At 36.4% G+C, this 72,089-nt stretch overlaps 3 protein-coding genes across 4 annotated transcripts; 2 read left to right on the forward strand and 1 right to left on the reverse strand.

Annotated features, from left to right (window-relative positions):
• The first annotated feature begins 4,709 nt into the window (after positions 1-4,709).
• LOC104882937 (MACPF domain-containing protein CAD1) lies at positions 4,710-15,299 on the forward strand. The gene is made up of 6 exons (XM_010667362.4): positions 4,710-5,356; positions 10,316-10,551; positions 11,394-11,589; positions 11,806-11,989; positions 13,241-13,395; positions 14,517-15,299. The coding sequence occupies exons 1-6, from the start codon at positions 5,087-5,089 to the stop codon at positions 15,153-15,155; spliced, it is 1,680 nt and encodes a 559-aa protein (XP_010665664.1). The 5' UTR covers positions 4,710-5,086; the 3' UTR covers positions 15,156-15,299.
• A 2,988-nt stretch (positions 15,300-18,287) lies between these two features.
• On the forward strand, positions 18,288-53,093 carry LOC104882936 (cysteine-rich receptor-like protein kinase 25). 2 transcript variants are annotated; one of them, XM_010667360.4, is made up of 7 exons: positions 18,288-19,281; positions 19,629-19,766; positions 40,009-40,130; positions 41,772-41,982; positions 49,207-49,438; positions 52,220-52,370; positions 52,468-53,093. In XM_010667360.4, the coding sequence occupies exons 1-7, from the start codon at positions 18,483-18,485 to the stop codon at positions 52,783-52,785; spliced, it is 1,971 nt and encodes a 656-aa protein (XP_010665662.1). In that variant the 5' UTR covers positions 18,288-18,482; the 3' UTR covers positions 52,786-53,093. The 2 variants fall into 2 exon arrangements, with proteins under 2 accessions (XP_010665662.1, XP_010665661.1); XM_010667359.4 differs by having other exon boundaries at positions 18,291-19,281; positions 49,201-49,438.
• On the reverse strand, positions 35,079-36,252 carry LOC130589763 (uncharacterized). Its single transcript, XM_057391311.1, has 2 exons — positions 35,530-36,252; positions 35,079-35,455 (listed from the first exon to the last, which is right to left on the reverse strand). The coding sequence occupies exons 1-2, from the start codon at positions 36,245-36,247 to the stop codon at positions 35,451-35,453; spliced, it is 723 nt and encodes a 240-aa protein (XP_057247294.1). The 5' UTR covers positions 36,248-36,252; the 3' UTR covers positions 35,079-35,450.
• Positions 53,094-72,089: the final 18,996 nt, after the last annotated feature.

Genomic DNA, 72,089 nt, shown 5'->3' on the forward strand with positions numbered 1-72,089 from the left:
GTTTATGTTAGATGTATATTATGTGACAGGAATAGTATAGTACTTTATGTGACTAAAATTATTATTATTATTACTATAGTACTATTATATGCGTATAATATATATGTATCTACTGGTATCGTTGTTATGAATTTGGACTTATAATGTACCTAATTATACCATCGTATTAAAATTATACTAATATTGATAATGTACTTAATGGGTATAACTAGTGTGTTAATGATGTAACGAATGGCATTATAAGTTGATATATATATATTGTGACTCTATGAGGCTCTAATGATGGATATATTGATTAATATGAATTATGTACGTTGATTATTATAATTTTATTAAGTGGCTAAGTTGTGAAAAATATTATTTGAACTAAAGACGTTCATGTTAATGTTAATGTGATATTTGATGTGCCATAACTATTAAAATATATTAATCACGTAAAGTGGAAATAATATTGAGGGAATTATCCTGTGGACTTGGATCCTCCATAGGTGATGAACAGTACCTTATTTTATTCTGTTACAACTCTTTATTGTCTTCCTCCTAATACTATTGGTGCGCATTGCGGATACCCATTAGATTAGTGAGGGGTGTGCACACTAGGAACGTTCTGCAAAACGATATTGAAATGGTTAATCATATTATATACTTGTATGTATTATGTTATACTTGTCTATATTACGTTATATTTGTCTGTATTATGCTATAAAAATTATTTTTAAAATATAACTATTATTATTGTTATTATTTTACGGGATGGAGTTGTAATTACTTAGCTTTCGCTAATTTTTGTGTTTTTGTTTTCTTTGTTCTGTTCCATATTTATATTGTGCAGGTTGGTGAAAGGGACTACGTTGCAGGAATGAGTGAATTTATAGTTTTTAAGTTCACCTAGTTTAATAACAGTACCGTCATTTGAGATTGTTTAGTTTTGGTTTGGTTTAAAGTAGACAACTTAGTTTGGTTTATTTTGATACTTTGGTTGTGAGTTAAATTTTTATTTCTAATAATTAGCCTTGCATTTATTTTGAACAATAGATGCGGCGGTAACACCCTAAAGGTTTGGTCAGATATTTTAATGAAAAGAGGATATTTTATAAAATTTGAAACCAAAGTTTTGGGGTGTTACAGTGGGTCACTCGCCAGATTCGCAAGGTCGCCGTCGACCGTTAGTTGTTCGTTCGTTCCTCAACACTCTCTCTCGTGCGTGGATCGGTCGCCAAATTCGCAAGGTCGCCTCGACCGTTCGTTACTCAACACTCTCTCGGTTATTGCCGGTGTGGGTCGCCGGTGTCAACGTTTTTTTAAGTTCTGAAATTTCGAGTTGGTTGATGCAGAAAAGGGTACCTCTAGTTATCAATGTAGCTTGAACTTGTAACTGAAAAATGGAAAGTGAAAAGTGAGAAATTGGCCTTGGTTCACAACATACATGCTCTTTCTAATTTGTTCTCAAAATTTAATCTTGTATTATCATGCAAAATATATTGTGTGACAAATCATAATACTTGTGTGTTTTAACATGATTCTACTCTAGATCTTTTCTGCAACATATCGGAGATACCATTTGTTATCATGCGCTCTTCTATTTTTTTTTCTTTTCTTAAAGTTTTATTCATCTTTCCTTGTGTATATTTTGAAACTTTAGTTGATGAAACGACTTAAAATATGTGTTTCTAGATATTTCTGATCAAGGAAAGAACTTCGCTCATTATTCTAGTTATTGAGAATAACAAACAATTTTTTTTGAGATTAATATGTTATTTCATCTTCAGTTCATATACGAATTTAGTGGATAGTGGATGAGCTAGTTGTTTGGTTTTAATCTTTCAAATTTGATTGCAAAATGCAAAAAAAAAAAAAAAAAAAAAAAATTGATTACCAGCACCTATTGCTGACATATTGCTGCGGTTTTGGCCCAAAACCGCAGCAATACGTTATACTTTTTTTAATAATAAATAAAAATGTTGCTGCGGTTTGGCTAGGAATTGCAGCAATAGCTTGACATATTGCTGCGGTTTTTGATCGCAGCAATAGGTTAATTACCTATTGCTGCCCCCTTAATTGCTGCGCAGCTAAAACAACCGCAATATGCCACTTAATGACTGCAACAATAAGCATTTATTCTACTAGTGTATCTAATAACAACTTTTTTCAATAATTAGATGATTTGAGTTTCGTAGTAAATTTAACTTAAACGAACAACTTAAATAATCTTATATTATGATTCAATGTCATATCAATTTATCAATATATTAATAATTATTTATGAACTTGGTAATAATTAATTATTCAAAGAGTTACTGAGTTATTATAAGTCTAAGAGAGTAACTAATTAATGTTCAGTTATCATATGGTTGTTAACAAGTGACTATCTAAGTACTTGTTAACCTATTTACTTATGGTTGTTACATATTAACAATTAACTTATTGACTTTACTTTTTAATAAGTTAGAGTTAGTTTTTATAAGCGAGAATGATTTGGGGGTAGTTTTTCAACCGTTGGATTTGATTTAACGGCTTAGATTATATCCGAGGATAGAATGAATGGTGGACAGTTGGATTCTATTGTTATTGCATCAACGATCAAGATTAAAGGTCTAAATTAAATTAACGGTTCAGATTGTAATGTATATGAACCCTAGTTATAATCACTTAGGCCTCATATGAACCGTCGTTGTAAACATATGATTCTCATTTGTATAATATTACTCCCTCCGTTTCCTAAAGATCTTCCCTCTTTCCGTTTAAGGGTGTTTCCAAAAGATCTTCCCTATTTTGCTTTATTCCTTATTTGGCAAAACAAATTTCCCTATTTACCCTCTCATGTCACTATCATATGATCCACCGTTACATTATTAATTCAATTTTACTCCCTTTCTCTCTCCTACTTTAACCCATTTTTATTTGTTTATTTATCTTAACCCCTTTCTCTCTCCTACTTTACTCACATCATGCCCCCACACAACTTGATTTTCCTTGGTATCTGTAGGAACAGTAAGTGGGAAGATCTTTAGGAAACGGAGGGAGTATAACATATCAAGAGTCGTCGTTCTAATTTATAATCAATACAATATTAAAGTGGTTTTACAACTATTTTCATACCAATCTACTACAAAATGATTAAACATATTGATAAAATAGTTTGTTTATACTATATCATATATAGTCACAACATAATACACATATATCTCGTTATGTTTATTATTGTTATTGCTATTATTAGCATTGTTGCTACTATGACTGTTAGTATTTGTATTATTATTGGTATTGTTAGTATTCATGTTCTTATTTATATTACTATTGTTATTGTTAACATGGTTACTATTATTATCATCATCATTATTATTATTATTATTATTATTATTATTATTATTATTATTATTATTATTATTATTATTATTACTATTATTATTGTTATTATTATTATTATCATCATCATTTTATGTTTATAATAATAATAATAATAATAATAATAATAATAATAATAATAATAATTATTATTATTATTATTATTATTATTACTATTCATTATCATCACAATTATTTACAAAATTATATATCAATCATAATGCTTATAATAATAAAATCAAATATATAAACCTTGTAATTGATCGTCTACTCGTTATTATTGTCGTTGGTTATATAATATTAGAACATACGAAGACTCGTTCTACTCCTTTACTCATTAGAGTGGTTTTTAACAGTTGATTAGTCGAAATAAGAATTGACTAAGATAATACACTAAACATCACGGTAAATAATATAAGGTTTTTTATTAATTTTTCGTTATCATCCATATATTTATCGCACACACATACACTATATATGCCGATCACAATACTTGTAATGATATAAGTCGTTTACAAAATCCGCAACAAAATCAAAATGACCCGGCCGGGAGTTAATCGAAGTTGAATGGACGTTCAATAGCGAATGGATCTGATGCTTCACAATAATCGAACTAAGGTCATTAGTGATTCAACCCGAATACACTTGACTCTACCCAAGCATACATGAAACTCAAATACAACCTGCACAAATCTGGTTGAAAAATGTGCATCGGTGATCACACCCGGGAATGAATCAACTTGTAAATGGAACGCTCAGACATGTCTGACACCCGACAATCTCATAATTCAAATGTGATCAATTTAGTTGAACAAAACCTGACCAATCACGATTAGGGGCATCGACTGTCAGAACTCGTACGGATCTGACCTGGTTCGCCGTGAATATACCCAAAATCTGTTTGAGAATCTGTTTTGACACCACTATGTTTAGTTCACCTGATATTTTCTGATCTGAACTTATTTTTTCTGATCTGATCTGAACTTATTTTTTCTGATCTGATCTGATCTGATCTGATTACAAGATCTTATCTTTTAGATTTTTCTCAATATATAACAAAAAAATATAGTCATGTGGGGTCTTGTTTGATTCATCTCAATGAGTACTTTATTAATATTCAATTATTATAATTTTTACTAATATGTAATGAAAGATATATAATAGTAATAATAATTTTTAAATATAAGAATGATCTGAACTGATATGATCTGAACTGATATGATCTGATCTGATCTGATCTTAAATAAGCAAAAATAAGGTGAACTAAATATAGCCTAAATCGAGACTAAATTTAAAAGCTTATCGGAAGAGTTCACATTGAAAAAGAAATGGCGGAATATATGAAAAGATTGAACATTGAAGATTTGAATTTTTTTTAAGAAGAAGAAGACCAGTCAACCCAGAATCTTCCACTTCACATTCACTAAAAACGCGTTTGAGTAGCCATCAAACCTAATATTATTACAGTCAAAAGCTCACACTTTTTGGACAATTAATTTCATCCTTCAAAAGTCTAACCTGCCCCACCCATAAAATAACCCAATCAAACAAACATCCCAAGAAAAAAAAAGGGCAAAAAAAAAAAACACCCAGAAGTAAAGCTGTGCTACTTGAAAAGTTGCAATTTGCAACCCATAAAAATTGGAACTTTGTAAATCAAACAGAACTTTTTGTTATTGTTGTTGTTGCAACTTGCAACTCGAGAATATCTGCTTAAATTTTGTGAATTTATTTCTCTGTAATGGCAGAATCATCAACAAAATCTGATGCTTTATTGACCACATTAAGCAATGCAATTCAAGCAGTTGGTAGGGGATTTGATGTTACATCTGATATAAGGTTGTTATACTGCAAAGGAGCACCTGGGTCTCGTTTAATTCATATAGATGAAGATCATATTAGAGATATTGTTATCTCGAATGATGTTGTTCTTCCTAATGTTTCTGTTGATATTGAATGTTCTCATGGGAACAAGTCTTGGGAAGCTACATCTGTTTGGAACTTTCATCAGGTGATATACTTGTATCTAATTTTTTTTTACTGCTTTTAATGATTTATAAATCAATGCATTGTTCTTTTTGTGTTTGATTTTTGCTTTTTTTTTTTTGCTGCAATTATTATCTGGGTATTTATGAAAATTTTGTTTTCTTGAGCTCTTCTTGGTAATTTGCTCAAAGGGGTTTTTTTTTTTTTGGGTTGGTGGTGGTTGGTTGGGGGAGGGGGTTATTATTTTTGCTTGTTAGTGGCTATATTGCTGGATTATTTTCTTGCTTAGGGTTTTTGTTAGTTTGTGTTCTTTGTTTTGACATAGGGAGATTAGATTTCTTGAATTTTGGTATTGTGCACTTGAATTAGTCATAGATGAGATATGATATGAGGTATAAAAGGTACTGGAAGTTTAGTTTTGAGGTGGTTGATTGATTGATTGTGGAAGGTTGTCCTTAATTTCTATAAATCACACTAGGTGAGGAAATCTAGCAATTAGGAAGTGTAGTATCATAGAATTGAATGTTCATATGTGTTTCTAGTAATTATGGTATGCTATAAGTTAACTTTCGAGGAGTAGTAGAGTTGGCAGACGAGGCATTTCATTTCACACATTATTTACGCCCTTGAAGGTTAAGCAATATCCAATGAGCGACTTAACCACATGGTGCTCATCACAAAAGTGTTCCCTTTTATTCTAGCTGCAGCTGTTGGATTTGGACCAATCACCATTGTGTTTCTGATTCTGTCGAAAGTAATTAGTTTCATATTTAGGTGTTGAAAGAGTTCTCTTTGTTCTTTCTATTCCTGCTGCACTTGGACAAACTTCTCCTAGATTGCAACAGATTCAGATTAGTAAGTGGATGTCATGAATTTTGATTTAAAGAATAGGAATCTATCTATAGCCTGGAGAATTCTAAATATGTTGCCACATCAGCAACTGAACTCTGAATTCAAGAAAATTAGGAAGTTTATTGCAGTATCCATAGCGCTTCTATATAGTATGGATACAAGAGTTAGAGTAAAGTATCTAGTCTCTGTTGAGAATCTTCTTATTAAACCCAAAAGATAATGTAGCCAGGCTGTTCATTTTCTAGAGAAACACATTCTTTGATTTTTCTCCAAGTCTTCCTTAGTAGACAACATCCTAATAAATTCAGGATGTTAAAGCTTAACTTCAATTCTCTAAAACTTAACACTAATTAATGCTGGAACTTTTCCTTAATTAAAGTTAGCATTTCTCCTATTTTGGGATGTAATGATCTTCCATGATGTGGCAAGTATCCAACCATACCAAGCATATTATTAGGCCAAAATTTGCCTTCATTGTTTGATTGAGCGGATAGCGTGCATGGCCTTGAGCGAGTGTATTGACTATAGAGCATACCAACACCGAGCATATAGGCTTACATTTGCTCGAGCGAACGTATTCCTAAGTCTAGTAGGATTTTGTTTAGAAATCAACATATATCTTGGCATGTATTTTATTTTATCTAGGACTATTGTTAGCTTGGGGATCTAGTTGTATATTCCTGTTACGATTAGGTTATTCCTATTTGACTATAAATACATGTTATGGGATGGATCAATTGTGTGGTGAGTAAGCCAAAATGTAAATGTTTGCGTGAAATATGGGTTAAGGCTAGTGCCAAGGGACTCATGTGTGCTCAAGTGGTATCCGAGTTCTAGGGTGATTAGTTTACATCAGAGATATCTCGGAAGCCTTGTAAGTCTCCATATCATACACATTTCTAAAAAAATCTAGTGCATTCTTTCTTGGTGATTTTTCCCCTATTTATCGCGTCTCAACATTAATTCTTCTTGTGTGTTCCTTATTTTTGTTTCTTATGTATGGTCCACGTCATTATTGCTGGCCAATATGTAATTTGACAGTGACCCTAACAACTTTCATGGCTGTTGAAAGCAAAGGTTTACAAGTAAGCGTTTCAGTACTTCTCTGCAGATGGTCTGCAGACCTGTAGAGTATGATGTTGTAGTGATTTCATCACTGCCAACCGAAAGGATGTGCACCCATTTACAAAGCTTATACCTCAGCTCAGCTATTTATGGGCATCTAAAGAATCTATGATCAGGAGTTTTCAGTCATTGCTCATATAAGTTAATATCTGAGAAAAAATCTTTATATCAACTGTGTACAGTACAGCCTATCTTAAGTTAGCTGCCTATTCTGAAGTCTATAGTGCCTTCCAGAGGGAGGGCTTTTCCCTTGTCAGGGCCCATTGCAACCAATAGCAAATAAATTGTTCAGTATAAAAGGCTCGTGCGTTAAGTTCTAAATATGTATGTATCCTTCCTTGTCAGATTCAGATGCTCAATATCCTCTATTCAAAATATTCCCTTTGCTGCCTATGTTACCTGGGAAGAATATGAAGAATCACATCAGCCAACACTCCTGAAATAGTAAGCATGGACTCATTGGCCCACAATTTCTCTTTGAAATGCAGAATGGCAAAACATGAACTCACCCTAAAGGGTCGCATATTAAATTCTCGAACTTCCCGAGATGTAGTGGGTTGCACATTATCCCTACTAAATAAAGGAGCTTGCCTTGAAGTTAAAGTTTCTGTTCGTCCCTTTAGTTTTATAAGAAAGTGAAATTCTATAGGGTGCCCTTGTTCTATAGATTGTTTTGTTAAGTGGGCCATGTTTATTAATTTCAAATGGTGCTTTTCAGCTCTCGCAAATCACAACCATCCACATGGTAACCTTCCATTGACGTTCTTTAGAAAGCGTCTCTTTTTTTGTTGACTAAACCCCTTGAAGGCTTGAACACCATCAGTCTTTCTCTACCTGGCATATGAGAAATATTAGTTGGCTCTTGGTGCTTTTCAGTATCCCATCAATTTATTGTTTTGACATTCATCCATTATTAATTGTACTTTTGCCTTTCTGTGGTTGGAGTGAGCTCTTTACCGTATAGGAGACAGAGGATAGAGAATTTCTTTATGTTTAATGTGCAAAAGTGAACTAACCTAAGGGACGAAGTTAATTAAAGAATAACACTTGAATCTGGTTATTACTAAAAGGGACCATGTACATCTTAGAGACAATTATCCATCATGTGGACAAGTTTTAAACACAAGGACACCTTATTAAATACCCCGCACCCAAGCCCTCTCCCACCCAACAAAAAACTTGCTACATGGCCATTTTTCAAATAAATACTTTGGTAAGAAAAAGACCCGACTCCAATATATTTGAAAAGCCATAAAAAACGGCTCCCTTTTGTTTTCATTTCTCCCATTTCTTGCTTCTGTCTCGAGGATCTAAAAGAGCTCGAAAGGATGTGAGAGGAGCGAAAAGCGTTTTTCGTTTTTGAAATGGTGGCAAGACCTATCTAGTTCTATATGTCCTTGGAATTCTTCCATTTCAATTTAGACCAAAAACAGAAGTAGAAACAGAGGGTTTCTTGGGTCATCAAATGATACATCGTGCGATACAGTCAAAACAAGGTATTTTATTGTGAAATAATAGATACTTCGGAGATGGGTAAATTCATCAACGGACTCTTTTTTATTTTTTCCATTTAATTGGTTTTTTCCCCTTTCTCGCGTAAAAGCAATGGGAATGAATCTACATATCACCTTCTTTGGCATCATTGTGCTTGAACCCTGCCTGCATGGGTTAATGGAGTAGAAAGACCAGTCTTTCAACATAATGTCACGATTTTTTCAATCAAGCTTCGATAGTGTTTGTTTTGTAGTGTCTTATCTGGCAAAGGTTCTCTATGTTTTTAGAGGAAGTTGAACATATGGAATATGATAGCACTCTTCAGCCTCTTTTAGTCACTACATACTGGAGACACTCCTTTTTCAAAAGTATTAGAGTCAGAGCCTTAGCCAATCCTGTTAGTAACTGAAATAATTTAGAAAGCTCATGATCAACTCGAAGCAACTAACATCAGCCCTTAATGATTGCATCATGAGCAAGAAAGATCTACTTTTTCATATCTTGGCTGCATATTGAAGTTCAAATCTCTTGTCATTATATCTATTCCTTTTAGTAAGGTACCTCATCCCAAGGAAAACAAAAGGAATCACCATGTCTCATTCCCTTTATTCTAGAAGAGGAAATATAGGATCATCGGTGAACAAATTTGTATTTTGCAATGTAACAAGTGAGCTGAACGGGAGCCCAAAACTATTAACAGTTGCTCCAAGAGTACCGAAGGGTATCATAAGCCATTTCAGCTCCACTCTAATTGTTGCCTCATAGATATGCTTGTCCTTCCACAAGACTTCACAGGTTCTTAGGCCATTAGAGCATTATGATCTTTAATACTCCGTTCTATAATGGCTGTTAGCACAGGACCGACGACCGTCATTATCCTGGGCAACACCCTTTCAATCCTGTTCGCTTGTATAGTTGCATTATTGTAATCATATAAAACACCCCACAAGAACTCTGTCAACGGAACATGATTAATTGGAGTTTGGGTGAGAATTGTAACTTTGACTTCTTCAAGCATAGTACCAGTACTCAGAAATGATTCACAGCTGCAAAAAAGTCTTCCTTGATTATATCTCAATATTGCTAAAAGAAATTATAAGTAAAGACAACCATTCTAGGTCTCTGTCCTTTTCAATTATCATGGATATAAACCTACTGCTGACTCGGTAACAATTGCAAGTTCAAGTAATTCCTGGATGAATAGTAGTGAAGACTGCACTTGATCATCTGTATTCTCATCTGCCAACTCCTCTTTATTACAAGAAGGATCAGTAAAACTGCAGTTAATCATTTGACAACTTATGATCCTTGTCTAGCTTGCTCTACTTTAAAGTTTGGAGTTTGGACTCTAGCATGGAAAATTTTGGTATCTGAATATCTTCTTTAGATCTGTGTTGCTCTGGGTTATTTCATACCCTTATATAGTCTTCATACACAACATAAAATACAAGAATGCTATTATCAGCTACCTGGGTCTGCAATTAATGTGTAACAAAAACTTGGTTTCATTCAGATGTCGGAACATTTCAATAAGAAGTCAGGGTTATCTGGAAGCATCCCCCTGGGAAGCTTTAATGCGATGTTCAATTTTAGTGGAAGTTGGCAAGCTGATGCAGCAGCTACTAAATCCCTTGCAATGCTGGGTTATTTCATACCCTTATATAGACTTCAATTAAAATCGCAACTAGCTTTAAAGAATGAAATTAAAGCTGCTGTTCCGTACTCCTGGGATCCTCCAGCTCTAGCAAGGTAAGTTTATAAGTTTTCGAATACTTTAATGTCATGTAATATTTTCCAGATCTCCATTTTATTCATCATGATTTTGTTATGGTATATCTTATTTTTCCGAAATAGTATAATGACAACTAACTAAGATTCACACTTTGACAGCCCGATGTTTGCATTGCTGGTGTACCTTTTTACTTTAATGCTTATATCTCAAGGAAAATCATGGAAAGTTAATTGAATAATCACACATTATTTAAAAAAAAGAAAAATTGAATAATCACACATTCCTGTGATGACCTGCTAAAGTGGTAAACTCTTTGATGAGGACCAATTTTGTTAAACAATAATGGGAAGTCAAAGTTGGGAGTATATCTAGTCGAATGAAAGGTGGGACAATTAATGGAAACACATGTGGGGTCATTGCTTTTGCTTGATATTTGGAACATTCTTTTCAAGATGGTGTTCAATGTAGCAAGGGGTGTGAATAAAGGAGTATCACTAGGAATAAGTGGCATAACTGGCATCCAACTGGGTGCTCGTAAGGGGTTGATATCTATTATAAAACCTGATGATTAATACTTATTAGTTGCACGGAGATGATTATATGTAAAAGACTTTCAAGAGATTTTGGTCTTTTAGCAACCTTTTCAGTAACAACATACGTTTCTTTCAGAAAACGCACACACGCACACATTTATGATATCTCTTATATAATTATGCTTGCATCAGTTTATCATCTTTCAGAATGTTTGGCTTCAAGAAACTGTGACAGGTTTCTATTCTGCTGAGATATTTTGTTCGTTATTAGAAATTTGGGGATGAGGTTTCTCAATGATAACTCATGTGGGTTTTCTTTTTTTCAGTTTTATTGAAAATTTCGGTACGCATGTTGTTAAATCAACAACCATTGGTGGGCGGGATGTAGTTTATGTTCGGCAGGACCAGTCATCACTTTTATCAGAATCAGACATTGAGAATTATATGAAAGACATTGGGGATCAGAGGTTTACAGACTTGAGAGGCCAACCTAATGCTTCCCCTCTGAAATACAAGGACAAGGCTAGTATTGCTGCTTTGCTCAATAAAGAGTAATTTCAGTAAGATATAATAGTGCCCCTCCCCCTCCCTTTTATACTCCTGGGATAATTCTCTCTCTCTTCTCTCTTTTGAGTAGAGGGGAGGAGGTTTCATTGGTTCCTTCGCCCCTCTGAGTAAGCTTATTCAAGTGAAGTCTGTAAACATATCAGGATGTGATAAGTTAATATGCTCTTGCAGGATGTTACTGTTATTTTTAGGAGGAGAGGAGGAGATGATCTTGAACAGAGTTCCATCAAGTGGGCGGAGAGTGTAAACTTAGCACCAGATGTAATCGAAATGACATTTGAACCTATTGTATCTCTTCTTGAAGGAATACCTGGTCTAAAGCATTTAGCCCATGCTATTGAGCTGTATTTGGAGTGTAAGGTTCTCCTCACAAGTCACACCTCCTTAGTTTTCCACATATTTTCTATTTCTTATATATATATATATATATTATCTTTTTAAGTCTTCAAAATTTATAGGATTACCAATTTACCACACTGCCCTTAAAGTATTCTTCATTATGTTTCATTGTCCTCATATGTGTAAACAGTCATCTACAGGGGAAAACAAATTTTGCATAAGAGAAAGTATCTAATGTATTGACAACGTCATATGTGATATTGATCCTCACTGTACCATCCAAGGCTTAGCTGCAACCTTAATACAGAGAAGTTGCTTATTGTACACGTCCTTAGAAGTCCGTCTCACTTGCAACCCATAACTAATTTCAGATAAATTGGGGCTTATGTGAACAAATCTTTACTCGCTTTATCTCATACATGTGTTCTTACTTTTTATTGTTGAATTGTCATAAATAATACGCTTAGACATTGATTACTATGCAATTTATCCACCATTTTTGCCTACAGTGCTCTTCATTTAATTGTATTTGCATAGCTTCAATTTATCTATATATTTTGATATGTTACACAAGGTTTTTTGTTAGATCAATTATTCCAACACATCAATTACTATCTTGCTTAATCTATAGTCAATGAGGAGCATATGTCTGGGATTCTGGAGTATAGGCAATGTTTCCGGTAACTAAGGTGGTTTAAAATGAAAAAGAAGACTGCATAGAAGACCTCTTTGTTCTTGAAGAAAAATTGACTTTTAAGAAACCCAAGTAATTACCATTTCCAAATCAAGGATGAAATTTAAATTCTCAATTGGAAGACAAGAATGCACCCACAAAATAAAGCTTGCTTTTTTTTGGATCATTATGTCCTTATACATGCCTGACACTTTGAAGATCCAACTTCAAAAGTTCATTGAAAGTTTAGAGGCATTTTATTCTATTTTTCCTTCTCATATTATCTCTCTTCAACTTTTGGACATCTAGGAGTCCATGTATTTATCTTGGGGCTCTAAGTCTTCTTGACAACAAATTGCTACATGTTGTCTAATGTTGGTGTTTAGTATGTGTTTTCTGGTAGCTCCAGAGTATCTAATTTTCGTATTCCTGTTGAAAATAGGAGATCAAAAGAAATATAGAATATCTAATTTGCATGATCATGTAATAGTTATTGCTCTTATTATCTGTTTTATAGTTAGTACTGGTTAAAAAGGAAGGGAAAAGTCTGGTCTGCATTCTACTTTATTGACATCTAGAAATGCTTTTTCCCAGACAAGCCACCTCTTGAAGATCTACAGTACTTTTTAGAATTTCAAATACCTCGAGTTTGGGCACCTGAACACAGCAATCTACAACGAAAAGAGCCGGTTTGTCAATCTCTTCAATTCAGCTTGATGGGTCCCAAGCTTTATGTCAGCCCTGAGCAGGTGACTATCATCGACATTCTACTAGAATTTGAGGCTTGCTTGAGATATGGGTTTAGTTGTATTCTGCTTGTAGTTATTGCTGATGAGAAGAGTATTAGATTTATAACTCATGAAAAGAAGAAATCACACTGAACCAGGAAATAGTATGATGACAGGCGTTTGCTATGTAGCCTGTTGGATAAATAGTGTTGAGTTGCCAATGTCTGCATCGTAAAATCAATGCACAATAAAATGACCTTCCTGAAACTGCCAAAGAAACAGAGCATGTATTTGTGTAGAATGTATGAAATTGAAAATATTGATTGCTTTGGTCTTTTGTCCTATGTTATTTGGACACTTCACCTAATGTACATATGCTGGGCACTTCCACATGGGTATGAAAGATTGACACGATTTTGCGCCAATCATAAATATTTTCCATAAATTAGCCAAGTCTCATACTTGGCATATATATCTGTGCATGACATAAGTACTTGTTTCCAAGTAAAATAGCTTTTTTCAAATGAGATGTGACCAGTGACATTCCATCTCTCCTTTTTTGACTCTGTTTTTGGTGCTCTCATTTCATCTGTCTTTCTTTGGGTGATTTCTGGTGAACTCATTCCATCTCTCTAGTCTCTATTCTTGATTCTTCCTAAAGTTTTGCTTGAAAAATGGCAACATAAGAGTACTGCTAGCTTTTTACCAGAACTTGGGCTTTAGGAGAGGTAGAATAAGACACAGTAAAAAATTAGGTCAGACAAAAACAATAAAGGAGAGAAACTGATGCCCTGTTCTTCATGGCGACCCAACAAGAAACTGGGCATTTTCATCTGTTGGCTGCTGTGTGGAAGAGGACTGGCAGAGTTTTATAACTATTTTAATTTTTATTTTGCCTTGAATGAATGTAGTAGAGAGTGTGATGACCAAAAATTGACGGGCATCTATTGTGAGTTTGGTCATGGGAAAAGTATGAGTTGGTTATGAGTGAGGTGGAAGAGAGGATAAAATAATTAATGACCAAGTATTTTGGGGCGACCATTGGGTTTGCTCTTGGGTGTTCCTTGTATTCCTTTTACATCTCTTTCTCTTATTATTTTATATATTCCACTGAGTGAACTATCTATGATGGAATTCAACAGGTGACAGTTGGGCGTAAACCAGTAACTGGTCTCAGGCTTAGCCTGGAAGGTGCCAAGCAAAATCGACTAGCCATCCATCTCCAGCACCTAGTTTCACTTCCGAAGATCCTCCAACCACACTGGGACTCCCATATGGCTATTGGTGCACAAAAATGGCAAGGTCCAGAGGAGCAAGATAGCCGTTGGTTTGAACCTATTAAATGGAAGCACTTCTCTCATGTAAGCACTGCTCCAATAGAATATAGAGAAACCTGCATAGTTGATCTTTCTGGTGTACATATTGTAACTGGAGCACAGCTCGGAGTTTGGGATTTTGGTGCGAAAAGTGTTTTATATCTCAAACTCCTGTTTTCCAAGGTACCGGGTTGCACCATTAGGCGATCTGTATGGGATCATAATCCTTCAAACTTTACTGCTTTGCATAGAGCAGATGGGACTTTGTCTACTGAACAAACTCTAGATGACAAGAGATTAGACAGCACTGGTGCTGCGGCAAAGCTTGCAAAACTAGTTGACTCAACAGAGATGTTAAAAGGGCCACAAGATTCTCCAGGTCACTGGTTAGTAACTGGTGCAAAGCTCGGCGTAGACAAGGGGAAGATTGTTTTGAGGGCAAAATATTCCCTTTTGAATTATTGAAACAGTTTATTTGTTGTGTTGATTGTTCATTACTTAGTCAAACTGGAGCTCCATCATTTTTTGTAGTCATGTAGTGAATGTGATTGATTGTATATTCATAATAAGTGATATTGCCTTCACAATTGTCAAGCTTTTTGTAGTTTATTTGGATTTTTAGAGTTTCCATGTAGATGGTAGTCATAATATTATCCTAGGGTTTGGTTTTTTTAGAATCTCTATTGGTTCTGGGTTTCTTAGGGGAAAAGGGGAATAGGGGATTGCTGTCGAATGCTTCTTGGTGCAAATAAGATGTACATGAATCCATATGCAAGCTTGTAACTTTTTGACTTCCCAGTCTAGGTAGATGAGCTGTTTTGTGGTTAAAATATTTCGATTTGAAGTTTCCAAAAGATGTTAAAGACTACGTTATTTTATCAAATTGGAGTTTCTATAAATAATTTGTGGTAGGTTCGAGTTGTGTATTTGTCTAGGTTTTTTTCAACTTTACTTGTCGCACTTCTTGTATAAATGTTGGTGATATAACTAATACCAATATAGTTTTCTCTGAATTGTAGCATATAGTCGCTTTTCTATCAAACCCCAAATACCCAGCGAAACCCTAGGCGACATCCTCAACCCCAAGGGGATTGATGATCGCTTGCACTGCCTTGGCACGGTGGCCGTCGAGCCCCTTCCCCCTTTCCCTATCTTGAGTAGCTTGAATACTATTACATCAGACTTTAATGAAATTGAGTCATTTAAAATCGATTATGGTTGGAATATTACCATATCGAGACAACGGACCTAAAGCGCTTATATTAGTATCATGGATGAAAAATACAATTGGGAAGAATAAAAAAAACACAATAATTACCTTCATGTAATTATCTTTGAAGGATCTTGTAATCGATGATAAAGAGTTTTATAGATAAAAATCAATTATAATTGGTGATTGTCAATTTTGTACGTTGACAAACAGTAGTTTCTAGTACTCTACACGGAATAAGGTGGAATTTAGTTCTCACTTTTTTGTTAACTCTCGCTTACTCTCTCTCTAAGTTTTTCCTCTGCCCTCTCTCTACAAAAAAACCGCCCTAAACCTAGAACTCGCCGGAGATCCGGCGCCGCGTAGGTTTCCGGCGGATCTCCGGCGAGTCTCCTCGTTTTTTATTTTGCCTTTTCCGTCGCTGTTCCCTCGTTTGTGTTTGAAGTAGTTTTAGGTTGAAGGCGGTGTTCGTGTTCTGGTGTATCCGCCTACGTCGAGCGTCGCCGAAGGTCGCGGTGTTCTTGTCGGCTGCGCCGCTGGCTTCTTGTCCTCCTTCCCTGGTTTGTTCCCCTGCTTCCCTGGTTTCCGGTTGCTTCTAGGTTTAAGAGTCCTAAAGCGTCAAGTCTTCCCCTGCCCCTTCCCCCTGGTTTAGTTTAAGTATCCCCTTCCCTTCCCCCAGTTTTCGATTGTCGAGAATTTTGTGATCCGAGTTTCCCCTTCCCGCTCCCCTGTCCTAGTGTTAAGGTGGTTAGTCTTAGTGTCCCCCTCCCCACCCCCCTTGTTTTAGGTTCGATGCCATCGTAATATCCCTTTCCCCACTCCCTGCTTGTGTTTGTTTTCAGTTTGGTTAGGTTATCAAGGAAGCTTTCATAAGGTACGTGATGTTTTTGAAGGTAGGACGGTGTAATTCCAAGCGTGGTGTTCTGCATCTTTTGGTTGTTTGGTTGGTTTGTTGTGTTTACGCTATTTGTTTTAGCTGTTGTTTAGGGTTATCCAGTTTCAACTATGCCTATGTAAAGGTTCGCGTGTTGGGTTCAACGAAAGGCGATTGTTAGTTTAACAATGTTCTGGTTCGATCTGTTGGTTTAGAGATTGCTAGGTTGGATCTTAGGATCCGTAGTTCGGGTGAGTTTCTTAGTTGGAATTCACCCCCAGTTCATGTAATGACTTTCGGAGTCATTACAGTTCAAAAATGCATCTTGTGGGAGGCCCTCCAATTTATTTTGGGGCAAGTTTCGACCTCCACGCATTTTGAGTTTCAGTCTCCTGAAACCCTATCAGGGTCTGAAGTCACCAAAGGACGTGACTTCGTTCTTACTTCACTCAGTAGAATCCCAGGAAGCTATTTTCGTTCAAGGGCCTTGGGATTTCTTGTCTAGAAGGCATCGACATCTACTAGATGAGTTGCAATCTATTTCTGCAGATCGTCTCGGTTTTATCTTTCATCAGGTTTCAACCCCTCATTACCCACATTCGTTCGTGGCAAGTTTACGTTGGACTGGATTTGTAATAGTTTGCTTTTGTTTAATAGAGTCTGTAAGAGCAAGTTGGACGGGATTTGTAATAGTTTGCTTTTGTTTAATAGAGTCTGTAAGAGCAAATGAAGCTCCTTTAGTTTTGTTTGCTTATGTTATGTGTGGTAGTAGCAGCATTAGGTTGTAATTCCTTTCTTCAATTAATGCAAGTTTTCTTGATGTTAAAAAAAAAAAATAAAAAAACAAGTGGAATCAAAATAAAAACAGAAGAGTAGATTTCAAATCTAGCTTTCTAATGTCTATTATTATTTTTGGATTTTCCATAAGCTCGTTTGTCCCCTTGCTTTCCTTAGCACATCCACAACAAGCTGGCATTATTAACTATATATATCTATATTGTTTATAAGCCAAAAACAAGTATTTTGATAAAAGTAGATATAGGAAAGATAATCTTATCTAATTACTCTAAGCCAAGACTATATTTTGACTCTAAAATGAATGTTTGAAGTATACTTGAAATCTCAAATGAACTAATCAAACGGACTAAAATCACTTAAATTTGAAATAACATGAACAAGATTAGCCTCAATAATATGTTCATAAATATGTTCTTATATAAGATGGTTCTCATGAGAACCCAACCATATATATAAATATACACGCTCACATTTACATATGTTTATAAATAAAAAATTGATCTAGACTAAATTTAAAATAGACGTTATAAAACCGAAAACAGAATATTGAATCAAGCTATTATTGCTGTAAACCCAAAATACAAAAGATTGTAGATACAAGTGAGTCCAAACTGTAAACAAGAAGAATAATAACATTCAAGCTAATTTTCCATGAGATACGTCGAATTTTCCATGAGATACGTTGAATTTTCCATGAATTTGACATCCCACCTACGTTTCATTTGGTCCCTAGACCATAGCCTGCAATCCTTGACATTATCATAAATTCTGTCCATGGAATTTAGTTCACCCACTTATATATTTCACAAATGAGTGGAAATGTCCAAAGTTGACCATTCACAAACTCAATAACTGAAATGACACAACTCCTTGAATACAAATTTCGGTACTAAAATATGTTCATCTCATCATGTTACCCATCTTGATTATTATGCAATTATTTTTGCTTGATACTTCTATTGCTACATCTCCAATATTAAACTACAACATATCCAGATGCTACAACTCATCATTGTCATCAACTTATCCTCTTGGTAGCTCATACGAAACCAATCTCAACCACCTATTCTCCACTTTAGACTCCCAAATTTCAACAGCCAAACATGGTTTCACTACACACAAGCAAGAATCACAAAATCATGACTCTGCTTTCGGCCTTGCCATGTGCCAAGGCGACCTTGATTCGGTCGATTGCCGCGATTGTGTACAGATGGCTAGCAGGCAGTTGCCACTTTTGTGTCCAAGGGCAATACAAGCTATTTTGTGGAAGGAACAGTGCATGCTTCGTTACTCAAATGAGTCCTTTTTTTCAGTCTTCCAAGAAAATCCACACGAAGAGGTGTACAACATAAACAACATTACGACGAACATAAGCAGTTGGTTTAAGTGTCTCAATGATACGTTAAATGAGGTAATATTGATGGCAGCTTCGAACAATTCCGGTTACATGTATGCTACTAAAGAGGCATGGTATTCACCCATGAACAGGAATTTGTTCACTTTGGTTCAATGCACTCCCGATTTGAGCAAGGAAAATTGCACCAAGTGCTTCAGTGTTGCCAAATCTAGGATTTATAATATGTCTTCGAGAGGAGGAGCTGTGTTAATGCCTAGTTGTACTCTTAGGTACGAGATTTATCCCTTTTATGATACTAGTACCTTGCAAGACTTGGCTCCTCCTCCAAATATAGCAATCTTTGCGTATAGAGGTATGTACTCAGCTACTCGCTCCATTCTTTAATAGACTTTTTATCTATTTTTAAAGTAAAATTATCTTAAATTATTATTAATATATAATAAAAATAAAAATATAATCGTTTTTACATCTTACTATATTCATCGTGCTTTTAAAATATTAAATTTGTATAATTTATATATTACAAACGATTAATTTTATTTATTGTAAAAATCGTATAAAAGCAAATAAAGATCTATTGTATGACAAAAGGAGTAGTTACTCACTTGGTAAATGTATCAATATTCTAATTCCCAAATACCTGATTCAATCTTGGAAAGAGAGAGCTTTAAATCGTGCCTCTTCTATTTGCCTGTGTAGGAAAGAAGCAGAAATCCGCAACGATATTGGTCGTTGCAATCATTGTGCCGTTAGCTATCTTGGGAATGTTAATTCTCTCAGGCATTTATCTCCTCAAAAAAAAGGCAAGGAAATACCCTTCACGAGACTTTCAAAATGGTAATCATCCAACTCTTAGCTGGAACTTTCTGCCTTTTAATATTGGACATACTTTTATTGATATTAACTTTTAAGGAAATGCCCATATTTTTAAGTAGACGCTTCTATTGACTTGCACATTACTTGCCAATGTACAAGAGTGATCAATAATATCTCTATATTATTTAATTATAGTTAAATTGATATGAATTTTGCAAAAAGAAGTTGAGATGAACTCAACAACATCTCGTATGCTAACATTGAGTTTTATACAACTCGAAATATATGGTCAAAATAGGGTATGTGACTAGTGCAAAAGTCAAAACTAAACATCTATTTAAAGATAAAGGGAGTGTAAAGTATGTACAAATTGATAGCAAATACATATAACGTGAAATACTGATATGAAATATGTATAAACTAATATGAAATATGGATAAACTATAGCAAATATGTGAAAACTGATAACAATTATGCTTAAATTGATAACAAATACATATAAATTGAAATCTGCAGAGAAATTAACAAGACGGTCTATCTTAGTCAATTATATATGTCAATTCATATTTATCAAAACATTCTTTTTCATCAAATACTTCAAATTGTAGTCATTACAATCTAAGAGTCAGTATATAATATTCCCTCCATTTTTTAATATTTATACACTTTTTCTGTTTTCAATCCATTTCACATTGTGCTTCTTTCTTTCTTTCTTTGGCAAATGATAAAAACAATACTTTAATTATCCTTTTCTCACATTCTCTTTGTTCCATTCTTGATATCTCTTTTAAAATATAATAAATTCAATTTTTCTCTTCATTAATTAATTAATAAAGTAAAGAAACCAAGTAAACCCAACTTTTTACACACTCTCTCCAATTTGCCTCAAGTGGATATCTACAAGAACCGAGTAGATCTTTAAAAGTGCATTATGTTCACTTGAATTTTTATTAACTTATTAGAATTAAATGTACCTGAATTTATTTGTACTTAACTTATCTGAATTTATTGAAGTCCATTTTATAGGGTAATTTATTTGAACTTTATTGAACTTGTTAAACTTAAAATGTTTTTTTAAGGTGAATAGGTTGCACACTACAAAATAGATGGATTATATATGATAATTAATTTCCATGAAGAAAAATGCATGTTTAATAACAATATATATTTAATTATAATAAAAGAAATTAACATTACAAAATTAAATATGAAGGGGATGTCCTATTCAACTTAGTAGTACAAACATTGGTGCATAAACAGTTTTCCACAATATATAACATGCTAAATAATCCGTAAATTATGTTTTCCGAAAGCATTTTTTCATTATTACAATAATAATAGAGTTTAAATCCTCTATCAAACAATTCAACGATTTAAGGGGATGACATGCCATCACATACTATATCAATATTAAATCTTACAGATTATCCTGCGTAGTCGGGTAAGCAGATGTGACCACGGGAAGGTTTTGACACAAGTGTGAGCTAGGATATCCATGCGTCATTAGAGGTGTAAGCATGAGAAATTAGGGGTCGGCTTTTCCCTATCGCTGGATAATGTGCTTATTTTCAATACAAAAATCATTCAATACAAAAATCGTTTTAAAAGAGTAATATAAATTAGTGTCGAACCATAAGGAGATTGTCGAATTATAATGACTAAAACATAATATGACTAAAAAAAAGTTGGATTGAAGTCATATTAAACTACATTCAATCAAATCAATTCAAATGTAATCAATTCAACATAATTTTAAACAAATCCAAGCATACATTCTGCTAACAAGTCCATTTCATCTCATTCTACCTCGACACTATCCTTTTACATCACACACCGTCCTAGTCCCTTCCTTTGTTTCCTTTTATTCTCGAACTACAACATACAATTTTTAAAAAATAACTCGACAATCTTATCAAACGGTTTAAACTAGACACTAAATGGGTTAAAGAATGTTATTACCGAGTAGATTAAACTGATCATTGAATAAATTATACTGATCTGTAAAAAGATTACACTAGTCATTATATTAAGAAATGTGCGTTCTTTTCTAAATACCCCATTCCCTTCCTAAAGATCATCTCTCTTCCCGTTTAAGTGCGTTTCCAAAAGATCTTCCATCTTTTACTTTATTCCTTATTTAACAAGTTTTTCTCCTTTTTACCCTCTGATCTCATGTTCCTATTATATGGTCCACCATTATGCTATTAATTCAATTTTACTCCCTTTCTCTCTCCTACTTTAACCCCTTTTTATTTGTTTATTTTCCTTAACCCATTTCTCTCTCTCCTACTTTACCCACTTCAGACCTCACACAAATTGATCCTCCTTGATATATGTAGTTACAGTAACAAGGAGGATCTTTCAGAACCGGAAAGAGTACCTAATTTTAAATTAGCAATAGACGTTCTATTACAAGACCAGGTGAGAAAATAAAATCCTAGGAATATGAATCATTATGCAAGCAATTCGGGATTTTAGGGATACATACTAACAACCTATTGAGTCAATCTACTATGCCTACTATGATTTCTTTCATACATCCCCCCCCCCCCCTCAAAGCTTACCAAGTCGATCATGCATGATCATATGCCATTTTTCCTATGTTGAGAGCCTATACTAAATCTCACTTCTTGATGTAGATTCAAAAAATGCAAGAATAATCAACAAATTGTAGTAAAAAGAACCTTCTAGCAATTCCATCTGTCCATTAATCCTCCGTCACACATGTAGATTTATTCAAATTCCTAGAAAATAAACTACTCACTAATGAAAAGAGAAAGTATAATGAATCCTATATAATATTCAAAGCATATAACCAGAAAAGAAATTAACAAGAGAATAGCAAGAGTGAGAGTAATACCAATTTAAGAATGTAAAATCTCCAAAGTAAGAGTAGGAGCCGTATGGAAAATCCTTCGCGTAAATCTGTTACTTGAAAAATATGTTTTTGCAAGCATGGATTATGCATTAGGGTGCACAATGCTCATTGTGTACCCAAAAAGAACATACTATTTATATAAAAGAAGATGAACTTTTGTTTAACAACTTTTCTGCTTAAAAAGAACACACGACTTAAAATTAAAGAACATGTAAATCTATGTTTGCAATTCTATTATGAACACTAGATCAACTACAAGAGGGGGGGGGGGGAGGGGTTGATTGTTGTTGAGGGAAAATTTTCGAATTAAGATTTCGAAATTAAAATAAATTAAAAACAAAAGAGAAAAAGCACATGAGATTTTTACAAGGAAAACTTCCTAGGCCCACTACGAAGAAAAATCTTGACCACGAGAAATTTTGACTCAATACTCTCGTTACTATAATAGGCCAAAAAACTCTCTTTTACAACCCATTAAGGGACCCTTCTCTGTTTCTCTAGGAACTTGTTCCCAGTCACTCAATTTTCCCTAAATTGATGACACTGACTTTGACTTCACTCGAAATCTTCTCTTTTCTCTCTTTCTTTCTCTCTCTTTTGATTACAAGGATATTCTCAGAATTTTCACTCACCCAAACACTAAGAGTATTACAATGATATGTGATTAACGGAGAAGAAGAAAATACATAAGAACTTTCTTAGTAAAGATAAACTCTGTACGTTTGAAAGTTGTTATTTTTCAAACAATTCTTCCTCTATATATAGCTGCTGCAACGGTCATAATTCTTGAACTGGAAATCCACGTTCTCTTCAGCTAAAATGTAGGAACTCTTGATCCATGATCTCGCGCCATATATCCCACGATCTTAGCAACATTTATTTACCCCACTATCGTGAGTGGAAATATCTCGCAGGTTGTTGCCGATTGTTATGCGCTACTTCCCACATTTGTAGCCTTGTTGTATGCTTGCTTAAATCTAGGAATCATGGTGTTGAACTTGCTGCATTATCACCACGTTTTGTGCAACAGTTTCTAACCACCTTCCACTAGCCGTTGTGCAAACAACCAGCGAGTTTGTTGAGAGAATCTCACACCACTTCCCTTATTTGTAGGCACGGATATTTCAACCTATAGTTTATAGCAAAGCAACAACAACAAGATCTAATAACCTTCAAAGCTTTTTATCCAAAATATTCTAAGTTATTAGAACTCTATTAAACATATCATATAATAAAAATTCAAAGTGTATAAAATTAACATCTTGACTTAGATTAAATAAATAAATAATCTTTCTCCACAAGAAATATATATATATATATATATATATATATATATACATAACATTATTTTTGATTTGTTATTTTTTTACAAAATAAAATCATATAACAACCTAATTATTTGACATCATCAAAACATGAAATACAATAATATTTATAATAGAACACAAGTTATAATGAAAAGAACATATAGCAAATGAACATATGTGCTTAAAATAAAATAACATACCTTTTAAATTTAAATTATAAAAAGGAATCTTTGCAAAAAAAATATTTTTTGAAGGTAAAAGAAGTTGCAAAATTTAACACAACAAATAACAACAAATTTTTTACAATCATAAAGTCTACAATGGTAAAACGACGTAGTTTAGAGGAGTGTGCACTATCCACTATGCACTTGGGTGCATGTTCCTATTTGCGATATTTTCGGGGATTAAGTAAAGTCCACTAAGAACCTCTTTCCTTTATGGGGCGAATTGAAGCTTCCTCGTGGGGAGGACTAGTTTCAATAATCACTATTAATTCTTAAAGCATCGAAAACTCGTACAAGGTCACTGGTCAGCTTACAGATCCCAACTTCACTTCTATTTCTTAAACTTGGTTTATCAAAGCCAAAAAATGCTCTTGTTCCGGTTATAGAACGGGTTGACGGTCTAGAGAAGAGTCTGCCAATAATTGGAGTTGGCGTCCGTAGGTAAATAGCTGCACAGAAAGGAAACATAAATTACCCTCGGGGGGATGCGAGGAAACCCCTCCGATGCTCCAGTCAGCACGTGCCTACGAGGAATATTTAGAGAGAGAAAATAGAGAGGGAGAGAGAAGCAATTTTTGGTGTGAGAGAATGTACATGCAAAATGGTACCGGTGGGTTATTTATATAAGTACTATTCCTCTGACACGACGTGTAATCCCTCGACACGTGTACGACTGTGAGGTATCTGACAGAAGGGAAAATTCCTCTATTTTGTCTTGTTAGACGGCCGCCAACAAGGTTGTCGGACCACATTAGTGAACGATCTTTTAGAGCTATAGATGATGTTTGTACGTTCGTGTCCTTCATGATGTTCGCGGACCTCTCAAGAGTGTCCGTTAACACAGTTGGGTCATACCCATACAACTAGTCCTCTAGCATCTTTTGGGGTCTTGACTGCTAAGGATGTTTGTCTGGGACGAGAATACTATTATTGTACTCAACTCTTTTCGTGAAGTTGATTCATTGGGTGCCACGTGTCACCTTGGGGAGTTGAATTTTTTTGAAAAGTTACTGATTACCTTTTTGAAAATTATGAGAATATACATGGCAACACCAACGGCCGTTGGGAGGGAACCACAATGGTCTACAGAATATTCGCCGTGTTGTTCACGGGGGCAGCAACACAGTCTGCACTCTAGGTAGGATTGTTCCTCGTGGTGGCTCTACTATTACGGTCGCTTGTTCCTCTGGTGTTCATGGTATCGCCATGGGGTCCCGAGCTCCTGTTTCGTGTTCCCCCATTGTGAGGAGAGGAGGAGAAATGAGAAGAGGGCGGGAGCAAGTTGCGGTTGATACACTGCTAACAAGAGGCCAACAATTGAAGATCCTGCGTGTCCCTCCCCTGATGGCTGTCAAGAGTAGGCTGCGGGTGTCGGCCCTGTTAATCAGCCATCAACTGGTAGTTGGCTTTCGGGCTCGTGTTCTTTCATTCGCCAAAAGCTGAGGGAGATGGTAACGACTCCAAGCTTTTTATCCAGTATTTCTCTTGGCATCTTCTTCCGCTTCCATGAATGAACCGAGAAGAAATAGGTCATGCCGAGTGAGGCTGTGACGGCGTCGTTCGGTCGCCGGCCTACCGTTCCTGGTAAGGTTTACCAGCCTGACTGGGATGTGAGAGAGGACGAGTCATTGTATGCTGACGTCCAAGAAAACAGTCGCATCTTTGCTTATGGGATTCTGAAAGGAAAGCAATTGCCACTAGATAGGCATGTAGGGTCTTTAATGTCTCTTGTTGCTCGGCTGGCTCACGACTAGCTTCTAGTACGCGTCCATCCTTATCCCCTTTTCTCTTTTTTTTTTTGTAGGCCAACAATGCTGCCCTAGAACTGATTGAGCAATATGTCGAGTACCAGAAGCTGGCGGACGACTATAAACAATCCTTGAGGTCTTATTGAAGAAGGTGGAGGAGGACCTGGCAGCGAAGACTGCAGCCCAGAAGCCCCTAGAAGATGAGTTGGTAACTCTGAGGACGCGAGCAACTCTGCTACAGGAGACTGAGGAAAATGTTAGAGTCATTCACCAAAGCTCTGGATGCTGCCAGGATAGATAAAGATATTGCTGCGGTGGAGGCTAGGGCCGAGGCTAAGGCTCGGGGTACCGCTAAAGCAATTGCTGAATTCAAGGGTTCTGATGAGTTCGTGTCGGCCCTTCACAAGAGATACGACGATGAGTGGGCTGCTGCCATGAGATGCGTGAGCAAGTTTGATCTCCAGTTTGACTAGAATGTCATTGAGGCTGTTCATGCTGACGCGGATCCCCGGTTTACCCATGGGAAAGCGGATCAGGACACCCCTCCCACTCGATGCTTTTGGCGGCTATCTATCAGCTCTTCCTACTCTTCTAATAGCTTATAGCTGATAGTCTTTTGGCTATTTTGCTTCACACTTAATTCAGCCCGTTTTGGCGTTTGTAAACAATTATTATCATCATATTTTCTTGAATTGCAAGTACTTTATTACTCTGATGCGCTTTGTTGGCTGCCTTCTAATTTTGTTGTTATAGTTGGCCGCCAAGCCAGTAGTTAATATTTAATAATAAAGATTTTTGCGATTCTGTAAGTCATGCTTTCGACCTACTTTTATCATTTCGTTTGCGGTAGATCTGTTGTATGACCATGGATATACTTAGCCTGTCATATGTCTTTGATATGTGCTAGGTATGTTATATGACCTTAATGCACTTAGTCTATTATATGGCTTTCATTTTGTGCTAGGCCTGTTATATGACCGTTAATACACTTAGCCTGTTATATGGCTTTTGTTTTCGTACTAGGCCTGTTATGTGGCCGTTAACGTACTTTGCATGTCATATGGCTTTGTTTTGCACTAGGTTTGTCATATGACCGTTAATGCACTAAGTTTGTTATATGACTTTTATTTTGTGCTAGGTCTGTCATATGATCGTTAATGCACTTAGCCTATTATATGGCTTTCATTTTGTGCTAGGCCTGTTATATGACTGTTAATGTACTTAGCCTATCATATGGATTTATTGATACATTTCCCTGCATCTATGGAAATAACAAAATAATTGATGGAACGTTGGCAAAAGTTTATATTTTTTATATAATAAAGGTGGCTCTTGGCCAATTACATCCGACAAATCAAACAAAATACTTCTTTAAGACGCTAGCATTCCAACAATATTTAGCTCCTTGTCGTCCATTCCCTTCAAAATGAAATAGCAGGGAGCAAGCTTCTTAGCTATGATGTAGGGACCCTCCCAATTAGCAGTCAACCTCCTTCTGTGTGCGCCTTACCCGTGGCCGCTGTTATGCGTAGGACAATGTCACTAACATCTAATGGCCTTTCCAAGACCTTTCTATTATAAGCCTTGCTGATTCTATTCTTGTAAGAAATCGCCTTCGATTCCGCCATAAGCCTTACTTCTGGTAGGAAGTCAAGGTTTTCTCTTAGTGCCTGATCATTTTTATCAAGGTCTTGGTGCTTGATCCGATAAGAGGGCAAACCCACCTCTAAAGATAACACTACTTCCGCACCGAAAGCTAGCTTAAACGGACTTTCTCCTGTTGCTTCTTTTTCAGTCGTCATGTTTCCCCAGAATAAGACCGGTACCATCTTGGCCCAACCTCCCTTAAAGTCATCCAGCTTTTTCTTCAAGGCATTCAAGACCTGTTTATTAGCGGCTTCCGCTTGCCCGTTGCTCTGAGGATGGCAGACTGCTTAGTAGGCAAATTTTACTCTGAAGTCCGTCAAGAAGGCTTGTATAGGACGATAGTCAAATTGGACGCCATGGTAAAAGACAATAGCCAATGGAATTCCAAATCTCGTCATGATGTTCTGCCAAATAATTTATTTGACCTGGTTTACCTTGATCTTTGCTGTCGAATCTAACTCTATCCATTTTGTAAATAATCAATCCCCACTATCAAAAACTTTCTACCCCCTATTGTTGTCGTGAATGGTCCCAAGATATCCATTCCCCATTAGGCGAACGGTATCGGACACAAGATGGGTTGCAAGTCATTAGCAGGCCTATTGATTATGCGAGCAAACCTTTGGCATTATCCCACTTCTTCACATAATTTTGAGCATTTGTCAACATGTTTGGCCAGTAAAAACCCGCTCTTAGTGACTTCTGTGCCAAAGCTTTTCCACCTATATGATTACCACAAAATGCCTTCAAGGATCTCTTCTATTATCTTGGCGGACTCCCCAGCTGTTGTACACTTTAGTAGTGGGAAACTGAGACATTTCTCGTACAATTCATCCTCATACATAATGTACCAACTTGCCTGTCATTTCAACTTCTTAGAGGACGCTTGGTCTCCAGGAAGCGTCCCTATTAGCTTGTATGTTACCAACTCACTGAACCATTCTCCTTGCTGATTGATACTGTCAACGACCACAATCTTTTATGTAATACACTTTTCCTTCAAGATATCTACTGTGACAAATCTTACAATACTGAATGAGTTAGAGTTGGCTAGCTTAGATAATGCACCCGCTCTTGTATTCTCAGCCCTGGAATTGCTTGTATCTCAAGCTGATCCAACTAGGCAATCATTTATTTGGCTCTCTCGACGTACTTCTGCATGTTGGCCCCTCTAGCTTCAAATTCTTCTTTGAGCTGATCATTTACCAACTGCGGATTTATTTTTAAAGACACATTTTTTGCTCCTGCCGCCAAGCACATTCTAAGACCGGCAATAGCTGCTTCATACTCGGCCTCATTATTTATTTTCGGAAGTGGATAGACCCTGAGAATGCATCCATAAAACTCAATAGTGCATGGCCGCTAGTGGTATCCACCAACTGATCTATTCTCGGAAGTGGATAGAAAACTTTTGGGCAATTTCTATTCAGATTTGTAAATTCCACGCACATTCTCCAGTCTCCACTAACCGTTAGCCTTTTTCACATGACTACATTGGCCAAACCACTCTGGGCAATCACATGATTCAATAAAACCAACCGCCAATAGTTTGTTTACTTCTTCTTTGATGGCCTTGTTTGTCTCAACAGAAAAATTTCGCATTTTCGTTTTACAGGACGGACTGCACTGTCGACGTTGAAACGATGTACCATCACGGTCGGCTCTATTCCCGACATCTCATCCGTCGAGAACGCGAAGACATCATCGTTTTCTCGAAGGAGAGTCACTAGGTTAACTCCGACCTTTGGGTCCATGTCCTGACAATGACTGTCCTTGTCGGATCTTCAGCTAGCACCTCCTGCTTTGCCTCTCCATCGGGTTTGGGTCTTGGCGTATTATCAAGCCTAGACTCCAAATCCTCCATAGATATTTCCATCATTTCTTCATCCACTTTCTCGGACTCTACTTCATTTGCCAGAGCTTTCCTCTAATCTCTCCTTTGTTTCCGCGTTGGTGGATTTAAATCTTTTATCGGGCTTCTTCTTGCGGGCTGCTTCAAGGCTGTAAGATAGCATGATTTGGCCATTTCTTGATTTCCTCTCAATTTTGTTGTCGTCCCTAGATTAGAGACGTATAACATTGTTAGATGGTAAATAGATACAACTCCTTGGACGTCATGAATGAATGGGCGTCCCACTATAGCATTATAAGCTCCCGATACATCTACTACAAAAAATTCTGCCATTACATCTCTAGCTTTCAAAATTTCCCCAACTTTGACCGATAACATTATGAGACCATCAGGAACCACCAACGCTCCCTTGAACCCTATCACCGGGTAGCAGACATGCTTCAGATGTTCCCGGCCAATCATCAATTTTTCAAAAGTAGAAAAATAAAGTATGTTTGCAGAACTTCCTCCATCCACAGGATCCTATGAATCAGACAATTTGATACCTTCAAAGTGATCACTAGAGGGTCATCATGAGGGGTAGATAACATGCTTGGCATCCTCCATAGTGAAAGAGATGGCTGGCAATACTGGCGGCTTTCTCCACTACATACTCTTTCAAGCTTGCCTTGGCTCTATTCATACTGCCCGTCTGCCACCATGAATAAGGTCACCATTGATGACATAAATTTCACCAATCTGCGACCGAACATTCTGGTTGGTTGGCTTTTCAAAATCTCCATCCCTTGTGTAGGCCTTGTATTGAGTGAAATAGCCTCTTCGTAACAGATCCTCGAAATTGTCTTTTAAATGTCTAGAATCCTCAATCAAGTGTCCGTGATCACCATGAAAATCACACCACTTACTCTTGCCGCGATTCTTATGGAACATCTGCTTTGGATGTTACCACTTGTCATTGTCCTTGTTCAATGTGTATATCTGCACTCTAGAGGTTGTGAGCTAATTGTACGCATCAAAATTTTCTTTACGTTCACCCCTCCCACGGTCATTCCCTTTATTAGTCACATTAGATTCTTGCTTTCTTTCTTCTCGACCAGTATCATTCTCGCGCCCCTTATCTTTCTTTTTCTTCTCTTCCTTCCTTCTTTCAGGCTCGTGATGTTGACTGCTCGCGACCTTATTAAATTCTTCACCCCTGATGAAATCATATGCTTTTTCCAGAATGGGTCCAAGAGATATGAAGGTCTTGCGGTCCATAAAGCTCCTGAACACGGACCCCTCTCTCAGCCTAGTCATTAGAGTTAAGACAACCACATCTTGATGGGGACGCGGAATAGAGACTGCTTCCACATTGAAACGGCCAATGAAATCTTGGAGGCTCTCTATTTCACATTGCTTGATAAAAAGCAATTCTCTAATAGTGCGCTCATGGCGCCTGTTGCTTACAAAATGATTACTAAATGTAGATGACAACCGAGAGAAGCTAGAGATAATATTCGGTTTCAGACTCTTGAACCAAGTCTGGGCGATCCCGATCAGGATGGATGGAAACACCTTGCACCAGATGGCGTCCACCTAAGCGTATAAGAACATGTGACCTTGATATGCTGCAACATGGTCAAAGGTGCCATCATACTTGCAGGTGCCAGATTGAATGGGACGCCACTAGAGTTCTCTTGATGAACATTGTTGTTGTTGGAGTTTTTTCATCATTCACTGGCATCCTGAAGTGGAACTCAGGTGCCCCTGCAATAAATGTTAGGTGTATGATCAATGAGAGAACCGGATATCCACTCCAAGGCACGGAAACTACGCTTTCCTATTAGTTTAATTTCGCCCCTCTAGGATCACCGGGTTAACACGAAATAACTAATGAGATACAATGGAGAGAAACAATCCACTTAGATGATCTTCTAAGTGAATCAACAAGAACTTGTGTTTTGTGTTTGTGAAGAACACTCAAGAGAAGATTGCAAGTTTTCTCTTAAGCTAAGCAAGAAGTATTTAGAGAGTATAGAATAGAAAATTCTGATTTTCTTCAACCCTTCACTCATAGGAATCCCAAGGTTTATATAGGAAGAATAAACCTTTCATTGACTAGAGTAGTAACCATAACCCCCATTTTAATCACCCATCAAAGGCCTTTAATCAGCTGATTTAAGGACCTTAAAGGTCATTAAAATGAGGCCATAACATCACAACGGACATAAAACCGTCAAGGCATCTTTTCGCATTCCAAGGCAGAAGACACGTCGCGACTCGCGAAAAGCTCGCGAGTCGCGAGGCGCTGGTCGCGACCCGCGACACCTGTCGCGACTCGCGACGGGCCACTGGTCGCGACTCGCGACGGTTGTCGCGACTCGCGGCCAGTCTTCTGTCTCCCTTGGTTTATCAATGCGTTTTGCCACTTGATGCACTCTAGCCTTTTGCATACTAGACCTCCTCCTCTTCTAGTACATACCCTTATGAGTTTCAAACCCATTACCCTATAAATGTTCCAACAATCCTCCTCCCATTTATAGGGTAATGTTGAAAAGTTTTTCAACTTGCTATAAATCGCAAACACACATGTTCATGCATCATGGAAATATCTAACGATTGAATTTCCATTTAGTAAAAGTAATCTTTACAATAATTTAGATCATAATGATAGACAAAGCTTTGAATCATATAACCATTACAAATTATTGAAGTTACTAATACACACAAACATAAACTAGGTTCTTAAAACCTCCGACACCTATGAAGCCTTGGTGTCCATATCCATTCATAAGCATTCCAAGTCAAGCCTAAGACTTGATGAAGCGGCCAAACTTCTAGCTTACATAGGTAAATCTTTCCGGACATGCTCCTACAATTGAGCACCTTATCAAAGATTTATTAAGAATAAAATTCAACCTCTTTATCATTGTAGCAACAAGCACTAACCTCGGGATGTATTAAACAAGTGCTCCCAACCTCTTAGAGAAGTACTATCCTCCTTGAATTTGAGATCTAACGTTGTATTAGACATCAAATAGAGTTTTCCTTCACCATAGGTTGATCAATAGGCTTAAGACCCATCCCTTTGTTCATTTTGTTCACTAGTTCCCTTGACAACGGTTTTGTAAACGTATCCGCCAAGTTCAAACTAGACCGAACAAAATTAATAGTTATACAACTATTCCTTATCATTTCCCGCACATAGCTATGTCTAACTCCAATGTGCCTTGACTTGCCATTGTAGACTTCACTATATGCTTTAGCTATGGTTGATGCACTATCACAATGGATAGCAAGAGGTGACATTGGTTTCACCCATAAGTCCACCTCACTCAACACATTCCTTAGCCATTCCGCTTCTTGGCAACAAGAAGCCAAAGCAATGAATTCCGATGCCATAGTGGAATCCGTTATACATGTTTGCTTCTTGGAAGCCCATGAAATGGCACCTCCTCCAAGAAGAAACACCCAACCACTAGTGGATGAATAATCTTCCTTATTCGAAATCCAACTAGCATCCGAGTAACCTTCTAAGATAGAAGGTTCTCTATTGTATGTTATGACATAATCCAAGGTCTTATTCAAGTACCTTAACACTCTTCTCAATGCTTGCCAATGCAACATACTAGGATTACTAGTATACCTACTGAGCTTGCCAATAGCAAAGGCTATATCCGGCCGAGTGCTAGTCATAGCATACATCAAGCTTCCAATTAAGCTTGCATACTCCAATTGTGAAATTGGAGTACCACTACTCGGAACCAAGTGAATACTAGGATCCATAGGAGTAGCAAAATGAGTCGAATTTGACTCATTATACCTCTTGACCACTTTCTCAATATAATGAGATTGTGATAAAGAAAACGACCCTTTCCCTCTTATTATTCTAATACCTAGAATAACATCCGCTTCACCCAAATCTTTCATGGAGAAGCTAGAGGAAAGGAAGACTTTGGTCTTTTCCACTTGTTCCAAATCAGTCCCAAAAATAAGCATATCATCAACATATAAGCAAATTATAACTCCTTTACCGTTATTATCAAATTTGCTATATACACACTTATCGGACTGATTTATTTTGAACCCACTAGACAACACAACTTCATCAAATTTTTGATGCCATTGCTTAGGTGCTTGTTTAAGACCATACAAAGATCTAACTAATTTGCAAACTTTAGTTTCTTGACCTTTAACCACAAACCCTTCAGGTTGATTCATGTACACTTCCTCCTCCAATTCACCATTAAGAAAAGCAGTTTTTACATCCATTTGGTGAATTACTAGACCATGAATCGCAGCTAATGCTATCAATAGTCTAATAGTAGCTATTCTAGCTACTGGAGCATAAGTATCAAAGTAATCGATACCATATCTTTGCCTAAAACCTTGGACCACTAACCGGGCCTTATGTTTTAGTATGGTTCCATCGATTTTCTTTTTCCTTACAAAAATCCATTTACAACCTAGGGGTTTGCAACCGGGAGGTAAATTAGCTAAAATCCAAGTGTGATTACCCATTATAGAATCCATTTCATCATTCACTGCCTCTTTCCAGAAAGCAGAATCATGAGACTTCATAGCCTCATCAAAGGACCTAGGATCCTCCTCCATATTGTAACAATATGAAATTTGAGTCGAAATTGACTCCCTTGACCCTTCAACTAAATATAGTTGAAAATCCGGTCCAAAAGATTTCTCTTTTCTAATTCGTTTACTTTTCCTAATTTCCGGTGTTGTAGTATCATGATCATTTGAAATGTCATCTACAACATTGGAACTAGTACTAGGTATCATGTCCTTTGGTCTTGGAATCGATGAGAATCTAGTCTCATCAAATATTGCATCCCTTGACTCTATCACGGAGTGAATAGAGACAAAGTCATTGGGCTCAATGACATAAAACCTATAGGCTTTGCTATGTACCGCATAGCCTAAAAAATGCAATCAATTCCTTTTTCACCTAAAGTTTTCCTTTTAGGTTCCGTCAATTTGACAATTGCCCTACAACCCCATACCTTAAGGTAATTGAGATTAGGCTTTTTATTACACCAAAGTTCATAAGGGGTAGTCTTATTCCTTTTATTAGGAACTCGATTTAAAATGTAACATGCAGTTAAAATTGCATCACCCCAAAAACCGTCATTAAGACCCGAATTAGAAAGCATGTGTTAACCATTTCTTTTAGGACCCTATTTTTCCTTTCCGCTATACCATTACTTTGAGGTGAGTATGGGGCGGTTGTTTCATGAATTACACCAATGGAACTAAAATAACTTGGATTATAATATTCACCACCCCTATCCGTTCGAAGTCTTTTAATCTTTTGATTAAGTTGGAGTTCCACTTCGATTTTAAAGGTCTTAAACTTTTCTAGTGCTTCATCTTTAGTAAATAATAAATATATGTAACAAAACCTTGAAAAATCATCAATAAAAGTTACAAATATTTTTATTTCCTAAAGAAGGTGAACTATGAAAGTCACACAAGTCACTATGCACCAATTCAAGCAATACCGTTTGTCTAGTCACACTAGGATAAGGATTTTTTGTAATTTTATTTAGCAGCAAGTGTGACACTTCTCTAACTTTAAATCGAAAGGAGGTATAACCCCATTTTAGACATGTCATATAATCTACGATAATTCACATGACATAAACGATTGTGCCATAGAGAAGAAACATCAAGCATGTAAATAGAACTAGTACCAATTTTATTATCAATACTAAATTTAAACATTCCATTACAAAAGAAACCTTGTCCAACAAAAATACCACCCTTGGAAAGTACAAATTTATCCGACTCAAAAACAACTTTAAAACCATACTTATTCAAGAGACCTCCTGACACAAGATTCTTCCTAACTTCCGGTACATACACAACATCCCGGAGAGTTAAAGTCTTTCCCGAGGTTAACAACAATTCTACTTGGCCTATGCCTCTAGCCTTTACCGTAGAATCATTCCCCATATACAAGATTGGACCATCATCCAAATCTTTCAAAGACTTGAAGAAATCCTTGTTATTGCACACATGTCTAGAGGCTCCCGAATCTATCCACCAAGAATCATCAACCTGCACACACATAATTTCAGAAATCATAGCAACAAAATGCATTTCTTCAATTACATTAACATGTGCATTGTTACCTTGGTTTTGAACAACACTAGGTTGTGTGTTCTTTGTCTTCTTCTTGTTGTTAGAAGGACAATCCCTCTTAAGATGAGGACCATTGCATATCCAACAAGAGAGGGTCTTCCTCTTCTTGTTTGCAACATTGGTTTTGTTATTGTTGTTGTTGTTGTTGGATTTCTTGGTCTTACTAGACCCACCAACCTCTACCAAATTAACGGTAGATTTAGGAATACTAGGAGTAGTATCCTTAACCCCATCTTGAGCCCGGATCCCCTCTTCAATACGAAGATGAGTTCCTAATTGCTCCATGGACATGTCTTCCTTTTTATGTTTTAAAAGATGTTTTGTATCTTTCCAAGAATTTGGTAATTTGTCAATGATTGAGGCAACCGCAATTGCCTCATCCATCACCATACCATGTGATCTTATTTGGTTCAAAATATGATGAACCTCATGGAATTGCTCCATAATAGGCCGATCATTAGTCATTTTAAAAGAATTAAAATTACTAACAAGGAATTTCTTACTTGAAGCATCTTCCGAAATGTACTTGGCCTCAAGAGCATCCCAAAGTTCCTTTGCACTCTCCACATTTTGGTAGAGATCAAACAACGGGTCGGTGAGAGAGTTGAGAATATGACCACGACAAATGTAGTCATCATTCTCCCACTTGATCCTCTTCCTAGTAGTCTCAAGAGGCTCTTCCTCTCCATCTTCCGGGAGTGGTGGCATAGGAGTTGATAAACATACACCACATTCAAGGCGGTCAACAAGAAGTGCATCTTCTTTTGCCACCTCCGATAGCCCACCCCCTCAAACTTATCCAACTTTTGGAAGTTCATAGTCATGTCCTTGAGTGATTGAGCCATATCCGAAAAGAAAGAAATTAAACTAATAGATTGTTAGTGTGTGATCAATGAGAGAACCGGATATCCACTCCAAGGCACGGAAACTACGCTTTCCTATTAGTTTAATTTCGCCCCTCTAGGATCACCGGGTTAACACGAAATAACTAATGAGATACAATGGAGAGAAACAATCCACTTAGATGATCTTCTAAGTGAATCAACAAGAACTTGTGTTTTGTGTTTGTGAAGAACACTCAAGAGAAGATTGCAAGTTTTCTCTTAAGCTAAGCAAGAAGTATTTAGAGAGTATGAATAGAAAATTCTATTTTCTTCAACCCTTCACTCATAGGAATCCCAAGGTTTATATGGAAGAATAAACCTTTCATTGACTAGAGTAAACCATAACCCCCATTTTAATCACCCATCAAAGGCCTTTAATCAGCTGATTTAAGGACCTTAAAGGTCATTAAAATGAGGCCATAACATCACAACGGACATAAAACCGTCAAGGCATCTTTTCGCATTCCAAGGCAGAAGACACGTCGCGACTCGCGAAAAGCTCGCGAGTCGCGAGGCGCTGGTCGCGACCCGCGACACCTGTCGCGACTCGCGACGGGCCACTGGTCGCGACTCGCGACGGTTGTCGCGACTCGCGGCCAGTCTTCTGTCTCCCTTGGTTTATCAATGCGTTTTGCCACTTGATGCACTCTAGCCTTTTGCATACTAGACCTCCTCCTCTTCTAGTACATACCCTTATGAGTTTCAAACCCATTACCCTATAAATGTTCCAACAATAAAGCGTTGGGACGACCCTTGACTGGTTTCGAATCCTTGTGGTCCGCGACTCGTGTTGGTTGCGTCACCCATGACTCTTATCACAAAAGATGGGAAGCCCCTCCTTCTAGCACTAATTTATTCCGGTTATAGAACGGGTTAGCGGTCCTGAGAAGAGTCCGCTAATAAATGGAGTTGGCGTCCGCTGGTGAATAACTGCACAGAAAGGAAACATAAACTACCCCTGGGGGATGTGAGGAAATCCCTCCAACGTTCAAATAAGCATGTGCCTACGAGGAATATTTTGAGAGAGAAAGTAGAGAGGGAGAGATAAGCTACTTTGGGTGTGAGAGAATGTACCTGCAAAATGGTACTGATGGGGTATTTATGGAGGTACTATTCCTCTGATAAGACGTGTAATCCCTCGACACATGTACGACTGTGAGGTATCTCATAGAAGGGAAGATTCCTCTATTTTGTCTTGTTAGACGGCCGCCGACAACGTTGTCGGACCACATTAGCGAACTAACTTTTAGATATGTAGATGATGTTTGTACATTCGTATCCTTCATGATGTTCGCGTACCTCTTAAGAGTGTTGAATAACACACTTGGATTATACCCATACAACTCTAATAATTTAACCTGCACAAGAAAACACATAAAATAAGTATTAAGTTCAAAGAGCACCAAAATCATGTAAAATAAACCAATAAGTTCCGTTCAAATCACCTCAATAAAGCTAAGGGACATGGTCCTGAAAGGCTATGTATTATAAAATGATATATCACAAGGCTGAAAAATAGATAATATCAGTCCACTGAAAACATATTCAAAATTCAGTTTTAATTAGTTTAATATGTAAGAGGTTAACATTAGGTACATTTGGTTTAATTAGTAACACTTCAAACGAGAAATTTTTTCAATTATCATTATTAATTAAATTGTTTAAAAACATGATTGTGTCACATAATGTAAAACATATTTTCTTAATACTTTTTGTCTATCCATTAATTAAGTAGCTAGACGATATTCTTTTATCATTAATAAGATTTGTATTGATAAAACATGCATAATTAGGGCCTGTTCTCCCCAACTTATTTTCAGTTCAGTTCAGTTCAACTCCAATCAGTTCAGTTCAATTCAGCTCAGTTCAGTTCAGTTCAGTTCAGCTCCATTCTTTTACAACCATTTTGTTAAATATTATTATTATGTTGGTATAATTTATTTTACTAATTATTATTATTATTATTATTATTATTATTATTATTATTATTATTAATATTATTATTATCATTTATTTTTATATCATTACTATTAAGTATTATTATTATTATTGTTGTTGTTTCTATATATTATTTTGTTTATTATAGCTTTACTCATTATTATTACTATTATTATTAGGATGAACATGGTTTAGGTTAACGCACAAATAAACCCACGTTTTTTAGCCCATAAACCAATCAAATTGCTTCAAGACGGTTTATGATGTAATTTTCGCGGTCCAACCCAATCATTATTTTTATTACTAAATATTATTATATTATTAAATCCAATTATTAAAATAGTAATATTAATTTACTTCTTAAATATTATTTTTATTATATATCATCATCAAGTATTAATATATTAATACAAATAATAGAAACTAATTATTATTAATTATCATTATTATCATTAATTATTATTATTAATTTATGATTATTAATATTATTTATTTATAACTATCTTTTAAAAATATCCAAAATACAATTATTATTATTATTATTATTCATTATTATTACTTATCGTCATAATTATTATTTAATATTCATATTATTATTGTTTAAATATTATTTATATATTTATTACATTCCATTTAATTCAATTTAATTTAATTCAATTCAATTCAATTCAATTCAATTCAATTCAATTCAATTCAATTCACTTCAATTCAATTCACTTCAATTCAATTCAGTTCAGTTCAGTTCAGTTCAGTTCAGTTCAGTTCAGTTCAGTTCAGTTCAGTTCAGTTCAGTTCAGTTCAGTTCAGTTCAGTTCAGTTCAGTTCAGTTCAGTTCAGTTCAGTTCAGTTCAGTTCAGCTCAGTTCAGTTCAGCTCAGCTCAGCTCAGTTCAGTTCAGTTCAGTTCAGTTCAGTTCAGCTGTTTTATGCCGAAGAGAACATGCCCTAAGCGAGACTAGAAATGCTCAAATAGATAAGTCAAAATCAATTAGATTGAACAGTTACAATTATAGTTTTGGGTGTTAAAAAAGGATTATATCTATTTATACAAATATATTACAAGGCGTGCGTGATAATGTATACACGCCACGTGACACCTCTGCTACTCCTGTAGAATTGTGCAATGTGTACATAGCTTATGTCAATTAACAAAAGTAAAATTAGCTTGCAACAAGATATGATGACATCTTGCTATTATACATGACACAATTACCATCTCAACCAACTTTTAATCATGCTTTAAGTGTCCATATTATTATATTTGTATAGTTTAAAGGTTGAGCTTTTACTTAATATATTTTAATGTGAATGGAAAAAAAATGCATATCAACTTCGAAAAACAATACCAATCTGGGGCAACACTCGCGCCTAAATACTAGTATCTACATTAAAAGGCGTTCCTAAATAAATAATATGCCACGTGGCGCTCTCTCTAAGAGAATTTTAGTTCATGTAATACACCTAAAATATATTTAGAATTGCATAGTATAGGTTTTGATTCCGTAACATTAACTTCATATAATAAAGTTTTTAACCACTAACTCAAGGTGTATTTAATGTTAATATTTTAAAATACAATATTAATAAATGAAATTTTTTCTTACCCAAAATCTAATCCGAATCGAATAACTAGTTTTATGTTAATACAGTGTTTCATGATTTGGCAACTGCGGAGTCCTTAATGTTCGAACTGGGGGTTCTTGAAGCAGCCACTAATAACTTTTCGGATGACCTAAAGCTCGGTCAAGGCGGATTTGGCAGTGTTTATAAGGTAACGCATTAAGTGATATCCATAAAGAAAGATAGTACTGCCTCATTACAAACTCCAATTGCTGGGGGTGAGAAAATAAAAAAAAAAATACTTCCTCCGTTCCGTTTTAAATGAAACGCTTGCTTTTTTACGCAATCCAACGCGCTTCTTCAGTCAGTAATATTTATAGTTGTGTACGCGTAAAAAATATAAAAAAGTTATAATTTGATAGTATGCCTCGAGACGAATCTAACAAGATCCCACTTGACTATGTTTTTCTTTATATAATAGCGATAAATTGGAGTCAAAATTGATCAATGAATAGTGTCATTTCATCCAATGTTTCATTTAAAACAGAACGGAGGAAGTATTAGATTTCGGACCTATGTTATTTACGGATTGAGATTTGATATATAATTATTATATTGAAAAAAAAATTACAAAATAATTACTTACAGCTATCGTCCTTCTCCTAGCACTCTAGCAGTGATACAACGCCACATTATACTTGTAGCTAACCAACATGATTGCTAAATACAACACCACATTATGGGTAAGTTGACTAGTTGAGTTATCAGCTAGGAAAAAGAATCCCAGCAATATGCGACGAAACCCTAACTTTCTTTAATTTACGACGATTTAATCATTGAGCCACAACAAAACGTGCTACGATTTATGACCAAAAAATACTAAACCAAAACCATATGCTCTCTTTTTTCTCCTTTTAATTTTTGTAAGAAAAAAGGTACATTTTTTGGGTGCAATTTGGGTAGTTAATATCCTTCTAGTTTTCTGTCAAGATTAGCCAAAATGTGTAAGTATTCAATTACAACTCAATTAAGACTCACGCACTCTTTTAGTTACATTTGAGTTTTTTTTTAAAGGATAAGTAGTGTTGTGTAATATATTAGTTACAATTTAGTTTCGATGAAGAAAACAATTTCCAATCCAAAATTAGCATTAGAACCGTATTGTATTTAGAGTTTTTTGCAGGGATATACTAGGGTAATAGGATATTTTGTGGGGATATACCTCACTAAATTTCTTTCGTGGTGATATACCAACCTAAACTTAAATTTTGTCAAAAGATACCAAAAACACTATTTTCGGCGAGAAAGTCTAATTTCCAGCCTTTGACTTGCTTAATCACTCTTTATATAGTGCGCAATATTCAATTGCTTCTATTACATTCATATTCCTCCAACTTCCTCACTGTCACTTTGTGGCTCACTTGCGAGTTCCTACGAAGTTAAAGGCCGAAAAACTGACTTTTTCGTCGGAGATAGTGTTTTTGGTACCTTTTAATAAAACTTAGATTTAGGCTGGTATATACCCACAAAAAAAAAAATAGTGAGATATATCCCCCACAAAATACTCTATTATCCTGGTATATCCTCGCAAAAATCTCTTATATTTAATATATAAATTTTGCTGGCAAAATAAACATAATTTTTGGTGGGTCAAATTACATATCTTTGTATTTTTTCATATCTCCTTGATATGATTAGCATCCCGTTCCCACCTATGCGAGACGCCAAACAATTTATTTTTGGCATAAAGGTGTTGTCTTCTACACAACATGTTTGTTATTGTTTCTATTTTTACACAATTCATTAGCTTTATATTGGGCTCGTAGTTAATTTTAATTTCTTTGTACATTAGGGAACTCTGCGAAATGGACAAGAAGTAGCAGTTAAAAGGTTATCAAAGATCTCTAGACAAGGAGTGGAGGAATTTAAGAATGAGGTTGTGTTGATAGCCAATCTCCAACACAGAAATCTGGTTAAATTGTTGGGTTTCTGCTTAGCCGGGGAGGAGATGTTACTGGTGTATGAATTCGTACCCAACAAAAGTCTCAACTACTTCTTATTCAGTATGTTCCTTCATATTTTGGTATCCTTTTATAAGTATGTTTTCTTGCTCTAAAATGTTCACATTGTGTCCTAAGGTTTTAAAGAATGTCGTCTCATATACTCTCAACTTCTTAAATTGCATTGTCTAATTATAAGATATGTAAAAAAAAAAAAGTGATTTTTGAGGTATGCATCGTAATTTATGCTTAACACTCAATTGAAAGTAACAAGAACGTTAAACCCCTTGTTATCCTTCACATGGGATCATTTGTATAACATTAGAAAAGACGAGAGAGAGACATTCTCATTTTAAAAAAAGAGAAAACTCCTTGAAAGATAGGCTCACTCGCCCTGTTCGCACGGCTTGACCTAACTCTAGGGATCGATTTCTTCCATCAATGATGGAGGGAGAATTAATCAAACGCTGCAAACGTCTTAAAGTTAATGATGTTGAGATTGATGTTTTCGATACTGCTGTTTTGGGAGGTGAAGAAGAGACAAATCAAGTCTCTTCTCTTCTCGTGGGACATTTAGTGACAGAAAAGAATTTTAACGTGGAGGTTTTTAAATGCACCATGACACAGGTGTGGGGATTGACGAACGCATTGTGATTCGCATGATTGGACCAAACCAATTTGTGTTTTCAAATTCTTTCATTGGAGAGATAAGGAAATAGTTATGGAGGGGAGACTGTGGTGCTTCGATAATCAATTGTTGGTCCTTAATGAGATCACGGGCAACGAACAACTGTTTGAGGTAACCCTAACACACTCCCCTTTCTAGATTATACTTAAAAATTTGTCATTTAATTATCAAACTACACCGATACGCAAAGCCCTAGTTTCGAACTTGGGAGATTTTATGGAGATTGAGGAGAACTGTGTAACTTGAGAATTATAGGCGAGTTCGAGGGAATATGGACATTACTAAACCTTTGTGCCGCTTCCGAAACGTTAAAGGAAGGGATGGTTGAGTTATAAAGGTTATCTGGCCTATGAACGACTACAATTCTTTTGTTTTTTGTGTGGAACTATTGGACACATCGAACGAGATTGTTGTAATGTGTAGATGAGGAGAATGATCAGGATAGTGTGATAGGGTGGAGCAAAACTTTACGTGCCACCCTACTCCCCTAGGAAGGGAATATAAAAGATGTGAGAGGAGGTGGCAGAGTTGAATGCTTGCACGAGGGTGCTTTTTGTGCTAAATACGAGTGATAATAGGGAGGGACGTAGTCCATCAATGTAGGGGGGTCTGGACAAAGTTTGGAAGGGGAAAGATGTGGTTATACTGGTGTTTAATGAAGTGGGAGGAGGAGGGATTGCTTGGTGAGAAGTAGAAAGGGTCCCTTGTTGTGGGAGGTGTCGAAAAATCGAGTGGAGGGGTGCTAGAGTTGGCTGGAGAACTGGAGTGTGATGGAGGGGAGGGATTAGTGGTATTAGGGACCCAAGGGATTGTTCTTATTCGTGCTAAAGGAAGCGAGGAGAGGAGAATGGTGGAGAACATTAATAGCAAGGGGACAAGTGGTATTGTTGGGGGTAGCACTGAGGAAAAGGGAGACATAATTATGGTTAGTGGGGGCGAGGCTACTGACCTACGTGATGGCTTGCATGGAGAAGGAAATGTACTAGAGAATAAGGAGGGGGTGTTATGGCTATCAATTTATTTGCGAGGAGGGACGGGGATGAGGGGGTTAAAAAGGGTGGTAAAAGATGGCATAAGCTGGCTAGAGAGAAAGTGGATGTCATGGAGGGTGTGGAAACTAATGAGAGGTTGGCATATGGTGGTAAGAGGGTGAGGGAGATGATGGATGGTGGAGAGGGAGTTAACTTGACTTCCAAGAAAACTTGTTTCACTGTTGATAATTCGGGTTGGCACGAGGTGCAGTCTGCCGTAGAGCAGACTCTCCTAGCCCAATGAGTATCATAAGCTATAACTATAAAGGGTTGGGCAACCCTTCTGCAGTTACTAGCCTCCGGGATCTTATCCGGAGAGAGGCACCGTCGATGACTTTCTTGTCAGAGACGAAGCTTAGCGGAGCCGAATTTGAGAGGATTTGAGAAAGATTAGGTGACTTTTACTGGTTGGCTATTGATTCTATCGGGAGGTTTGGAGGTATTGCTATGTTGTGGAGAAAGGGTTTAGATGTCATTTTACTCTCGATGTCGGATCATCATATAGATGTGGAGTTGAGTTAGGGATTGGGGGAGGAGAGATGGAGGTGCACAGGTTTTTATGGGTGGTTAGAGGTTCATACATCTATCTTGGAGTTTGTTGAGAGCTCTTACCTCACACTCAGATTTACCATGGCTTTATTTGGGTGATTTTAATGAGATATTGAGGTGGAGTGAGAAGAGAGGAGGAAATGACCGTGTTGAGTGGCAAATGAATAATTTAAGAGAGGTTGCGGATGTGTGTGGTTTAAAAGAAAATGATTTCAAGGGGTATGAATTCACATATGAGAATGGGAAAGAGGAGGGAGTAAATTTTTAGTGTCGATTGGATCGAGTTTTTGGGAATGGAGGTTGGTTTGATATGTTTTCGATAGGTCAACTACTTCATCTTGATTAAGAGTGATCTGATCATGCACCGAGTAAACTCACTCTTTGGCACCGGGATAGTGGAGTTGCTTTGGGTGCGAAACCTTTTCGTTTAAGGCAGTATTGGGCTAAAGAGGATTGCTAATGCATGGCTAGGAGGTGGTACTTTGGCCTCTAAGCTGGAGATGTGTGCTGCTGATCAAAAATAGTGGGGCAAGGAAAATTTGGGCTAGCTTTCAAGAAACTGAAAAAGAAAAGAGCTAAAGAAGCTAAATGTGAAAGGCCTTACACTACAGTAAATGGAGAGGATGAAGCGTATTTTGAGAGAGATTACCGATTCTTGGCTCTTAAGGAGAGTTATTGGAAGCAACAATCTAAAGTGCTTTAGCTTGCTGAGGGAGAAAAGAATTTTAAGTTTTTTCATCAAAGAGCTTCAAGAATAAAAAAGAAAAACATAATTCGAGCCATTAATGATGAGAACAATGTTGACGTTGTGTGTGATAATAATGTAGGGAGGGTGGCGGTGAAGTATTTTAGATCAATGTTTACGTCCTCTAACCATCGATGATAGAAGAAGCACTTGAACACTTTCGGGATCGAGTGACAGAGGAGATGAACGAGAGTTTGCAGGCGGAGTATAAGGAGGAGGAGATACACTTTGCCAGCCAGATGCACCCGATTAAAGGCCCGTGGCCCTGATGGTATGTGTCCTATGTTTTCTCAGTCATATTTGCATATTGTAGGGGCTTCTATATCATATATGGTTCTTAGAATTCTGAGGGGTGGTCCGATTCCTAGCCATCTCAACGGTACTTTTATTACTCTCATCCCAACAAAGAGTAATACGGAGTATATGATGGATTCTAGACCTATCTCTTTGTGCAATGTGGTTTATAAGTTGGTCTCGAAAGTGCTTGCCAACCGTCTCAAAAATTTTCTTGATAAAATTGTCTCTGTCAATCAAAGTGCCTTCGCTCCAGGGTATTTGATTACAGATAATATTTTGGTTGTGTTTGAGTTGTTCCATCATATGAAGCACCTTCGAAGTGCCGAAGAAGGGTTAGCTATGAAATTGGATATGTCAAAAGCATATGACAAGTTTGAGTGGGATTTATAGATGTTGTGCTGATCAAATTCGAGGTTGATATGGGTTGGAGGAGTAGGGTGATGGAGGTGTTCGATCAGTTACTGTGGCGGTGTTTGTGAATCGGTGGGATACTGAAGATTTTGCTCCGAATAAGGGGATTAGACAGGGAGATTCACTCTCTCCCTATCTCTTTATTTGTGTGCAGAAATCTTTCTCATTTGTTATGTAAGACTGGGGAAAATAATTCTTTGAGCGACATTAAGATTGCTCCACCGACCCCTTCTGTTAATCATCTTCTGTTTGCTGATGACTATATAATTTTCTCTAGAGCTTCATTGCAGGATTCATAGGCAACTAAGAAGGCTTTGCATATGTAACACCCCCAAATCACTCACTTTTAAATAAATAATTTAGTAAATAATACTAACACGCTTTCGGCAACCAACTATTATTAACTACTAAATAACTTGCAGCGGAAGACTTTAACCAAAAATAATATACTTATTTATTAATAAAAGTAAATATTGTCTCAATACTCAAAATAAATAAACCCCCTACTCTAGGTGAAGATCCCCTTCCTAGTATACTCTGATGCATATTCAAACATCACCTGCAATACTGCTTACCAAAAGGTAAACAAGGCAAAGCCAAATAGGAAAAAGGAAATACAGGTCAATATAAAACTAAGTATGAAATATAATAAATATGTAACACATTTGTTAGTTTGTAACAATTTTGATTTCAAAAACTCCATCAATAATACTTGCCATATCACAGGGAAGTCTTATTGAACAAATCCTAAAGGCACAACACTATCAGTCTTCCAACTCCATGGAAGCTGAGTTAGGAAATACTCCTAGCTACACTTGGAGGGGTATATGGGAGGCTCAGTGGTTGCTTAGGTGAGGCTTGCGTTGGAGGGTTGAAGATGGTGAAAGCATTAAGATATGGTCCTATCTTTGGATTTCGGGCACTCAAACTCGAAAAGTGTTGAAGTGGAAGTGGTTATGTTAATTGACCCCATTAGGAAGACTTGTAATAGAGACTTGCTTAATTCTTTGTTTTTACCTCTTGAGTTGAATAGGATTGTGAATGATTAGTTTTAGACTTCCGACGGATAGGTTGTGTTGGGACTTGGAGAAATATGGAATATACTTTGTTAGATCGACCTATAGAACTTTGATGGGTGATGTTTGGACATCTACGGAGGAGTCCACTTCCAATGCAACTCATATATGGAATAAGGTGTGGGGGGGCGGAAATTACCCCTCGTGTTAAATTGTTCGCCCGGAGGGCGTGTTTGGAGGCGCTAACAACGAGATCTGGGCTTAATCATCGAGTTCTTACTATGGGCGCTGCTTGTGGGTTATGTGGAGAGGCCGAAGAGTCGGGGTTACATGCGTTGGCTAAGTGTGGATTGGTAAGAGGGGTGTGGGAGGTTTGAGGGTTACCACACGAGGTTCCAAGGGGCTGCACTAGGGTCGTGGATTGGTGGTCTTACATGTTCAATGCTTTGGAGAATGAGCAGGTATCTATTTTTGACTTTGAGTTTGTCAATTTGGGGGCAAGGTGCAAGGCTTTGATGGACAATGATTTGGTTGAGCCGAACTCTGTAGTTGCTTATACTCTGAAAACTTGTAACGAATCCTTAGAGGCTATACAAACGAAGAAGAAGAAAGGTGGGGGGAGGTGAGAGGCATCCGACAATATGGAAGGTTCCGGATAGGGGTTGTATGAAATTCATTGTGCATGCGGGAAGGCCGGGGGAGGTCAATACGGTCATTGGCGTGGCTGCGTGATGAGAAAGAGGAGTTGGTGTATTGTGTGGTAGTGCAGATGACGACATGCTGGGATATTCGAGTAGTCGAGGGCAAGCCTTTCCTCACTAGCATGCTGGAAGCTAAGAAGTAGAGATGTGAACGTGTTGTCATGGAGAGTGAAAGTCTCTAGGTGATACAAGCCCTGCAAAAGGGTGTTGGTGGATCAAGTGATTTTCATTTGGTACATGATGATATTCTAGCTTTGGTATCTGATTTTGAGTCTGTTATTTTTTCTTTTGTTACGAGAGTAGTGAATAGTGTTGCTCATGCTTTAGCTCATATCTAACTTATGAAGATAGGTAAAAGGTGTTGGGAGTATGAGTTCTCGGAGTCTATTGTTTTTTTTGCTCCTAACAATTTAATAAATTAGTTCCCTTTTGGAGGTTGCCTTGAAAAAAAAAAGACAAGAGAAAATTAGCACAAATATATATAGCACTTGATTACCTCCTTCGCATTTATTAGTGATTCTATCTCTTTTTCTTGATTACCTTATGTTTGGTATTTTTTTATAGTGAATGAAGTGATATGAAATGAAGAAAAGAGATGTAAAAGGCACTAAAGTTTCTAGTGTTTGATTTGAATTTTTTACATGAGTGTTTGATTTTATGGATGTGATTTAAAGGACAGTCTTTTTTTCCCCTTCATTCCACCAACTTTTTGGAAGAAAGAAACTCGAAAAACTATAAGATTCACTTCCCTCTATCTAGTTTGAGTTTATCTAGAATCTCATATAATTTCTAAAACTAAAGATTAGGGAGCTTTATATATAATTCCTTTATGATCTCTTAATTAGTCACTCTTTTCCAGCTAATTCTTCCCTAAATCCTACCAATCAAGTAAACTGTTATGAGTACCTTAAACTTAATTTTAAATTGTATCCGAATAAAACATGGTATTAAAGGCATAATTAGGTCTTCCATATGGGAATTACGAAGAAAAATAACATGAAAAGTTATTGTTACTGCTTCGTTTTAAAATATAAGACATGTAAACCATTTTTACATATTAATAATTTAGTTAGCATTAGTTATATTTTATATCAATTATAATAATTAACATGAAATATTGTATCAATAATACAAATTAAACGGCCTATATCTTGCTCTGATAGTATAAAATAAAATTTAATATGACATCGATGTTATAGAATTTCTTATATTATGAAAAAAGTTTTTATAACCAAAATGGCTTATAATTTGAAACGATAAATAGAACGCTAATACAACATGGTATTAAAGTCAATTTTTGATTTTAGGGTATATAGTTATATACCCATAGCAATTGTGAATTTGTAGCAAATTTGAGAAACAAAAGAGTGAGAGTAAGTAATTTTTCAGATGAATTGTGAGATATGGATAAATAAAAGCATACTTTATTTTCTCCTCCAATCAATTTTAGAAGTGGAAAAAAATAACCATACGTAAACCTCGTTGATTTTAGGGAATGTTAATAAGAGGATATATTAATTATGAGTGATAATGGGGTAGGAGAGAAACAAATGACTATAGGATTTGGAAGGACCTCTACTAAAGGCATCTGATTGGGAGTTTGAGCAATGTATAATTGAATTGATTTTATGAAGTTGCTCTTTTGGCAAGTTGAGGATTATTAGTTTGCTAATTTAATTTCTTGCATTCATAACAGCTAAATTTTTTTAAAACTAAGGCATAACTTTTTTATTTATGGGCGCTGGACGGGCACCTTGCTTGCCCCGATTCAGGGTTTGCCCGGGCTACACTTGAGCTTATATATGCAACATTTTGTATATTTTCAACAAAAACTATAATGTAGATGCAGGAAAACAAGGAGAATTAAATTGGCCTATGCGCTACAATATTGTAAAAGGCATTGCAAGGGGACTACTCTATCTTCATGAAGACTCTCGCCCAAGAATCATCCATCGTGATCTCAAATCAGGCAATATTTTGTTAGATACAAATATGAACCCAAAAATTTCAGATTTTGGTTTGGCGAGGATCTTTAAAGTTGAACAAACAGAGGCTGACACTAGCAGAATTGTCGGAACGTAGTAAGTTTTGGTTTTTTTTGCTTTTTATATAGTTTATTATTGTTGTTTGACAGTTAAATATATAAATGCTTTGAAGTTTATAAATTGTTTTAAACACTTTTGATTTCATATTTTTCACACACCTTTAAACATGAATAAGTTTAACTAATTATTAATAAGAAATCTAAAACATGATATTTTAAATATATACAAACATCGGTATGATACCATTTCCCAAACATATACATTAACATGTTTGTTTTTTTAGTATTTGTTTTTAAGGTATCCTTTAAGAAAAAAGTTCAAAGTACTTGGGTAGAAAGTGCAAAAGACAAGAGCCATAAGCAAGGTAGGTTTTTAATTTAACATATCTTTGATACATTCATATTTATATTTTCAATGGCGACAAATAGATGTTAATATAAACATCAAGCGACATATAAGTCCTTTTTAACCCCATCTAGAGCAATATTCTATGGTTGCCATTTCATTCTTCTCCTTGTCAGCGTTTACGCTATATATCTCTCAATTAATTAGCGTGACAGCTGTACATTTCTAAGGGGGTGTGTGTTAAAGCTCTACGATTTAACATCCTTGTAGGTAATTAGTTAATCGGATATACCAATGTTTTAAAATTACCCTTTCAATTTTTTAGGGGATTGTAAGAATTAGAATAATAATTTTGACATAAAAAATATATCTTTTTGTAAAAACAAGTGTCGTTTTTGATGAATATAACGAGATCTTACCATTTCGGTACAAGAATTGCCATAGAGGGTTAAGTCTCATTTTTCATAACTAATACGAGTATTTGGTCTTGAGTGATGCCTAAATAATTTTAACGACAATTATATATTTTAACCTTTTGCAAATAATTCTTTATTGAAGCTACGGAAGGACAGACAAGGGCCAAAGGGGACGAGAAGTGGGGATTACTATTTTTGGGGGGAAACATAATAATCAATTATAAAGTGCCGTGTCATGATAACTTCTTTAATAAGGATAATATAGGTTACTAGAGTACTGCAACGATAAACCCAATAGTCGAATAAAAAAACTAATATGAACCCAGTGCACACTAATTAATGTGCACTCGATCCCAGTGGCGGATCCAAGATTTTCAAATCGAGGGGTCACAAAAAAAAAACAAAAGATATTCAATATTAAAAATTTTTACAACGCAAAGAAACATTGTCGAAGATCGAGTTGTTTTTCCATTGCCTTTGATTTTTTTATTCTAAGTGTATCACTCATCCTTTCCTATATTCATTATTTATTTCAAATTAACAAATTTCATACCAAAAATATGCATGAGTCACAGAACAATGCACTCATAAAAATGCAAAAATATGCATGAATCACAGAACAATCAGACATTGAACAGCTCCACATGCATCTCTAATCTAATTGAACAACTTATTCACATGAAAGAACAGTATATACTAAAACTTTTATACATAAACAAATAAGCTCAAAAAAAAAACACAAGCACATTTTATACCAAATTTTCATCTGAGGCTTCAGAAGCCGAATCGACGTCGATATCATAAAGTATTTCCCTGATCACCTTCCTATCTTCCAGGATCATTCCCAAAAAAGACCAAAACAGAAGAACAAACACCATTGAAAGACCCACATCTTTTATACGCATAATTGGTAGCTTCACCATCACAAACACAAAATCTCCTAATCAATAAACCCAAAACCTTAAAATTCCCAGCCACTAAAGCCAACAAAAGAAACATAAAACCCTCAAATTTGTGAAGTGTGATTTGTGCACGGAGTCGTGGAGGTCGGAGGAGTGGTGCAGGCGTGCGGTGTGGTCGCTTGGTTGGCGTGCAGCGTGCGTCCCGGTGGTTGACGGACACCATCATTCTGGCGACTTAACAGACTGAACTATCGAACTCGTGAACGTGAAGGAAGGAGCGTGAGATACTGAGGTCATGAGGTGTATTGGGAAAGGAAGGTGGGAGAAAGTGATAAGTTTTAAAAATTAAATGATTTTTAATATTTGATTTAATTGAAAATTTGATGGGAATTGGGAGTTGGGAAGTGGGCCAAAGTGACAGATAAGAATACAGGGGAATTGAAGTAGCTGAAGAGCTGACTATTGGGCGCTGGTTTTTTTTTCCCGAAAAATCCTACAATTTTTTTTTAATTCACGGGGTCAATTGACCCCAGGTGACCCAAGCTACCTCTGCCACTGCTCGATCCATATCACGTGAGTTTATGATAGTGTATGTTAAAATGATATAGTGTATGTTAAAATGATATAGTGTATGTTAAAGTGATATAGTGTATGTTAAAGTGATATAGTGTTTGTTAAAATGATATAGTGTATGTTACAATGATATAGTGTATGTTACAATGATATAGTGTATATTAAAGTGATATAGGGTGTGTTAAAGCGATATAGGGTGTGTTAAAGTGATATAGTGTGTGTTAAAATGATATAGTGTAGTTAAGTAATATAGTGTATATTAAAAGTGATATAGTGTATGTTAAAGTGATATAGGGTGTGTTAAAGTGATATAGTGTATGTTATAATGATATAGTGTATGTTAAAATGATATAGTGTATATTAAAGTGATATAACGGGTCACGTGCCTGGACCTGGTCCACACTATTTTTAGTGTGAACCGGGTCCACGCAAGTCGGATTGATTGTCGAATTAAATCAAATAATGCATAGTTGTGATTATCGAAAGTAGAGAACTTATAGCTGAGATTTTTATGATCAATTTCTAATTTAATCTTAAGGTTTTCTAAGTTTAATTTGTGTAATTTTTTGAGTGTGTTGTAGTGGTTACATGGCTCCTGAATATGCAATGCAAGGAAAATTTTCTGTAAAATCAGATGTATATAGTTTTGGTGTGTTACTTTTGGAGATTGTGAGCGGCAAGAAGATTAGTGCAAGATTCAACCCATCTGGAGGTGGAGACCTCTTGACCCATGTGAGTATATGTTAATTATATAGGCTTACATATCCATACTGAATTTATATCAAGCATGATAATATAAGTAATCATTAATCTTGGCATGAGTATTTAGGCGTGGAAAAGTTTGACAGAAGAAAAGCCTTTGGAGTTTATGGACTCAACATTAACAGATTCATATTCAAGCATTGAAGTCTTGAGATGCATTCAAATAGGCTTATGGTGTGCGCAAGAGAACACGAATGAGAGACCAACCATGTCAACAGTTGTTTTGATGCTCAACGACGACTCCACTACTAACACAACGCCAGCCCCTGAATGCCCTCGATCCTTCTATAATACTAGTATGCAATCATCTTTTGTGTCAAGGTTCGGTCAGCTTTCGACAACAACAACAACGAGCACTACAGACTCAATGTGTACTGATGCTTAGAAAATCAAGATACAATCAATGAAATGTATCTCTAGCTTGTTTTAACATTTTGTTATTTTCTTTTTGTGGAGTTGTGCATGGTAGCTTGTTAAGCTTGATTATTGATGATGAATATAAACAATCTAGTTTATAAGCTAGTTTATAAGCTAGTTATGTAGTAAGATAGGTTTGTCGTGGAAGTTATTAGTAATTTCATGAATTACTACCTCTGCTTGCAAATAATATATATGTAAGAATTATACTATTAAGTTGTAACACTAAAAGTTATATAAAGACTAAAGATAGCGGTTGCACTTTTTACTTTTGAACCTTTTCTCATTCAAAAGTATGGCTTACTCACGATTTTTTTTTTAATATTTTTTTATTTGTGTTTGGGTACATTGGATTGTGAACCCATCTAATCAGTGGAAGCCCACAACCAAAAAAAGGTCTGAAACACTTATCCAAAAAGGCAGACAATATTCCTAAAAAGTGGAATGTTTCTTATTAGGTTTTCTTGTATGGAAAATGCCCTTAATATAGAAGGCAACAGTCTCATCAATGAACAGGTATTCAATTCTTATCTATAAAAATTAGAGCATGTCTCTCTACATTTACGCACTTTTCATCTCTACCTCAATCACTTCACTGACTTGAGCATTGGAGAGCCTTTCCTAGGAACACCCTGCGCTAGTTTTCACCGTGATTTGCAGGATCTCTGGAGATCTGGTCACTATAAGCTTGGACATCTTCGGAATTTCAACATTGATCTCAAAATTACATACCGAGAGGAACATAAGACCCTCCCGAGGAAGGATAACAAGAGTTCCGTAGCTGGGACAAGCGTAAATAACCTTTGACGATTCAGAGACTCATGAAGAAGAAGAGCATCATGATGGCTTAGTGGTCTCATTAACCGTGAGGAACTGTTTGGTCAAGAGGATCCTGGTCAACAATGGAAGTAGCACAAACATCGACACCATCAAAACTTTGAAAGACATGGGCGTAAGTGAAGACAACATAACCATGAAGACAACTACCTTTGTTGGGTTCAGTGGCGAATCACGCGACAGGATAGGAATCATCTACCTACTAATATGTGCCAAAGGAGTGAATATCCAGGTAAATTTTAATGTAGTACATGAATTGTCTGCTCATAACATGATTTTAGGTACACCATGTATACATAAGATCAGAGCAGCACCACCGACATTACATCAAATGGTGAGGTTCCCAAAAAAGTGAGGAGTCCAACAGATCAAAGGCGACCATAAGTTGGCTAAGTAATGCTATATGGAGGCATTGGAACCGGCGCGAGGTTAAGCGCAACGTCTAGTCAAACGCAACGTCCGCATAGTAATTACAGCGTGGTCAGGTGAGGGGAGCAAGAAAAGAGTTATTCGAGGCACATGATGTCATCCTAAACCCATTACAACCAGACAAAGTGGTTAAGATCGGGAAATGCCTAAACCTTGAGGTACGTGTTGCAAGAATTCTTGAGAAAGCACATTAATTGTTTTGCTTGGAGTAATGAATACATGGTAGGCATCAGTCCTTAAGTCATTATGCATAGGTTAAGCATAGACCCAATGTACAAATCAAATAAAGCAGAAGTGTATGAAGTTAGCTCCAGAAAGGAACAAAATAATCAATGAGGAAGTCAATAATCTTCTGGAAACTAGAAAAATTGAGAAGTCAGATACTCATACTAGTTGTCGAATGTCGTAGTGGTTTCCAAGAAGAATGGGAAATTGAGAGTGTGTGTTGACTTTACTGATTCAAATAAAGCATGTCCAAAAGACTCGTTCCCATTGCCTCATATAGAACGCGCTAGTCTACGCTATGATTGGGCACCAAACACTGAACTTTTTAGGCGACATAAGTGGTTATCATCAAATTCAGATGCACCCAGATGATCAAGAGAAGATGACCTTCATAATTGAAAGAGGAGTCTACTATTACAAAGTCATGCTATTTGGGATTAAGAATGCAGGGGCAACGTATCAAAGGCTAGTCAATATGATGTTCAAAGACTTGATTGGGGACATCATGGAAGTGTACATTGATGATATGATTGTAAAATAGCCGAAGATTGAAGACCACGTAGCCCATTTGCAGAAGATATACGGTATCCTCATAGAGTATCAGATGAAGTTGAATCTGACGAAGTGTACAATTGGCATGTTAGCAGGGAAGTTTTAAGGTTATTTGGTAACAAAAAGAGGACTAGAGGCAATTCCTAAACTGATCAAAGCAATTCTAGCCTGTGTGAAAGACGTCCAACTACTAACAAGTAAAGTAGTTGCTTTAAATCGCATATATCTCCAAGTCTTCTAAAAAATGGATGTTCTCTATGACGTGTTAAGGAAGAGTCAAAAGTTCGAGTGGACAACAGACAACGAGGAAGCTTTCCGTCAATTGAAGAAATATTTGACAAGTCCACAAGTGCTTTCTAAGCCTAAAGGGGGTGAGGTTCTTCAGTTGTATCTTGCCGTCTCAGACCATGCAGTAAGTGCAATCTTCACCCGGGAAGAAGATAATGCAAAAAAGTCAGTGTATTACGTAAGTAAGTCCTTAACTAGAGTAGTGGTAAGGTATTCTATTTTAGAAAATTGGTATATTCAATAGTCGTATCAGTAACAAAGTTGTGCCCACACTTTGAATCCCATACTAAATGGGTTAGAACTAACTTTTTCATGAAGGTTACTATAAGAAGACCAGACCTCACAAGTCGAATGACGAAATGGATGATCTAGCTGGCGGCATTAGACATTAAGTATGAGCCAATAATGACAACAATCAAGTCACAAGCCTTGACAGATTTTGTGGCATACTTAAGCCGAAACTTGCAGCAAGAGGCAGATGGGAGCACTAGTAGAAAAACAACGATTTGCGTCGCCCGAAGTGCGTGGAATCTAAAGCAAAACGACGCAAAAGTGTTACTTGCGTCGCGCTTGAAGAAGAGTGCGACGCACATCATGGATAAATGAGCACCGAGATGAGCTATATATCTGCGTCGCATGCAACAAAAGTGCGTTGCAAAAGCCCAATTTGCGTCGGACCACGTGGCAAATACGACGCAAATCGTCTTTCACTATCTGCGTCGCATGGTACTTTAGTGCATTGCAAAATCCTAAATTTCGTCGGACCTCGTGGTCCATACGATGCAGATTCGCGGCCCATCCAAATATTTAACCTAAAAACTCTCACTACTCACCGCGCCGCTTCATTTCGTTCCTTCCTTCCTTCCTTCGAACTCCATCTAATCGCACCAGTAAACCCTAAAAACTCCTCTCTCTCTCTCTCTCTCTCTCTCTCTCTCTCTCTCTCTCTCTCTCTCTCTCTCTCTCTCTCTCTCTCTCTCTCTCTCTCTTTCTCCCTCCCTTCCTCCCTCCCTCACCCAGCCGTTTCTCTTCAAACTAACAACACCAACAACATCAATTCAAGTTCACTTCGAACACATCAATTCAAGTTCTCAAGTTCACTTCGAACACATCAATAACCGTTTTCCAGCGAGATTTAAGACCTTCAGCGAACGAACACGTAATTGAAGAAGAGCAGCTAACAAAAATTGAAACAAAAATTGCAAATTCTCGCCGAAAAACTTATCTTATTCAGGTTCTTTTCAATTCTCTTGTAATTATGGATTTCTTTGTTTTGCTAAAAATAAATTTCTGGTATTTTTTCTTTTTAATTTATGGTATAATTTTCTGGTATTTTTTCTTTTTAATTTACAGATCTGCAGACCAAGATTTTATATTTCGAATTTAAAGTGAACGTAAATTTGAAGAAGAGCAGCGAACGAACAAAAATTCGAAGAGAAGATGTTCGTTATTTTTGTATAATTCCTTTGTTAGTTTGTTTAGATTTTTTATAGTTTATTCAGATTTTTGATAGTTGTTCATATTTTGATAGTTCATATTTCAGATAATTCTTTTGTTAATTTCATGATTTTGATAGTTCATTATTTTTGTATGATTTCATGATTTGCAAATTCAGTTTGGTGTAAATTTTGGAATGAGGGTAAATTTCAGTCTGCAAATGGATTATTGTGAATTATTTGCAAAGGAAGTTGGATTATTTGTTTTTTTTTATATATAAAATGACGATTTGTGTCGCACCTAAGGGGTTATGCGACGCAGATTAATTTTTTTTATAGTTAATTTTGGTTGATTTGCGTCGCACATTACTGAGAAGCGACGCAGATGCTTGATTTGCGTTGCACCGTATACAACGTGCGACGCAAATAGGTAAAAAGATCTGCGTCGTTTCCACATACGACGCAGATTAATTTTAGGTCATCTGCGTCAAGACCTGTGTCGTCGGACCCAATTCCGACGCAAATAGGGGTCCCAGGTCCGACGCAAGTCGACCTTTTTCTACTAGTGGAGGTTTGCAACATAGTTGACATAATTCTAGAGACTGGTTGGCAATTGCAAATAGATAGTGCTTCTAATATGCGAGGAACAGGATCGGACTTGGGTTTGTGTGTTGTAGTCAATGCAACGAGACAACACCATACTGGGTTATTGGTTGCAAAAGACATGGCAATTAAGAGCTTGAGAATCAAAAGTGACTCGATGTTAATCGTGAACCAGATAAAAGGGGAGTATGCAGCCAAAGACTCGAAGATGACAACTTATCTGGGGATAGTCAACAAAATGCTTTGTTATTTTAAAAATATGGAGATTGAACAAGTCCCGAGAGATCAGAACATGGAAGGAGATGCATTGGCAAAATTAAGGTCTTGTTTTAAGTCAAAGGATATGACGAGTGAGGTGCCACTTGTTCACCTAATGACACCAGCAGTTGAGTGACCTGACATTAAGACTATTGCCTCTGTTAGCAAGATGAAGGACGAAACGTCATGGCAACAACCTATCATTAATTGGTTGAAGGATTATGTCTTTCATGTTGGTAAGAAACACGCCCAAGGTTTTAAGATGAACGCATCCCAATTAATTTTAATTGATAACAACCTATTCAAGAAGTTTGTTGAAAAACCTTACTTGAGATGTTTGGATAAAGATGTAGCACTCTAGGCCATGCAAAGCATGCATGAAGGGGAATGTGACAACCTCGGGGCAGGAGTTTGTTAAATAAGATTTTGAGAATGGGGTATTATTGGCCTATATATCTACAAGATTCTTAGGACATCGCATAAAGATTTAAGGCATGTCAGAAGCATTCTCCAACTAAGCACCAACATCATGAATTATTGTATCCCATTTTGACTCCCTGGCCATTCATGAAGTGGGGTATGGACATTGTCGAGCCACTTCCCATCACCACATGACAACATGTCTTCTTGCTAGTGATGATAGATTATTTTTCGAAATGGATAGACGCTGAAGCATTTCGACATGTGACAGACAAAAAGGTGATTTCCTTATCAAATGGAATAACTCAGTTTGGTATTAAATAAGAGATCGTGTGGGATAATGGCTCCCAATTCATTAGTGGGCGTACAAAAATATTTTGTGAGAAATGAAACATCAGTATAGATATGTCAGCATTGCGGTGAAGCATTAGGGTATGTTCTTTTTGCCTTAAGAATAGTACTACTAGCATATGAGAAAAAATAGAAAAATGATAAAGTTAAAAAAGGTTCTAATTAAATAGTATGATAAGATAAGTCAATTACAATAAAGATAAGGTAAAGACAACATACCTTTAACTATGTAACCCCAAAATAATTACTGTACAAGAAGATAGCTAAGCTAATTAGATACAAGCGAACATAAGAATGGAAAATCAAAAATATTACAATGGTCATCAAAAGAAATATTACAAAATTCAAGTGGAACTCTGCTTGAGAACCAAGTAGCATGATAAATGTCCAAAAATGTACCTATGTTTTCACTCCATATGACCATTCTCTTAGGGAGTATCCACATATGAGGTTTGAACTACAACACCTAGTTCTCATAATAATCTTCCAACCGATGGAAAGTAAAGTTAGACTATTACAAGCCATATCATCTTAAGAACCACACCAAATTAGTGTGAACCATTCGACAAAACTAACTGTTGCATAAAATTCCGGACTGCACCTTTAAACTTTAACAAGTAAACCTACATTGTCTAAAAATTATCATCCACAATAGTTAAAAAAAAAGTGAGCTATACACAATGTAACTAGCAGGATAAGGACCGTACCTAAAATATCTCAACGAATCAAACCATATAATGAAACTGCTTATTTTCATTAAAGGAAATTTCATCCAAGTTTTTTTAGCACACATGCAGATATCACAAGATCCTAATAGATTGTTTGTTTTAGTTCTACAACTAGTACAAGAAAGTGTTGGTGCAAAATCAGTTGGTTGACTTTGCAAATAAGTCAATGCACACCCATTAATTTGATATTGAATGCCACATGAGTCTTAGTCCTTGGGGGTTACCGATTTTAATTTGATGAAACCTTGCTAACGTATTTTGTTGTAATTTAATTGGTTAAACTACAACGTCTAATAAATTCAGGCGAAAATCAATAAATAGAACAAGATGCAATAATTAATCTATTAATTAGAGTCATATATTCCCATTCACATTAAAAACTATTAGAAAAAGTTTTACATCACATATGAGGATAATCCATGCTGGACAATTAAAGGGTAAGCACGAAGATTACTACCTCCATGAGTTCTTGCTTCAACTGGAGAATGAACAAACGTATCTCTAGTACATGTTCTAGATCTAAGAACTAAACTATAACCCCAAAAGGGAATTGGCTAGGCTATGCTAGGAAAGTGATTTACAAGTTGTTGTGTGTTGTGTTTGTTGTGTTTTGCTTGATTATCTTCCTTATATTTATTCACCAATATGCTACGTAACTTCCATGCAACTTTGGAGGGAAATGATTTGAATCATCTTTGATTCAAATCATAATTGCTTTCTGACGCTGAACTGCACACGTTCTTGCTTATGTAGCTCGTCTCATGATCATCTCATAAACTGCTCATGCCCTTGTTCTTGTTTGACTTTCATCTCCTAAAAACCTTGATTAATCGTTGATTTCCATTGACTTTCTTTCATGGGCTTTACAGTATGATTGAGCCTTTATATTAAAATAAATATTAAACCTTTTGAGGCCTAATACAATGTACCATATATTTATCAAACATCTAAAAATGGTAGTAACAAATTACCCCCTGATTTGTGGAGTAATGTGCTCAGAACCCATAAATTATTAGCAGAGTTGGACTTTCAATGGTTATAGCCAAATATCATCCAGCAATATTTTGAATGTGACTTCTTCCATTATTCTAAGGTGGTCGACATATATTTCTTTAGGATGGCTGAACATGGTTGAGAAGAACAATCTTTCATGTGTTCCCTCACCCTTCTTTCTAGCCATTGTAAAATCCATCAATAAAGTTTGTTTAGGACGTGTTCCTATAGGATAATTTTATAGTAACCAATAAGGATCTACATCATGGATCATGAGATCATGCTATATTTGGCACGCACATGTATTGTACTATGTCTCTTGAACATGACCCATCCACCATTTTATAAACATTTACACTTTTTGTGCTTCCTTTGACAAAAAGCTTTCTTAGATATCTCCAAGGTATATTAGGTTGCCCAATTTCTTCTGTCATGGTTTTACCCCATGATTTGCAAACCAAAAAAGAGGTAACCTGATCATCCTTTTCAAGTTCAGGAAATATCCACTCTTGCATGAGATCTACATTGGACCCTATTAGAAAGGCTTTCAATACCCTTATAAATTGCATGTTTTAGATACTGTTATATGACATGATTATTTCCAAAACATTCTTTAATAGAAGAAATTCATTTAGTGGATTATTTCTTCAAAAATTCATCCTTGTCTCTAGATATGACATTCAATGCCTTATGATGATTTGGGCATTTTAATGGATATGGCACATATTTTGGGGTAGATTGATGAAACATGGATAGGCAAGTATAATCCATTTTTAGTCCCAAATCTTTTAGAGATGTTTACCAGTCGACTAACTTTTCCTAACTGCCCAGTTCATCGGGACACTTTTTTGAGAAATGCAAGCGTAAATAGAGACGTATTGTTTTCACTTCATTTTGATGAAAGAAAAACTACTTTTTTTAAACAATTAAATAATTAGAGATGCATTTAAGAAAATTACCATTGGAAGTAATTTCATAATATTCATAATATGATTTATCTATATGTAGATAAATTATTGATTACATCTTAATTAATTAAATGCGTCTAGAGATAACATTTGAAAATGTTCCCTACATACAATTTCTACCATGGCATGATATTCTTGAGCTTCTAATTCTTGCCCTACAACACTTCTGGTGACTCCAAAGTAGTAGCCCTCTTCAGGTGAGTTGTTGAATCTGGCTTTCAAGATAAGCTTGTGGATATTGTTTTTCCTAGCATACCTCCTGTTAAGAAATGCTAGATACATCCGTGAGAAGAAGTTATCTTGGGTCCATAATTTCCAAAGCCGACACAAGCACTTTGAGTGCACTGTCCTCCACTCAGCTTCCTCATGACCTTCTTCCTTCCTCACCACTTTGAGGGAGGATTGGGTGCAGGAGAGAACTTGACATTTTGCATATGCCTAATTCATAGTTTGAGTCCTAGGGAAATTAAAGGTAGTGATAACCTCTTTTCCCCATCTTTTACAAACTATTAGCAGTTGATCTTGTGATCTTTCTGCTAGGCTAGGCCACACATGGGTGGACAGAAGATCAATGTTGGCACTAACTTTGGCAGCGCTTGATTCTACCAGCGTCAAGTCTTCCGGTTCCATTATAGGTTCAGTGCCAAACACCCTCATCATTTTTCTTCCCATATCACCTTTTCAGCTGCGATGAATGCCTCTTTGTCTTCATCTATATTGTTGAAATCAAAACAGTGATTGAAGCAATCATCATCAAAGTCAGCTGCTATGTTTGCATAGGCCTCGTTATTCATTTTCATTTTATGAAATAAAAATAAAATGATGGAGTGCTTGATATGGCCAATTTCCTTTAAATAACCGGTCCATTTTCTCAACGGTTATATTTATAATAACTTCCAGGATTAATAAGTAATTGAATACTTTGATCCTTTTTTCAAGAAGTTTATAGGTCTTTTTATTTTAAATTTATCAATTTGTTGATAAACCTTATAATAATAATAATATTATATTTAGACATTTGGGCCTAGACTTTGCTTCCTTGACTTATCATTCATTTTGTGAACAATTAATACTCCTAATTTGGTACGGTATGGAAGTAAAAGTGGAATAATAATCATAGAACTATTTCATTTAATTGAAACAATATTCTATAATAATAAGATATCTTTAAACAAAAAGACATTTTATTAATTTTCAATAGTAACTACATAGTTTTCTACGGGGATAAACTACGTATTACAGATATGACTACTGACTACTAAAATGTTTTACCCTACTACTTGATATATCAAGTTTGAAGGTGGGCAAAACTGATGATGATCTGTGGTTCTTCATGCTCATCCACGTCAGGATAATCATCTTCTGGAAAGTCTTCATCTAGAGGCATTGGTACCCATCTCTCCAGCAAGTGTTCTTGCCATAGAAGGCATGTACATGTATATTGTATGAGTAATTTGAAGCTCATATTCTCATCCACCTGGATTACCCTGTATTTCCTAGTGAAGACTCCTAAACTACTCTCACAGCTGATGGATCTGTGATACTTGAAGGCTAGTTCAGGAGGGAAGTATTTTGCAATATAATACATTCTTCCTATGCCTTACAGACTGTTAGGAGTTTGAGCAGTACTCCCTTTTCCAGCCGTGGCCAGAGGTTTGACACCAGGAAATCTATGTCATTTCCTATAAGTGCAGCGCCTCAACCTCTTTCCTCCATATCCCTTGGTTGGATTTTTGAATCCTTCCCAAAGAATTTTGTAATTTTGGACTGCCATTTCTTTATTTCTTCTTCTTTGAATTCCTCCCAATCTTCTTGGAGGATGTGCATATTGAACCTGTGCCTCCAGCACTCGTCAGGAAAATTTTGTGGAGGGGTAACTTGTTGGTTGGCCATCTCTTAAGAATTCTTTTGGGATTTTTGTAATTTGGAAATCAAAGATTCTAGAATGAGTACTTCCACAGTAACATAGTATATTTAGATAAATGAAGCATCACTTGTTATCATTTGATATTAATAATAACACGTCATTTTAATCATTTTTAACTTCCCTAAATTTTAGCCTTTAGTGGGTAAACATGGGTAAATTGGACTTACCACTAACTCCTGATATGTCCTATCATTTTTCTGGAGTTCAACCATTTAATGGTGTGTGCAAGTTGAATAGTCCATCATTACTATTTGGAAGTAATTTTATGTCTATTGCTTTAATAATGATTAATAGTTTTTAGTATCCTAAGAGACACTTTATGTAAAACTTAACCATTTTTTTAGTATGTATTATTTGATTTGATGGCTCATTTTTGAAAAACTCGTTTTACTGTCTAATTTTGATTGGATAGAAATAAATAAATAATGCAATAAAAATTCAGAATAATTGTTAAAAAAAAAGAAATTTATATTTCATTTAACAAAAAATAAAATTACAATCCACTAGTAGAATAAATGCTTATTGTTGCGGTAATAAACTGGCCTATTACAGCGGTTTTGGCCGCGCAGCAATTAGAGGGGCAGCAATAGGTAATTAGTATATTGCTGCGGTTTAAAACCGCAGCAATATTGGAACATATTGCTGCGATTTTTAGGTAAAACTGCAGCAATCGATTCATAAAGCATATTGCTGCGGTTTTTGGGGAAAACCGCAGCAATAGACGCTGGCACGTAAAAAATAAAAATTCATTCCTCAAACGTAAATTTTTAGTAATTATAAGACATTTATAATATAATTGTAGTTACAATAATCTACTATTATAAATCTGAGAAAAACAAACTAAAAAACTGAAATGAAAAGACTAAGAAACAAATTGAAACTAAAAAATTAAAAAAACTGAAATATAAGCTGAAAATTAAAAAAAAAATTAAAAAATAACAAAAAAAAAATCAAAAACCCTAACATTACATTTATTCTTAACAAAAGAAAATGAAAAAAATTCAAAAAAAAAAAAAATTAAAATATCACATATCACAGACAACAGAATAAGTATCACACAAAATTCAAAAAAAAAAACTAAAATATCACAAAGAACTAAAAAAACCAGAATAAATCTGGTGGATGGCCAGCAAAATTGCAAACCATCGCGCGTCGCGGCGGTGGATGCGAAGTGCGCGAGCCTTGTTCTCCGAGATTTCCGGCGACATTATTCTCTTCAAGATCGAACAGTTGGGGGCACGATGCTGGATCCAATCAAACCAGAGGTCGAAGACGCCATTATGATGATCGCGAGATTTCTCTCTCCTCTGGTTAATCGTTTCTGGAAGGTTCAGAAAAACCTTCACCGATGACGATTAAGAAGATAGGAGAGAGAAGAGAGGGGAGTTTCACCGATGAAGATGGAGGTGATGGCGAGAAGAAATTTGGGACTATAAAGGAGAGTGAATTTGGGACGAGGAGGAGAGAGAAAGTGAAGGAGAGTAAGGGAGAGTGGACGAGGAGGAGAGAGAAAGTGAAGGAGAGTAAGAGAGTGAATTTTTTTTTGACAGGAGTAATGGAGAGTTTATTTGGGACGGCGCCTAATAATATGAATGAGGGGAAAGGAAACCCTAGAATGGTGCCTTTTTGTTAAATTTCAAAAGTCTATTGCTGCGGTTTTTATAAAAAACCGCAGCAATATATTTAATATTATTAAAAAAATAGTATTTTACTTTATTGTTGATTATTCGAATAGAAATATTACTGCGGTTTTTTATCAGAACCGCAGCAATATATTAAAATACTTTTTTTTAAATATACTGCTGCAGTTTTTTCCAAAAACCGCAGCAATATGTTGATTTTATATTTTAATTTTTCTTTTAGCGTGATATATTGATGCGTATGGGTTAAACCGCAGCAATACCACCGCAACAATAAGCAATTATTCTACTAGTGATCTAAAGTTTTTTTTTTAGAATTTTCAACTAATTTAGAATTTCTAATTCTAAACATTAGGCCTAATCCTAATCTCTAGGGGACCTATGCTTAAAGGCGTCTGAGTCAGCTACAGAGTCGCTGCCATTGGTGTCTCCATGAGGAGGGCCATAGTCATCACTAAAAGAGAAGTTGTATTCATATTCTAGGAAGAAGCCTCCCTAAACCATCCTCCTTTGGGCATGAGGTTCATCTTCTTCGTCATTTTCATCCTAATCTTCATCCTTATTGTCATCCTAGTCATCTTCGTCAGAACTGTTTGACGGGGAAGAAGAATCTTTTCTCTCTTCTTCTTCCTCTTCTTCCACTTCTTCCTCTTCCTTCTCTGGAATTTCAAGAGGAAGGATGAAAGGCTGAGGTTGATCAACCTCTTGGGGGTTGATTTCAGCAACTCCTGTGATACAGGACATGGTAGAAGGTTGTGAAGCCTTCCTTTGGGTTTGGAGATAAGTGTTTTTTTAGAGAGTTTGGGGAGATGAGAAGTTTTTTCTTCAAGGGGTATTTTGAGGAGATGGGTGTGATATTGAGACTATTAAAATGCCCCTTTTTTCATAAGGGATTTCACCGTCTTCTGAAAACCTATGAAAGCCAAAAGTCACGCCCCTTTGTAAATGGGCCTTAACATGATACACCCCTTACAATGGGCTTTCAAGTCTTTACCTATTAAAAATAGGTTTCTTATGATGACTTTAAGACCTTTGTGTTTTAATTTGTTAAAACTTGATATTAATATGGCCTAGTTAAAAAATGACCCAAAATAAATTTGACACACATTATGCACGTGCTTTATTTTTGTTGTCTTCTCCATTAATATCCTTTTCAAGGATTTTAGAAAAATTTAGAATCTTTCAGACCAATTTAATTATTTTCTTTATAAATTCACAAACATTACCAAACTTTAATTCACCATGTCTAATGAAAGAACTCACCGTGAAAATGAAATTCGTGGGCACTAGTGAAAAAGGTTGCTACCATGAAATCTGAGGCAGCTTGTCAATTATGCAACACCATTAGGGTGTACAATCAGAAATATAAGTTCCAAGTATTCTGGTATATGAATAAGCGCACTAATTCTCCTGATACACCTTTAGAGGAGAAATTTGTCGCCATTGGACCCCGCTTTCCTTTTAAAATGCAAAGCTAGATACGCCAACTTATTTTGGAGCAGTGATATCCATTCTTGGATCATATCATTTTAGAAGATACTAAACTCAGAACGCTTCCAGTTACTTCAAGGTTCCATCTAGACTGGCCTTTATCCAACAAACCTTCTAAAGCTTGGATTTCAGGAGTGGACACAAGAGCATGGTTTCTGCGCATGCAACTTCATGACAAATGGACCAAAACAAGATACTAACTTTCTTGAGACTAGCTTCTTATGAAACTATTCCCTTTGATGGAGCTATATCCACTGTCTTGCTGGCTTGTTGGGATTCTGCCATTAATTGTTTCTTATTAAGATGGGGACCAATGACTGTAACATTGGCCGATATTGCGTGCCTTTATTACTGGGGCTTCTCCACCGGGTAAATATGGGATTGACCTCCCTATATTCCACCATGTGAAGAAGTATAACTAGCTATACAGTCAATGTCTATCAATCTTTCGCCAAATTGCTAGTACTTCTGCTAGTGCTAGCAAGTGTGGCTTTCAAAGATTTGTTGATTTCTTCACCACTAAGGATTCTAGTGAATCAGTAACTCCCTAAGAGGAGGTATTGTTCCTCACTTTTGCAATCTCCAAATTGATGATGTTCAGGGCTGGAGGAGTGGTAACATTATATGGCTATCTCTAGTTGTTAATATCTCATGTACTTCTAAGGAAGTAGCCTTAGCTCCTGTTATATTAGGATAACTTTATAGATGTCTCTTTAGGAGTAGAGAATCCTTCAAAGGTTTTAGAATTCCTAACTCCGAGTTCCCTATATTCTCTACTGATAAGGGATTTGGACCCTTGTGGCTTTTGACTTGTTGGGGCCACATATATCTTCCCACTTTGAGGATTTAGGCCTAAATTACGAGTTTGGGCCAAGATGAGCACGAAACAGACGCAAAAAATCGGACTTTAACGAATTCAGCTTCTGAGCTCACGAACCCCTTAGAAATGGTAAAAAAAACATTTCAGGCTTTTGAATCGATCAATTCAGATGTCCGAGCTAGGATTTAGGCCTAAATTACGATTTTGGGCAAAGATGAGCACGAAACAGACGCAAAAAATCGGACTTTAACGAATTCAGCTTCTGAGCTCACGAACCCCTTAGAAATGGTAAAAAAAAATTTCAGGCTTTTGAATCGATCAATTCTGATGTCCGAGCTAGGATTTAGGCCTAAATTACGATTTTGGGCCAAGATGAGCATGAAACAGACGCAAAAAATCGGAAATTAACGAATTCCGCTTCTGAGCTCACGAACCCCTTAGAAATGGTTAAAAAACATTTCAGGCTTTTGAATCGATCAGTTCAGATGTCCGAGCTAGGATTTAGGCCTAAATTACGATTTTGGGCCAAGATGAGCACGAAGCAGACGCAAAAAATCTGACTTTAACGAATTCAGCTTCTGAGCTCACGAACCCCTTAGAAATGGTAAAAAAAACATTTCAGGCTTTTGAATCGATCAGTTCAGATGTCCGAGCTAGCATTTAGGCCTAAATTACGATTTTGGGCCAAGATGAGCACGAAACAGACGAAAAAATCGGACTTTAACGAATTCAGCTTCTGAGCTCACGAACCCCTTAAAAATGGTAAAAAAAATTTCAGGCTTTTGATACGATCAATTCTGATGTCCGAGCTACGATTTAGGCCTAAATTACGATTTTTGGCCAAGATGAGCACGAACAGACGCAAAAAATAGACTTTAACGAATTCAGCTTCTGAGCTCACGAACCCCTTAGAAATGGTAAAAAACATTTCAGGCTTTTGAATCGATCAATTCTGATGTCCGAGCTAGGATTTAGGCCTAAATTACGATTTTGGGCCAAGATGAGCACGAAACAGACGCAAAAAATCGGACTTTAACGAATTCAGCTTCTGAGCTCACGAACCCCTTAGAAATGGTAAAAAAACATTTCAGGCTTTTGAATCGATCAATTCTGATGTCCGAGCTAAGATTTAGGCCTAAATTACGATTTTGGGCCAAGATGAGCACGAAACAGACGCAAAAAATCGGACTTTAACGAATTCAGCTTCTGAGCTCACAAACCCCTTAGAAATGGTAAAAAAACATTTCAGGCTTTTGAATCGATCAGTTCAGATTTCCGAGCTAGGATTTAGGCCTAAATTACGATTTGGGCAAGATGAGCACGAAACAGACGCAAAAAATGGACTTTAACGAATTCGGCTTTGAGCTCACAACCCTTATAAATGGTAAAAAAACCATTTCAAGTTTTTGAATCGATCATTCCAGATGTCCGAGCTAGGATTTAGAGCAAAAAATTGGACTTTAACGAATTCAGCTTCTGAGCTCACGAACCCCTTAGAAATGGTAAAAAAACATTTCAGGCTTTTGAATTGATCAATTATGATGTCCGAGCTAGGATTTAGGCCTAAATTACGATTTTGGGCCAAGATGAGCACGAAACAGACGCAAAAAACGGACTTTAAGAATTCAGCTTCTGAGCTAACAAACCCCTTAGAAATGGTAAAAAAAACATTTCAGCTTTTGAATCGATCAATTCTGATGTCCGAGCTAGGATTTAGGCCTAAATTACGAGTTTTGGGCCAAGATGAGCACGAAACAGACGCAAAAATCGGACTTTAACGAATTCAGCTTCTGAGCTCACGAACCCCTTAGAAATGGTAAAAAAACATTTCAGGCTTTTGAATCGATCAATTCTGATGTCCGAGCTAGGATTTAGGCCTAAATTACGATTTTGGGCCAAGATGAGACGAAACAGACGCAAAAAATGGACTTTAACGAATTCAGCTTCTGACTCACAACCCCTTAGAAATGGTAAAAAAATTTCAGCTTTTGAATCGATCAATTCTGATGTCGAGCTAGATTTAGGCCTAAATTACGATTTTGGGCCAAGTGAGCACGAAACAGACGCAAAAAATTGGACTTTAACGAATTCAGCTTCTGAGCTCACGAACCCCTTAGAAATGGTAAAAAAAATATTACAGGCTTTTGAATCGATCAATTCTGATGTTCGAGCTAGGATTTAGGCCTAAATTACGATTTTGGGCCAAGATGAGCACGAAGCAGACGCAAAAAATCGGACTTTAACGAATTCAGCTTCTGAGCTCACGAACCCCTTAGAAATGGTAAAAAACATTTCAGGCTTTTGAATCGATCAATTCAGATGTCGAGCTAGGATTTAGGCCTAAATACGATTTTGGGCCAAGATGAGCACGAAACAGACGCAAAAAATCGGACTTTAACGAATTCAGCTTCTGAGCTCACGAACCCCTTAGAAATGGTAAAAAAAATATTCAGGCTTTTGAATCGATCAATTCTGATGTTCGAGCTAGGATTTAGGCCTAAATTACGATTTTGGGCCAAGATGAGCACGAAACAGACGCAAAAAATGACTTTAACGAATTAGCTTCTGAGCTCACGAACCCCTTAGAAATGGTAAAAAAACATTTCAAGCTTTTGAATCGATCAATTCAGATGTCCGAGCTAGGATTTAGGCCTAAATTACGATTTTGGGTCAAGATGAGCACGAAACAGACGCAAAAAATCGGACTTTAACGAATTCAGCTTCTGAGCTCACGAACCCTTAGAAATGGTAAAAAAACATTTCAGGCTTTTGAATCGATCAGTTCAGATGTTCGATCTAGGATTTAGGCCTAAATTACGAGTTTGGGCCAAGATGAGCACGAAACAGACGCAAAAAATCGGACTTTAACGAATTCAGCTTCTGAGCTCACGAACCCCTTAGAAATGGTAAAAAACATTTCAGGCTTTTGATTCGATCAATTCTGATGTCCGAGCTAGGATTTAGGCCTAAATTACGATTTTGGGCCAAGATGAGCACGAAACAGACGCAAAAACGGACTTTAAGAATTCAGCTTTTGAGCTCACGAACCCCTTAGAAATGGTAAAAAAACATTTCAGGCTTTTGAATCGATCAATTTAGATGTCCAAGCTAGGATTTAGGCTTAAATTACGATTTTGGGCCAATATGAGCACGAAACAGACGCAAAAAATTGGACTTTAACGAATTTAGTTTCTGACCTCACGAACCCCTTAGAAATGGTAAAAAAACATTTCAGGCTTTTGAATCGATCAATTCTGATGTCCGAGCTAGGATTTAGGCCTAAACAATTTTGGGCCAAGATGAGAACGAAGCAGACGCAAAAAATCGGACTTTAACGAATTCAGCTTCTGAGCTCATGAACCCCTTAGAAATGGTAAAAAAACATTTCAGGCTTTTGAATCGATCAGTTCAGATGCCCGAGCTAGGATTTAGGCCTAAATTACGATTTTGGGCCAAGATGAGCACGAAGCAGACGCAAAAAATCGGACTTTAACGAATTCACGCTTCTGAGCTCATCACGAACCCCTTAAAAAAGTAAAAAAAATTTCAGGCTTTTGAATCGATCAATTCTGATTCCGAGCTAGGATTTAGGCCTAAATTACGATTTTGGGCCAAGATGAGCACGAAACAGACGCAAAAAATCGGACTTTAACGAATTCAGCTTCTGAGCTCACGAACCCCTTAGAAATGGTAAAAAAAACATTTCAGGCTTTTGAATTCGATCTGATGTCCGAGCTAAGATTTTAGGCCTAAATTACAATTTTGGGCCAAGATGAGAACGAAGCAGAACAAAAATCGGATTAACGAATTCAGCTTCTGAGCTCACGAACCCCTTAGAAATGGTAAAAAAACATTTAGGCTTTTGAATGATCAGTTCAGATGTCCGAGCTAGGATTTTGGCCTAAATTACGATTTTGGGCCAAGATGAGCACGAAAAGACGCAAAAAATCGGACTTTAACGAATTCAGCTTCTGAGCTCACGAACCCCTTAGAAATGGTAAAAAAAACATTTCATGCTTTTGAATCGATCATTCTGATGTCCGAGCTAGGATTTAGGCCTAAATTACGATTTTGGGCCAAGATGAGAAAACAGACCCAAAAAATCGGACTTTAACGAATTCAGCTTCTGACTCACGAACCCCTTAGAAATGGTAAAAAAAACATTTCATGCTTTTGAATCGATCATTCTGATGTCCGAGCTAGATTTAGGCCTAAATTACGATTTTGGGCCAAGATGAGCACGAAACAGACGCAAAAAATGGACTTTAACGAATTCAGCTTCTGAGCTCACGAACCCTTAGAAATGGTAAAAAAACATTTCAGCTTTTGAATCGATCAATTCTGATGTCCGAGCTAGGATTTAGGCCTAAATTACGATTTTGGGCCAAGATGAGCACGAAAGAGACGCAAAAAATCGGACTTTAACGAATTCAGCTTCTGAGCTCACGAACCCCTTAGAAATGGTAAAAAAACATTTCAGTTTTGAATCGATCAGTTTGATGCCGAGCTAGGATTTAGCCTAAATTAGATGTTTGGGCCAAGATGAGCACGAAAGACGCAAAAAATCGGACTTTAACGAATTCAGCTTTGAGCTCACGAACCCTTAGAAATGGTAAAAAAACATTTCAGTTTTGAATCGATCAGTTCAGTGATGTCGACTAGGATTTAGGCCTAAATTACGAGTTTGGGCCAAGATGAGCACGAAAAAGCAAAAAATCGGACTTTAAGAATTCAGCTTCTGAGCTCCGAACCCCTTAGAAATGGTAAAAAAACATTTCAGCTTTTGAATCGATCAGTTCAGATGTCCGAGCTAGGATTTAGGCCTAAATTACTATTTTGGGCCAAGATGAGCACGAAACGGACGCAAAAAATCGGACTTTAACGAATTCAGCTTCTGAGCTCACGAACCCCTTAGAAATGGTAAAAAAAATTTCAGCTTTTGAATCGATCAAGTTCTGATGTCCGAGCTAGGATTTAGGCCTAAATTACGATTTTGGGCCAAGATGAGCACGAAACAGACGCAAAAAATCGGACTTTAACGAATTAGCTTCTGAGCTCACGAACCCCTTAGAAATGGTAAAAAAACATTTCAGACTTTTGAATCGATCAGTTCAGATGCCCGAGCTAGGATTTAGGCCTAAATTACGATTTGGCCAAGATGAGCACGAAACAGACGCAAAAAATCGGACTTTAACGAATTCAGCTTCTGAGCTCACGAACCCCTTAAAATGGTAGAAAAAAACTTTTCAAGCTTTCGAATCGATCAGTTTAGATGTCCGAGCTAGGATTTAGGCTAAATTACGATT

This window comes from Beta vulgaris, chromosome 8 (assembly GCF_026745355.1).
Source record: "Beta vulgaris subsp. vulgaris cultivar EL10 chromosome 8, EL10.2, whole genome shotgun sequence".
Taxonomy (NCBI): domain Eukaryota; kingdom Viridiplantae; phylum Streptophyta; class Magnoliopsida; order Caryophyllales; family Amaranthaceae; genus Beta; species Beta vulgaris.

Bases quoted from the DNA above. Each gene is read 5' to 3' on its own strand.
- LOC104882937 (XM_010667362.4), top strand. From the start codon at position 5,087: ATGGCAGAATCATCAACAAAATCTGATGCTTTATTGACCACATTAAGC. The intron at 5,357-10,315 runs GTGATATACTTG...GGTTTCATTCAG, and splicing joins CTGTTTGGAACTTTCATCAG to ATGTCGGAACATTTCAATAA. The intron at 11,990-13,240 runs GTAAGGTTCTCC...GCTTTTTCCCAG, and splicing joins TATTGAGCTGTATTTGGAGT to ACAAGCCACCTCTTGAAGAT.
- LOC104882936 (XM_010667359.4), top strand. From the start codon at position 18,483: ATGTTACCCATCTTGATTATTATGCAATTATTTTTGCTTGATACTTCT. The intron at 40,131-41,771 runs GTAACGCATTAA...TTTGTACATTAG, and splicing joins GATTTGGCAGTGTTTATAAG to GGAACTCTGCGAAATGGACA. The intron at 41,983-49,200 runs GTATGTTCCTTC...ACTATAATGTAG, and splicing joins TCTCAACTACTTCTTATTCA to ATGCAGGAAAACAAGGAGAA.
- LOC130589763 (XM_057391311.1), bottom strand. From the start codon at position 36,247: ATGCCACCACTCCCGGAAGATGGAGAGGAAGAGCCTCTTGAGACTACT.